This window comes from Tigriopus californicus, chromosome 6 (assembly GCF_007210705.1).
Source record: "Tigriopus californicus strain San Diego chromosome 6, Tcal_SD_v2.1, whole genome shotgun sequence".
Lineage (NCBI taxonomy): Eukaryota > Metazoa > Arthropoda > Copepoda > Harpacticoida > Harpacticidae > Tigriopus > Tigriopus californicus.
In genome coordinates, this window is record NC_081445.1 from 8,398,589 (window position 1) to 8,465,372 (window position 66,784).

Genomic DNA, 66,784 nt, shown 5'->3' on the forward strand with positions numbered 1-66,784 from the left:
GTTTTGATCGGGCAGTTTTACGTGTAGACGGCTCAGAGATGAACTGTTTGTCAAATGCCAAACATTTCCGAAATAATTAGGCAAACTTTTGTACAGAATGTTTCTCGTGTAGACGACCATAAGATGTTCAAGCACCAACCTATGCTGCAATCTAAATACTGCATAGAAGCTTGGCCGGACTCGCCTAGCATGGGATCGAGCCATATTCCACAGTTTGGAGAGCGGAAGCTCTACCAATACGGTACCAAAGCTAGCCTAAACCTCAAAGTGAAAAAATTATATCTATATTAACTTTATATTCTTCTTTTTTCGGACTTCCTTACTGCTACTGGGATTGGAATCCCAGCAGTTATTTTTGATTTTTGGTTGGTTTTTTCACGGCTTATCTCACCGCTACAGGGAATGCAATCCTCAGTGCTATTAAAATGAAAGGTTAGAATTCGTCTATTTATTACCTTTCAATCTTAATATGATATTTGGTCTACTAACGAATTTGAGTAGGCAGACCGAGCTGGTCCTTGAATGTAGGGTTGATCTGGAATGCTATCTAAAAATTTGTCCAAGTCTGACTTGAAAGATGCAACTGGATCAACAAGGGCTATCATTGATGTTTTTCGATGAGTTGTTTGACAAGATACGAGAGTGCATGGGCAAATCATATCATTTGCTTTATCTGCCTGATGCATAATTTCAATCTAGATGAATACGGCTTTTCTCTTATAAGAAAAATGTAAACACACCCATGTGTTGGCTTTTTTTGAATCGGTCACATGGATTAAGTCAAGAAGAAGGCCCCAGTATTGGCGGTTTTGATGATGGCGATGATAAAGTTGGGCACTGGATCATGAGTGCCAAATACCAAAATGGAGACAAGCCGAATAAAGTCCAGCCGATAGACAACGATGGGTAACGATAGATTTGGAGCAGCATAAAATTGGGGCTGCAAAAATATGTCATTTTTTGAAACAGGCATATGTCGAATTGCTATAAACTCCCCATTGTTTACAGGATAGACTTGTGACTGGTTTTGCAAAAAAAAAGGACGGAAAGTCAAGGAGGAAAGTCAAGTACAGTCCAAAAGTGAAGATGACGTCTGATAATGTTACACGTGACGACATAGGCTTGTGGATCAAGGCCGTGGTTGACCTTCTGATCGAAAAAGTTCCAATACCGTCACCTTACTACAATCCGTTCTCATTTCCTCGTCTTACCCGCAAAAAGACACATTCGCGTTAAGAAGTATCTATTTTCCTTCTAAGAAAAGGATGAAATCCAGTCCAGGTCCCGGTACTCACAACCAGACTGGTTATTCTAGTGATTATTGAATTGAAAGGTTCTCATTCATAATGGCCGAGTCCTGACGATTATCCAGCTAAATCTAGTTTCTTTGCCAGAAATTTCTCTCACTATTTCCTTTCCAAAATGAGTCCTGAAATTATATTCTTGAGTTTTGTTTTGTTTTGTTTGTTACGAAGTCAGATGGCAGCTCTCTCGCTCGGCCTGGCATCTGAATGATAGGAAGCAGCAACTGTGGAAGCAACAACTAATGCCTTATTTCAAATACTGGATAGAAGCTTGGACTTGGCAAGCCTGGGATCGAATCAGGATTCGCAAAAAGGAAAGCAGATGCTCTATCAATACAGCTTTTGTGAATAAAAAGGGATTATTGTGCCCTGTTGATGTGAGATTTTACACAAAACACCAATCTCAAAGTTTTCAAGTGCCACACAATGAAGAAATGGGAAGCAATGCTATCTTGTGCAATTTTTGACATCTTTGGTGCCTTTTATCGTATTTTTTGCCCTTCAAACAGCTTGTCTGATATGGAATGAAACAAAACGGGAATCTTGTTAGACAGAATATGTTATCTGAAATATGTGATCATGGTCTGCAAGACTTTCACTAGTAATGTTCTTGATTCGGGGACTGCTGCAACGGACTTTTGGAGTCCGAGTTGGTGCGTTAGTTGCGTGATTATGAAAATGTGGCATTGCGTTAGATGGAAGCTTTGATGCAATCTTTACCTCAGTTTAAGCCAATAAGGCTTCTTTTTAGGCATCTACCACGGTTAGATGTTGAAGCTGAAAAAGTAATCTTCAATTGAAAATAGAGTAACAAATTGTACTCATGAAACCAATGAATTGCTACTCTTTTTCAACCATCCTGACAATTTTCATGAAGCCCCTTGTTGCTTTCAAAAAAAATTTATTTCTTTTTTATTCTAGCCACGGCAAAAAGGAACAGAGTGGCCAATAATTTGTTCTATGATAATGGATTATGCTTAAAGTTAAGAATTGCAAATCCAGTTTCATATACGTGTGCCTAGCAGGTATCCAAAAAGGCCTTCGTTTTTGAAAAGGGGATTGTTTGCCTTGCTCATAATAGGGAGGTCATGTTTGCTCATGTAGTAATGGTTAATGATATTGGATGTTGGTGAAGTGAGAAAAAGTTCAATGAAATAAATTCACACAGAGAGTGGGTGGTCCTTATCACATTGTACAGACAGAGATTCAGGCTTGGCTAGTTTCACCTAGGCCCTGCATTTAGAAGAGTATGACAGTGAGTTCAGTGCACCATAGGGGCTAAGTTTTGACCCTTCAATTCCGTTCCAAAACAATGAGCACATATGGGTCCCAGATTCAAACCAAACATATTTAAATGAAAAGCTGTGGTTCTACCAGCAATATATGGCCTTACCCATCAGGTACTCACAAACGTACTTTGAATGCTTTAACATCACTTTTTGAGCCAAATCCTTCTTTTTCTGCTGAAAATTAAATATTTTGAATCTGGTGTTGTTGTGATAGTCTTTGAAGAAAATATTCAATGGTGCTTGCCATGACAGTACTCTTTCTTATGCAGCGCATCAATTCAAAATCCGTTTGGAAACTTTTTAGTTCATTACGATTGCTTACTTTTTTGAATTTGAGTCACTAGTCAAACCTCGTGCGTGTCTGACTAAGGTCTCCTAACGCAACTAGAAATCTTGGGATTTGATTCAATTCTTTATAAATGGGGTACTCCCACGTGGTTTTGTGAAGGGAAATTTTGAAATGCGACAGTACTAAATTTAACCCACTTGCAGTTCAAAATGTGCGTTCACGACACTAATCTGATACTCACAGTTGCTGGAACTGGGTACAAATCGTACATCAAAATATGCGCTCACGAAACCACGTGGGGGTACACTATTGTTGTGGACATGTGGGTGTCGTGATGGGTGATGAAATAATGGAACCCACAGATCAAAGTTGATTATGTCAAAGCAAAAGCAAAATTGAAAATAATCACGCTATTTTTTTGCAAATGCTTGTCGCCATTATTGGGGCACCATCTATATAGGAAATTTTAAAGATACGATTTAGACTCAAACTACCATGTAAACCGGTTTGCATTACAGAAGTGTATTTCAAGAAACACTGAGTATGTATCAACGCAGCATTTGAATCATGTCAGTGCAAGCATCCGTACTTTGACTACGCGATTTACAGTACACACCTGCTAATCTCTTAATGACGACTGATCCGACCAATACTATCAGTCCAAGCATAGACGGGATCGTGAATTGTTGTCGTGGCAGCCACTTCCAAAATGAAGGTTCCGGGCAACTACTTCAAATACACCCATCCAGCCATTACATTCGTGATTGTGTTTGGTCTATTCTATTGTGTAGCTTTGATGGCTTACTTACCCAAGTTCCTTACAGTTGGATCACATTTGGGTCCATTGGGAACAGCACTGGAGAATTATGCCACAAACAACCAAGAATACACAAGATAAGCACGCTTGAGTTTACCTTCTCAAGAAACGGCAGAACTCCAATTCAGGAAGCGTTTGGCTGGTAGAAAATCTTCTTCAATTCATGACTCGCAGATTTCTTGCCGAGGGCGCTGAGAATGGAAAACACTTCAGTTTGTCTGCAATGAGTTGGTTGCAACCGAGGAGGAGCTTGTGGTCGACTCAAGATAATTTGGGGCTTAGCATCATCAATATGGTCCATGGCATAAATGGATCACACGTTCCGCAAAATTTGCCAACTTAAGATTAGATACACTGTGCCAATTGTTCTTTTTTTGGTGCAGAAAATATATCAAGTACGCGAACAGTGTCAAAAAGACACCTCATGAGATTAAATTCCTGAAATAGTAATTTAGTTACAATTTTTGCCATCTCTTCAATGTTAATATCCTATTCATCAGAAGAAGGAACTGAAAATGCATGAGAGAAAGAAGGGTTCAATGAACCTTCGGTGCCCTCAGAATGATCTCCCGCTATCTAATAACCTTCCAGTTAAGGTGGGCTTGTGCTTTGCAATTCATGAGCTCTTACAAGAGACAGAACTGCATGTGCACGTAGTGTGTAGGGATTTCTTGACATCCTCTTGACACTGAAGAAAATCTCTCTGGCAGATGTTTTTTTTGTTTAGAGTGATGAGAAGACCTCGAAAAAGCTGCCTTTTTGGCCGAAAAACTTTTTTTGTAAACACCCCTAGTCCTTGGCTGCTGGAGGGTATATGATGCTTACAACGAAATTCATTTGACCTGAGAAGTTGCTGAAGGTACCAGTAACTTGTCAGCGAAATATTAAGTTCCTTCACGACTCAAAAAAAAAAAAAAATATTTGGCTTATACACCCGACCGTATTTCGACCCTTTAATGCCATAGGTTTGCGAAATCTGGATGATGTATAAACTAGTTAATAGTTATCCTCCTTTGCCATAGTGATCCTAAACAAAATAATAAGAAAACTACATGGCCTCCTGTCTTCAAAGACAATTTTAATCTCATAAGTGTTTAAAGGCTATTTGGGTTTTGGTAGTGATACAGCTTTCTGTACTGGATGAGATATTTGGTCTTATCGTGTCCCAGAACTAGAAGCCAAACGGCCCCCTGACAATCCATGTTGGAAGTATTCCACAATTGAAAACATCGCACCAACAGAAATGTGCTCCACCCATACCTCATTTACGGGATTGTGAACAGTTTAGAGTGCTGTGGAGGATGACCAATCATTCAAAGAGTACAGATCATTTGCTATGTTGGCCCTTAACTTGTGCAAAAGCTAACGAAACCGCGTTCCTCCATCAAAGAGGAAGCCAACAACGATGTCTGTGATCTTCAATACAAACCACCAGATATGCCAAGCTCTAGCCAAAAAATTCTGATCTGTCTCTTCAAAGTCCTGAAGCTCTCTCCCACCGTCAGTGAGATGTGCCCAATGCTATTTATTCCTACCATTGTGATGAAGTTCGTCCCAAATTATGGGTGTCAGTTCAACACCAGCGCAATCAAAGACAATAATGCTACTAACTCACCAACCAACAGCACGAATATGTCAGCCAAGAAAAGCTCATATGGAAGCTATCCAGTTTGAAATACTCCGCCAATTATTTAAAATATGTGGTAATCAAAAGAGATTATGCCCAGACAATGTGTTTGTTAAGTATGGTTTTTGTTATGAAATGTACAACAGAACAAAGACACTACTTCTTTATTCATTTTATAGTGCCATGGGCAGTTTAAGGCAGCTGGCTAGTCAAGAGGGCACCGAAAAGAAGCGACACATTTCGTTAATTATGCATGGATGGAGAAATAGATGGAGTACGTTAATAAGTATGGAGCAAGTGAGGAAACGGAGAACCAGTCAATCATGTACGTTGTTCATTCGACATCGATGAGATTTACACAACACAGACTGTGATCAAGACCAAGAAACACCCATTCCAATGAGCAAATACATTTATGCACGGGTTTTATTGCTTTTAGTACGATACTAAGGCTGAACTACTTCACATCAAATGAGTTTGCAATACACCATATCGAAAGATGTCAGCGATGCCAATTTGGAACTACAGAAGAAAACAAATTATGCCAAGCAATAACTGTATACAAATTGCCAGAATTTGCTCTCTGTTATTATACTTGACAAATTAAGCGACACAAATTCTGGATATCATCAACCATGCTCAATTTTTTATCACGGTTTGTTGAGCAGTGGGCCATGAATAAAACCCAGGGATCATCCAGATTTCGCAAACCTCTGGCATTAAAGGATCGTAATACGGTCGGGTGTATAAGCCAAATAATTGATTTTTTTTTATTTTTTGAGTCGTGGAGGAACTTAATATTTCGCTGACAAAGTTACTGGTACCTTCAGCAACTTCTCAGGTCAAATGAATTTCGTTGTAAGCATCATATACCCTCCAACAGCCAGGAACTAGGGGTGTAAAGTTAAGAAAAAATGCGAAAAAAGTTCTGATAACGTGGAAAACATGTACAAATATTCGAAGACAAGTTGCAATACAAGCAAAAAGAATTGTTATAATGGAGAAAAAGTCGTTTTTAGCACCTTTTAGCCTATTTGCTGCACTTTTATATGTTACAAAATTTAGGGACCCCATTATATTTAATGGGTGATCCATTGAGTTTACAAGAAATTAACATTTTTTTTAAATGCTTAGGATTGGGATATGTTTTCAATTGATACAGATGTCATGGTAAATAATGAAGCAAATCCCCTAGTTCCTAAAACGGCCGCATTTCATCCTTATGCATGGTTCGCATAGTGGCCCATAGATGGCTCAATGTTATGAAAGGTCGAGAAATCTTGGACCCGGAATGCTAGTTCGATTTCAGTCTCAACCTTTTATGACGCCTTGAATGGCGGACGTGCTCTTTTACCCCTCGACTTGAATATTAGTCTTTAATGGTTTTAAGTTGATGACATAGTACCAATTGTGATATCAGTGAGTGGGGCCACGCCCTCGAACAGTGGCCCCCATGAATCTGTGATATGCCCGGTTCAGTGCACCTCTCCTTCCCATCCTTCCTCTGCCCATATCCCCCGGCCAAAGTCTTTTTCAAGACGTGAGCTTTTAGCCCTCCAACCCTCTTCCTCTTCCAATCATCCCTTCCCTTTTCCCCCCTCAATGGCCATAGTGATCTCTCTTTTCTAGGTCGGATTGAACAACTCGGTATCGCGAGGAACCAGCATCGGCGGCAACAGCGGATCAAGCGGAGAGGAAGGAATCAACCGGTGTTGGCCTGCTTCCTGAACTGTCATGGACGGGCGAACATGCTGCGAGTGGCTGGAGCAGGACGGTGTCTCAACAAGATCCAAGGACACGCCTTCACCTTCTTATCCGAGACGTGGGTCACCGAGAGAAATAGGAGAGTTGTTTTCCTGGCAAACAGAGCTTCGTAGTTCATGCCAGGAAGCCCGCTGGGCGTGGTCGGCCCAGCGGTGGGTTGGAGCTCTATATTACCAAACGCTTTGAGCCCACCCTTCTCTCATCTCTCCTCATCACATAGCCGTGGATGCCCAAGGCTTCACCATCATTGGCGTCTACTATCAGCCAACCACGGACTATGACGATCTCGTCTCGGACCTCATGTCCATCTTCAGAAGGTGAAGAATCCGGAGAAAGTCATCATTGGTGGGGACTTCAACATCCGTTCTGACTCGAGTGAATTCTCCGAGCTCGCCCAGATCCTGAGCCAATGGAGAATCACTCTGCGCTCCGACCCGGAGTCCCAACACACAACCTACTCCCGGGGTGCCTCTGTAATTGACCACATTTTCATATCAGAAAATATTCCATCTACGGCCAGTTTCGTCCATCCACTGGCCGTTTCTGATCACCTCCCGATTTCAGTCACCTTCAAGATGCCCAGAAATTTCCATCATCTGGGCGTGACTCGAAATGGGAGGTGCGTGGTCAATGTGAAGAAGTGCGCGGCTCAACTTGAGGCCCTGCAGCTATCTATCAACACCGGGATTGGGACCAATCCAGCTGCAGTGGCCCAAGGCATTTAGCAAGCCTTTAAAGAGTCCTCCTCAGTGCAAAGGAGGAGAGGAGGACTCAAGACCCCGTGTTCAGGCCCTACCATCGTGAGCTGAGGGGTCAAATTTGGAGCAACTTGGGAGCAATATGCGATATCAAGAATTGCATATCACAAGTCTCTGCGGAGCGTCGAGTCAGCCACCAAAGGTTGGAAGTGGAGAACCTGCTCTCTTCATCGGCCTCGTCCCGGATGGCGGGCTTGTACAAACGTGCCAAAAAGCCCGCCACTAACTCGGAGATTCCAGTGAGTAAATTCCTCCTCCACTGTCAAGAACTGTTTGCAGCAACATCGGAAACAGTAGTGGAGGAGGTCCAGGGCTGCCCAGAAGAACACCACCCACTTTTGCAGCCCTTCACGGAACCCGAGATGGACGTGGCCTTCAAGAAGATGAAGAGCAAAGCCCCCTCAACATCAGGGGTCTCTCCCTTCCAACTTTCACTTCTCCATACCCAAGCTCAGCCACTCCTCCAAGATCTCTTCAGCCTCGCCCTCCATTCTTCTTTCTTCCCACCAGAGTGGACGGAGTCAGCCATCATCTTCATCCATAAGAAGGGCCCAGGGACATTCCAGACAACCATCGGACCATCGCCCTGGAGAACCCCTTCTTGAAGATGATGTCCACCCTACTAGCTGCCCGCTTCTCCGGATTGGCCGAGGATAGGGATCTCCTTCCCCAATTCCAATTCAGTTTCCGGAAAGACGCTCAACCACCACGGCAGCTACTCTCCTCTATGAAATTGTGCATTCCAACATCAGCAATAAGAGGAGAGTGTACGGATGCTTGTGGATTTCTCCAAAGCATTCGACAGGGTGGACCGAACGCGGTTATTCCTCAAACTCCAACTGTGGGGAGTTCCGCGTTCAATCTGTGTCCTGCTGTCCAACATCTATGCGGGACTCAGATGCTCCATTCGTTCTGGTGAGGACCTATCCCCCTGCTACTTCACTTCCGTTGGCCTTCCGCAGGGGATCCTCTATCGCCAATTCTTTTCAATCTTTATGTATCCGACCTGCCCGAAGCCCTCACCCACCAAGGCCCCACCATCAACCATTGTATGGTACAATATCTTCAATATGCAGACGACCTGGTTCTCTTGGCTGATTCAGCCGTGGAATTGCAAAATGCCATCAATGCACTCCACGGTTATTGCCAAGAGAACGGCCTTCAAGTCAATAATATCAAGACGAAGGCCATGGTTTTCCATAAAGGTCGTCTGCCTCCCACCTTCTTATATCCACCATAGTCCGATTGAAATCGTCAATAATTTTAATTATGTCGGTTTCACATTCTCCACTCAACTCTCCTTTACCAACCATCTTAAATCATCAATAGTAAAAGCCAGGCCAGGATCGGATACATGTTAATAGACTTCCTATCAAGAATCTCCCCCTTCCAATAGTTCTTCAACTCTTCGGACTACATCTCTCCAATTTTCTTTATGGCCTTCACCTTTGGCTTCCCAACTCCGCCCAATCCGCCCTCAAATCCGCCAATGCCACCTTCACCAAGTTCTCAAACGTACCTGTGCGTGCCACATATGCCAATAATGCATGGACGCATTTTCTATGCAAAACCGAGCCCCTCACCATCGGGCTGGCAAGGTTAGTGTCCAACAGTGTTGGAACCTGACCTTCCAGAGGTGATGTCCGGACACAAGTTGTCCTTCCCGGTCAAGGACTTAATAACACCTTATTGTCCTTGGCCCGACATCCCTTCGGAGTATTGGCGCTCACGTACCTTGTCTGGCTCCCGACCCAATGCCATCAACGACGGGAGCTGACAAAAGATCTGTTCAATCTGCCCGCCCACTCTACTGCAATAACCAGATTTCTTCAATTACCTCTCCCACCTGTTTATGTTCTAGCCCAATTAATCTTTTCTTTGCCATATTGAAGTTGTTCTCAGGTTTTCCTGACCTGGGCATCCAGGGTAAGGAAACTTCATGTCCTGGGGCATTGTTCAATTTTCTGAGACTGTCATTGATGGTCTTCAAGGCATATTGGTCTTGTAAGGAGTATTTCCATGTTTCGTCCTTCTGACGCAAAATTGTCTACCAATTGAGCTTCCAAGCCCTTATCTGGACTTACGGTGAAGTTGCTCCATGAATGGTTGGATTCAGCGTCTGTTGGACGAATACTACCACGGCAAACCCATTCAAGCTTGGTTTTGAATGCGAAGGGGTCTCCGGGGTTTCCCCGTTTACATTCCAATGGTTCGAGCACAGAACATGCATCCAGTCCGAGTAATAGCTCAACTGGCTCATCACTGCTAGAAAGATCGAGGTCTTTTAGATGCTCCCATTTCGTTTGAAGCTTAGACCATTGTCCTCCATGAAGATTTTCACAGACTTTGGAAAGAGATTGTACTGTCAATTCAAACCTTTCTGGAGTTGAGACAGGACCGATATGAATATTTTTCTTGGAAGACCGAACACGACTAGATGTTGTAGCGCCATGGACATTCAAAATTTTCTTCTTGTCAAGGGAGAATCCCAATTTTTTTAATAGCATTTCAGAAGCAAACGAAGTATCGGACCCTTCATCCACCAATGCATATACCACATTCTCTCCTCTAGGTCCAAACAATTGACTGCGATTATTCCCAGTACGACGTTGGGGTGGATCTTAGCGACGTTGGCCGTCGCATTGACGTCTCCTGGCGGTTGATATGCTCTTGACGATCTTGAATCGCTTGGGAATCGACCTGAGTCATGTGAAAGGAAATATTGTGAGCGTTCACATCCCAACGAACACTGCGTTCGCTGGACACAATCTCGTATTGCGTGGCCTCGATTAAGACACGAAAAGCATAGCCAATTATTATGAACAAGCTTTCGCCTTTCATGATAGGTCATTCTCTTGAGCTTGGGGCATTCCGGTAGCTTATGATCTCCTTTGCAACTCACACAACCGGGCGTTTGAAACATGGAATTTGAATTCACTTGACGTCGGTTCAAACTGATACCATGTTGTTCATCAAGAGCGAAATACCTACAATCACGATTTGTCAGATCAATAAGCCAATTGCACAGATGGTCACTTTTTTTTGTTTGAGAAAGTCTCTTGAGAGATAGTCCCACGTATTGAATGTCTCTCGGTCCAGTTTTCTTTCTAAATTTCTCACGAGTTGTCCCCAAAGAGTATCCCCAGAAGCGACTCTTTCCTTAATTATCAAAAGGTGGTCTTGAACCTCATAAGCGAAATTGGCCAAGCTTGTCGGATCGTGAGGTCTAACTTTAGGCAACCGCTCAACTCGTTAACGTGTGCCTCAACGCTCAAGCTCTCGTCACCATATACACGATGCAGGATTTTTAGTGCTGCGTGATAATGCTCTTGGGAATTGCCGTACCCACAGATAAGGCGTCGGCAATTATCTCCTAAAGAGGCTTTGAGCATACCCATTTTCTCAGGAGCTGACTTGTCGGAGTTGTGGATTAATGCTTGAAACATATTAGCCCATTCGCTAAATTCGAGGATTTTTCCGCTAAACTTTGGCATCTTGATGTCGATGGTGGTTCTTGCTCCTCTGTTAGTGCCATGCTCGTAGTACTGACTCGAGTTGGCCATCCAATTGGTCGTTGTCGGTTCATCACATGGTGGGCTTGTTTCACGGTCTAAGACCACGCTCCCGAAGTCGCGAAGGCAATCCTCCACCTCTTATAGCCTGATGTACATCTATAGCTTGTTGCTCTCTCCCGTGAATCTCCTCTTGAATGTCATCGCGATTTTGCGACGTTCTCTCATTTGGAAGTGGAGGATCTCGAGTATCACGCACCTGCATTTCGTGGAGATCGTCCTCCATGGAACCAAAGACAGTCGTTTCTTCGTCTTTGCGGTTTTCCAAGTGGTCCTGTACATCTGCCGTCACATTTCTTACACGCTGCTCTTGTTCCAGTGGAGAAATCTCTATTCTTTCTTGTTCGTCCTCGCCAAAATCAGTTGTCAAGTATTCTTGCACTATATCTTGGAGTTCTTGGAGTACTTTTTCCAAAGCAGCTAGATCCATCCTGATTCTCGTTCTGGACACCCTTGTCCACGACATCAAGTTTTTTTCCAAACCTTCAATGAGGACAGTGATGGCCCGCTTTTTGGATCCCATCTTCCTATTCCACTGAATCAAAGCAATGGTCTTACGACGACCTGGTGTCTCCATAGACGCACTGGGCTCTGGATCAACAAGAACTTGCCGACCAAGAGCAGGACCATCAGCCAGGTCCCCTGTAACACTCACTTGGGCTTCAGCCATGATTATTTAACACACTGTACAACAGAAACCGTTTCTGGGTACTAGCAATCGATCCGGCTCGAAGGACCATTAATGTTGGGGAGTTTAATATATCTAGCTTAGTGGACTGTATCGTTTGAGTTTTAGTTATTAACTGATCTTTATTTCTGGATTCGTACAAAAACATGAACATTATTTTCTCTACATAATGAATAACCAGCGGCTTTCCGCGTTCAAGCTATTCCTTGGGGAGCGAGATCGGGAATTCTTACACTCCTCGAAGTTTCGTCTTAACAACATATTTGATGCCATTGTTCATGACTGTGATCAGAGAAGTACTTGAGCTTGTCTATCCTTCCTAGCAACGAGAATGAGCCCGAGATTCATAAATTCTGGGCGCTCCAAAACCGTCTGGAAGGTCGACATGAAGTGAGAAGGTCGACATTGAGAGACTAGAGAGCCATGAATCAGTTGATGTAGTTTATCATGACTTTGCCAAGGTAGATCATGGTCTTTTAGTTAACAGGCTCCATGAGATTGCGAGCCAAGGCAAAGTTCTCAATTGGTTAAGAAATTTCTTTTATGGTAGGAAGCAATTGGTTAAGGTTGAGGGATCCCTTATCGACATACATGATGTGAAGTCGGGTGTTCCTCAGGGCGCCTTTTTTGGGTCCTCTCCTTTTCATCATCTTCATTGCTCGGCTTCAGAAGCTTGGTAGTAGTAGTGTCAGTATTTCTTCATATGCTGATGATACAAAATTGGTAGTGGGTAGGAATGGTCAGAATTCCGGTCGTCTGGTAAAGGTCCTAGACCAAATCTATTCCTGGGTTGCTGCGAGTAACATGACACTGAAAGGAATGAAATTCTGCTCAATGACCATTGGGTCGACGCCATTAGACACTCCATTGTTAAATGATGAAGGATTTAGGTGCAGTCCTCCATGATGATGGAAAGTTCGATGAGCATATCCATTTGAAGGTGGGTAAAGCGTTTCAAACATGTGTTTGGATATATCGCACGTTCAGGTCCAGAGATGGCACCACGATGCTAACTCTATACAAGTCAATTGTTCAGCCGCATCTGGAATATGTCTCGCCCATTTGGGCTTCAATGAATTCAGCAGGTTTGCAAAAGCTCGAGCAGGTCTTTTATGAAATGTTTTACTAGGAACATTGAGGATATGAGAGAGCTCTCGTATTCAGAGAAGGTACGAAAAGTATTTGAAATTGAACGTTTTCAAAAGCTTACAAGAGCTTTGTCCCAAACCAGGATTTAGAGTCAATTCTAGTGACCGCAGAGGCTTGACGTGCGTTTTGAGACCACCTTCAAGCCCTCGAGAATCCAGGCTACTTAAAACAATGAAGTCCAACTCTCTTCTTTCTCACTCTCCTTCATTGTTCAATTTGCTGCCCTCAAATATTCGTAGGGCTTTTGTAGGGGTTGATCCAGTAGCAAGATTTAAGTCAGACTTGGACAAGTTTTTGACTAAAATTCCGGATCAACCTTATATTCAAGGATTAGCCAGATCAGCCAACTCCAATTCGTTGGTCAATCAAATAATATATATAAATAAAAGTCAAGTATAATAAATAATCTTCTCGTCTTGAACTGCTGGGATTCTAATCCCGGTAGCGGTAAGGAAGTCCGCACCAAAAAAAAAGGATAAAAGTCAAGTAAAATGAATAAATTTCTCGTTTTGAACTGCTGGGATTCCAATCCCAGTCGCGTTAAGGAAGTCCGTCAAAAATATGCAGATATTTCTTTTATTTTTGCAGCAGTTTTCCAGAGTGTGCAGATCGCTATGCGGGGTGATGGAGCGTCCCCAAACACAACTTTTGTCATTTGATAGATTTTTGGAACTCGGTCCATGGGTTGTCCCCAAAGGAACTTGTGATACCTTGCATCCCCTTCTACCACATGAATTCTGGAAAACATGGTTTCAATATCAGCCGTGACAGCCACTGTTTGTTCACAGAATCGAAGAAGAACATCAAGCAAGTCACATTGAAGTGAGGGTCCCGTAAGGAGGCAATCATTGATGCTTCGTCTATGGAACCTCGCAGCTAAGTCAAACACCACCCTTACTTTTTCTCCATCCTTCTTCCATACACCGTGATGCGGCAGGAAGGCTTGGTTAGGATGGGCCAACTCCTCAGGATCTTCAATTAGCTTGGCATAGCCATTCCTGAGCGTCGTCTCGATAGCCTTGACATAAGCCTGATGGAAACGTCCGTCACGAGTGAATCTTCTTTCAAGGCTCTCCAAACGTTTTTCAGCAAAAGGTCGATTATTTTTGGGTCGATCCACCTCGGGGGCCCAAGGCAAGGAGGCCTCATAACCTAGACCGTCCTTCCGCTTTGTCATTCCATTCTTGATCACTTCAAGTGCACACTTGTCTTGTACAGAGAGACATACTTGGCCGTCACCCTTTTCGGCTCCATATGATTCTGTCTCAAAGAATTGATCCAAAAGCCGGTCCAGCCCAATGAAGCTTGGTTCATGATTGATTGTTTTGGCAAAACGAACCGATCCATGGTTTGATTGGGCCTCCCTGCTAACTTGTCCACGGCCAACCCATCCCAGGGGTGTCCGAAACGCGTACGGATCTCACATTGACCCCCGTCGAAACTCCAGAGGTTCAATCAGGTGCCCATTGTCCAGCCCAATGAGCATTTGCACCTGATTCATTCTTGTTGGTCGAGAGGTTCAGATCCTCCAGATGACTTCAGCTACCCTGGATTTTTACCCATGAGATTCCGCCAAGACCCTGGCAGACATTTGACGGTTTTTGAGATGAGTTCTGTCACCCCAGATGCTCCATGAACCACTAAGCTTCTCTCCTTCCCCTTGTCAGCCCAATCCGCTTTAGGGCATCATTTGAGATGAATGTGGTATCTGAACCCTCGTCAATCGAAGCATTTATCACCATTTTGCCATTTGGTCCAACACAGGTCACGGGTATCATCCCCAGGATGATGCTGACGCCGGTATTGGAGCTGTGGGTGGAAGCACTTCCTCCGGGTTCAAGTGTTCTGGGTCCTGAATCATTCACCTTGTGAATGACTGGGTAGTGATTCCGGATGCAACCATCCTTCCCGCATCTCTGCTTTGATCTACATCTTCCCAATGAGAATACAAAATTTGTAGACGCAATACTGTATGTCGGGATTCCTTTACAGGAGCTAATTCATGCTATCAACCGTGGTGGCCGGGGACATCAGGGCCACAAACAAATGTAGACGATCACATGACACAACCGGTATATAAAAATGATGGCAATTCGAACAATTTATTCAATTTCCACGTGGCTATGAGTCATTGTCATAGCTTTATTGCCTAATCTAATAATCATCCGCATTTATGAATACAATTTCAAATGACTGATAAAGGCCTCTTGTGGCATAAGAGGAACAAAAGTTTGGATCATAGGAAATCACCCTAAATCCGAGATGATAGAGGTCTTGGAGGATGCTCCAAAATTCCGAGGGATATCTATCAACACCATGTAGTTCAAGACCCAATTGCATGGCATTGTTCAGAGCACCACTGAAAGAATGATAGTTAAGTATTTACAGGAGATCGTTTCTCAAATTGTCAATCTACCTTTTAATCCAAACCGGCAATGCTTCCAATTCTGCAGATTCAATATCAACCTAAAGAGAGCCAAATGAGTGAAAGAGGTTTTTGATCGCAAATGACCTATATTCAAGGACTAACTCGGTCTGCCAACTCAAATTTGTTGGTCGATCAAATGATAAATGAAAATAAAAGTTCAATAAAATGAATAAGTTTTTCATCTTGAAGTGCTGGGAATGGAATTCCCAGCAATAGTGGTAAGGAAGTCTGCAAAACCTGGTCATTCAATGGAAACGTACGAAAATATTAAAATAACACGGTGAATCGTGCGAAGAAGTCCACATTCAACTCTGCTTTTCCTTTTTTTCATGCAATCAAGGTTTCTTGGCAATGGCAAAACATACCTTTAAGTAAGTGATGCGAGAGTTCTGATGACCATTTTTAATGAGCAATTCACCAAGTTGAATCCCTCCTACACCAATCTTGGCCACTTCAAATAGTAATTTGGGATTAGTATTTTCTTGCATCGTTTGTGTGTTTCTGACGTCATAGCCAAATACAGAGCAGCATAAAATAAATCAAAAAAATGTTATCCAAACTTGCAAAAAGGCGAGACCTTGATGATTTACCAAAGAAAGCCATTGATTCATCAAATGAGACTTGATCCGACAACCCAAAGGAATAAACCAAACAATTAGATGGGTCAATATCATCAAGACAAATGTATTTGTGCCCGTTGTTGCATCTGCCCGTCCAAAATCCACGACCTACAAAAAAGTTGATGAAAAACAAGTGCCAACATATTTGGGGTAGGGGGGTAAGGGGGGAAGCCCGGGTACATTCAAGAGGGAGTTCAATGCACAAGTCCACAGCCCACACCACACCCTAGCACCCCAAATAGAAATACATTGGAGGAATTATTATCAATGAGAATGGGGAACAAGAACCCGAGATTGTCATAATTGACTTGAGGGTCATTGCCAAAGCGAAGTATAATAGGGGTCGCTGGCCTCAAAATCGATGGATTTTCGGTGGGGTTGAGCAAGGAGTTCTCCAGACATAGAGATGTACAGTGCGCTAGGCCAGACAACAACAGGGCAATTTGTACTAGTTCTTCTGTAAGTCAAAAAGCGTTATTTTTGTTAAAACATTGTTATTCAAATCACTGAAATTGAACACTAACGTTATTTTCATCATGTTGTCATATTTTGTTATCAAAGTGGGTATGTAAGTTAAAGAATACCGCGAAATGTTGCAAAATGGCCAATGTACCACACTATTATTTTTTTTAAAAAAATGTTGATTTGGTTTTTCACGGGCTTTTCTAACAGTTACGGGGAATGTAATCCCCACTAACATTAAAATGAGGGGTTATAATTCGTCTATTTATTACCTTTCAATCTTTATATGATATTTGGTCTAACAGCGAATTTGAGTTGGCAGACCGAGCCGAGTCCTTGAATGTAGGGTTGATCTGGAATGCTATCTATAAACTTGTCCAAGTCTGACTTGAAAGATGCAACCGGATCAACAAGGCCTACGTATTCCCTACGAATATTAGAGGGAAGCAAATTAAACAATGAAGGAGCCCTAGAAAGAATAGATGTGGACTTCATTGTTTGAACTAGCCTGGATTCTCGAGGGCTTGAAGGTGCTCTCAAATTAAGCCTCTACGGTCACTAGAATTGACCCTAAATCCTGGGTTGGGACAAAGCTCATGAATGCCTTTGAAAACGTACAGTATCATATACCTTTCGTACCTTCTCTGAACACTGTACAGTCCCAACTTTTTTAATCTCTCCCAATATGAGAGCTCACTCAATCCTAGTGAAACATCTGTGGGCTTGTTCAACCTTTTGCAAACCTAGTGAACTCATTGGAGCCAAAATGGGTGAAGCATATTCAAGATGTGGTTGAACAATCGACTTGTACAGAGTTAACATCATGATGCTGTCTCTGGACTTAAACATGTGATATATCCAACCACACATTTGAAAAGCTTTAACCACCTTCAACTGAATATGCTTATCGAACTTTCCATTGTTTTACAGGACTACACCTAAAACTTTCATAGATGAGACCTGCTCAATGTCTTTACCTCCATTATCTGCAAGAGGAGTATTTAAAGGTCAGAGTTGACCCAAACGTCATTGAGCGGAATTTCATTCCGTTCAGGGCCACATTACTCTCAGAAACCTAAGAGTAGATTCTTTCTAAGCTCCTTTGCAAGGCTAATGGAATCTTGACCATTCCTACCAGAAAGTAACTTTGTATCGTCAGCATAAGAAGTGAGACTGGCAGTAATACTAAGCCTTTGAAGCGGGGCAACGAATATTAGAAAAAGGAGGGGCCCTAAGATGGAGGCCTGGGGAACACCTGACTTGACATCATGTATGTCACTAGGGGATCCCTCGAACTCAACGATTTGCTTCCTATTCTGAATGAAGCTTCTTATCCAATTGAGAACTTTGCCTTGGAGCCTAATGTCATGAAGTCCACTTAACAAAAGGCCATGACCTACTTTATCAACGGCCATGGCAAAATCAAGAGAGATAACATCAACTGACTTATGCCTTTCAAGTCCCTCAATAACCTGCTCAATCAGTTGGGTAACCATGCTAAAATGCGCTCGAAACCCGTGCTGGCTTCAAGAAATTCAACAAGTTTGAACTTCATGATCTTCTCAAACACTTTCGCAATATTCGAAGTGAGGGGAATTGGCCAAATGTGGAGCAACTTATCTCCCCCTTTAAAAAAATTGGAAGAACATGAGCTTGAGCTAACTTTAGTGCAGAGGGAAACTTGCCCTGATCCAAGATGCAACGCATCAATTACAAGAAAACAGAAGCAATAACCAGTGAGCATCTCAACAGACACTGAGATGTCACACCATCAGGACCAGGAGAACTTGAATGCCTCAAGTCCCTGATGACCGCTAAAGCATCATGATCTGTAACTATGAGATCATCAAATTGCTCAATTTGACTAACGTCATCAATCCCAACACACTCGTAATTGGAACAATGAGCTGTTGCTTCTAAACTTAATGGGGTTGAAACACTCGAGATAATTCATCTTCGCTTCTACGGGAAGTCCAAGATGGGAAGCATAAGGAGTGGGAGGGAAGATGCTAAATGGGTCAAGGAAGTGGGGTGGGATGGGATTAGGTTTACGAATAGGGTCAACTATATAACTAGGAGACTGAGCTTGCCTGTTCCTTTGTTTCATGTCTCCCTTCTGCGTGGACAGAGGTACACTGTACATGAACTCATGGACTGACGGCACATGTACGGATGGAAAAAAGGACAATCTACCTTTGAACATCCCTTCTTCTAATTGTACATCTCAAGGCCGAAGTTTTTGACATCATTTGGGGTGGTCAACCTGACAGCCTTTTCCTTCATCAGGACAAGGCTGCTTTCGATAAACTGGACAGACTTTTTTCTCCACAACTGTCTTTCCTTTCTCTACTATAAGTGGAGACACCTCTTCAATTTCTACATTGGTCAAATCAGTCGCCTTCTCCACTACTGGGTGAGCCTGTTCTTCAAGCAGCACCCTGGTTTCTTTGACAGCTATTTCAGATTGATGGAAAACATCAGCAGATGTTTTGTAATATGTTTGCAATCTATTTCATACCTGTGTGTACTTTTTTCAAAAATGTTTCCTATTTTAGCCAACCATAGCCAACCAAAGTTGGGGTTTTCGGATTTTTCAAAATCACCAGATTTCGAGGTTCTTTTTGCCGTAAATCACCAATCACAAGGCGCAAAATTTTGGTTGTCATCTGGCCCCCAAACGAACACACGTTGAGCAATCCAACGACTTCACAGTTTTCACAAGACTTCAACATAGATTTTCTTACACATTTTGATAAACACCGTTCCATGACCTATCGTTCATCCTGTACATCATTTATCCATATCATATTAGGATGATGTACTCGGTTGTGCACGGAACACTTGGTGGTTGGTTTTTTTTCTTGAATTCTCTCTTTCTTCCAACTTTTTCGTGTTTTTTTATGCCTATACTCTTTCTAACACATTGTGTTTTCGAGTGCCAGCATTGATAAACAATAAACATAACTGTTCAACAAATACATCCAAATATCAACACTGCCACAAATAGGGTCACTTTTGGTCCGTCTGCCAATCAAACCCGGAACAATCTCGAAGTCTAACCATCAACTAGAGACCCTGGATGCAGAGACCCGCGAGGTTGAGTATACGTCATCAAATTCGAGCGATCTGATTGGCTGCCAATTGCCAACGAACATGGGCTTTGTTTGGAAACTTTCTCAACAGGGAGTCCGTCACTTCCAAAAAGACCTAACATGTTTGCATTGCATAAAAAGGCAAAGTTTTGAATGGTTTATGACACATTCGATTCTCCTTGGGTTCAACCAACATATTCTACACCATTAAAGTGTCTTTTGCCATTAGAATTGCATTAGTACGCTATTTCTCAATAAAATATAGCTGTCACGCTGATTTCTCGTATGCTGCCAGTGTCAATTTGGACTAAAGCACTTCAAAAAAGCAAGTACAACCATATTCAACAAATGAAATTGTAAAGTATATGGAACTTGTTTCTTCAGAGACTCTGCAAATTCACATGCCATAATGTTAATTTGAATAATCTAATGAAATATGTTTGCAATCTAATCTTATAAAAAATGGGTTCATAAAGTATTTAGAAAGTAACAATGCTATTTTTAATAATCTAAATTACCATATCCATGAATCAGCTTGTCTTGGAGTAAAATTTCGCAGTGTCCTTGAAAAAAATCTTCCATGGTGCTTGTAATGACAGTACTTTTTCTTATACAGCGCATCAATTCGAAATCTGTTTGGAAACTTTTTAGTTCATCTAATTGCTTACTTTTTTGAAGTGGAGCCACTAGTCAAACCTCGCGCGTCTCTGACCAAGGTCTCTACCATCAACCAACTGGAAGTGGGAACCCTGAACAGACACTACAGCGTTGGATTTATTTTGATTTGTTCGAATTTCCGTGATTCAAAGAGTTGAGGGTAGTCGTTATTCTCCACCGATTAGTTGGCGGTGCTACTTTTTTAAGCTTAACCTAAACTTATAAAACCTAACCTAACCTTACCTAACCTAACCCAACCTAACCTAACACGATATTAATAGCCCTTAAAGTCTCTATCTTGAGCACCGCCAACTAATCGGTGGAGAATAACGTTTATCAGAGTTGAGTATAAAAATCAAAATAAAACTCACGCTAGAGCATAGAGTACTTTAGGACCTTGCGTTAGAATGTCTTATCAGGGTTTCTAAATATACTCAATATTTTTTCCACGCTTTTTCAAGCCATCCATTCATGCTAAAGAATGGTAAAGACTTGGATCATTTTTCCACTAATGAGGGTTTGACATACAAGCGCTTTGAACCCTTTTAACTGTAAGGTTTATGGTGTTTTTTTATTTTTGCAGAACTATGGGTAACGTCAGCCCTCGAAAAACCTCTACCAATAAGAATAAGGGATTCCGAGAGAAAATCGCTTATTCAGAGAGAAGGAGAATAAGCTGAACTTCCTTTACAAAGCATCTTAAGTCAACCTTGCAATGAAGGGAAGGGCCAGCCAGATGTGACAACTCTAACTTGTCGGTCGATCAAATAATGCATGAAAATAAAGTTACGTAAAATGACTATGACGTTCTATGCTGCTAGTAGCGGTAAGGAAGTCCACAAAAAATGGTCCTTGTGAGTCCAAAAACTATGAATTTGAGTGTGAAGGAATGATATGGCATAAAATATGTGTTAGATTTAGTGGATTCGATTCGACAGACGTTTATTCACTTCTCTGCTTGGCAACTTTTATTAACCGGATGAGGATTAACGTAGTATACGGAAAAAGAGATGACACGGAAAAACATAGAAGGAAAGGCGCGCAACCTGTAATAATGATGAATGACATCCAACACTCCCCCTCAATCATCATTTGGAGTAACTACTCCACATAAGTCGAGGAGCTTCTTCAATTTGGTCTTAGGCAGCCCCTTTGTCAACATATCGGCAACCATGTTTTGCGTTCTGCAATACTTCAGTTCTACATTTCTTTCCTGAACTTGTTCTCTCGTGTAGTGATAACGGATGTCTATGTGCTTAGCACGGCCGTGATACTGTGGATTTTTCGGAAGTCCAATCGAGGGCAAGTTGTCTTCAAAAATCACAGTCGGTTTCCGCAGCGTCAGTCCCATACTTGTCAGAAGGTTTCGTAGCCACACGGCCTCGACGTCACCCGCCCAGTCTGAGTCGGAATATCCGACAAGAGTGGCATCACCCATCTTGGAATATCGAATTCCATAATTCAACGTGCCTTTCAAGTATCTTAAAACTCATTTGGCGGCAATCCAGTGACTTTTGTTGGGATGGGCCGAGAATTTGGCAACATTGGCGACGGCAAACGCCATATCCGGTCTTGTTCGCAACGAAAGGTAGAGTAAACCTCCAATTAAAGATCGATATCCAACGGGATCTTCAGCCTCTTCTTCTGATGATGCTCTCACTAAACGAATTCCAGGATCACAAGGCGAGTCAAGCTCGTTGCACTCGATCATGCCAAACTTTTCAAGGAGTTCTTTTCCATAGACTGGCTGTCCAACCCATATCACTCCCAACGCAGAATTCTGATGTACATTGATTCCAAGGAAATATTTCATCCTTCCTAGGTCTTTGGCGTGAAAGCGTTCAGCTAACAATTGCTTGATATAAGCAATGCACTCACCATCACTCGAGATCAACACAATATCATCAACGTACACGGCCAGGTACAGGGGTTTCCCTTTTCTTAACACATAAAGACATGGATCTTCATTCATTTGCACGAATTCCAATTTCTTTAACCATCCATCCAACAGATTATTCCAGCATCTTGGCGACTGTTTTAAGCCATATAAGGCTTTGGTGAGTTTGCACACTCGGTCATCGTCATGGATTTTGTGAAACATTTCCGGGCGTTCAATATAAATATCTTCACCCAATTCACATGGTCTCAAATCTTATTACAGGAGAAAAAGTTTCGTCATAGTCAAGGCCTTGTTTTTGAGTGAAACCTTTCGCCACAAGCCTCGCCTTGTAACGGTCAGGGTTACCTCCTTCATCCCTTTTGATCTTAAAGACCCATTTTGTCTTCACAACATTCTTTCCCTTCGGACGATCCACCAGCTTCCAAACCTGATTTTGCTCCAATGAGTTCATCTCCTCCATCATGGCTTTCCTCCATTGTTCCGAATCTTCTTGCATCATAGCTTCGTGAACAGAACATGGTTCACCACAATTTGTAGCCATGTTGACCCATTCTCCGAGGCGTTCAGGTGGTCGACGACGACGTTCAGTCCTCAGAAGCGGGGGGGACTGTGCTTTCTCTGTTTGGCCTGACTGTTCTTCCTCCAACGGATAAAGATTATCATTCAGTTCAAGAACTCCTTGAGTCTCATTCTCCCATTCAGAAAAGCGTTCAAATCCAATCAGATCTTCGTGGAAGATCACACTTCGATTGTGAATGATTCTCTCTTTCTCAACGTCATATAGACGGTAGCCTTTCACGTTGTCTCCGTAACCGAGCAATATAGTTCTTTGAGCCTTGACATCAAGTTTACGTCTTAATTCGTCTGGGATGTGAGCAAAGGCAACACATCCGATCCTCTTCAGATGAGACACACAGGGTTTTCTCCTTGACCATGCTTCAAACGGAGTCATTTCCAACAATGCTTTTGTTGGCCAACGGTTTTTGAGATAGGTTGCGGTTGACACTAACTCTGCCCAAAAAAACCATTCGGGAATTGTCCTCGACCATGAGAGCTCGCACAGTTTCCACCAACGTTCTGTTGACACGTTCGGCTACTCCATTTTGTTCAGGGTTTCTCGGGACACTCACTTCGTGTTGGATAACATTTTTACTCAGAAACTTTTCGAACTCATTTGACGTGTACTCGCCTCCGTTGTCGGTTTCTAATAGTCTTGATACTTCTTCCGGATTCCTTTTCAACCAGACACTTCCATTTTGTGAATTACTTTGAATACTTCGCTTTTCCTTTAGAATGTAAACCCAAACAAACCGCGAGTAGTCGTCGACTAAGGTCAAGAAAGTACTCTCTCCCTCCAAGGGATGGAACTCCCATCTTTCCACACACTCGCTGTGGACCAGGTCCAAGCAATGCGTTGCACGTCTTGTAGCTTGTTGGGAAACGGTTTTCTTGACATCTTCCTTTATATACAGGGTTCACAAGCATCATTTTCATTTCAAATCTCAAGTGTTTCTAGCCCATTAACAAGGTCCCTTTTGTTAACTCACGCCTTCCGCTCGTTCCCAGATGTCCAAGTCTTCTGTGCCACGCGCTTACCCTTGTGTCATCAGTAACTCTGGCAGAGAAGAACATCCGCACATTTGGACTGAATCATCAAATGATACAAGCTATCGACTTTGATAGCAATTGCCAGCACATATCCATCCGCACTTTCCATTTGACACGAGTCAGTATCAAAAATTGTTCGGACTCCTCGATCTGCAGACTTGGACACATCAGTAAATTGTAGGCTGAACCAGGAACGTACAGTACATCATACAAGGTACAATTCGAGTTTCACCACGGACTTCCGAGATGATGGGAACATTTCCCACACTCGTCGCTTCTAAGCTTCCACCGTCTCCAAGAGTGACACAAACCGGTTTCTTCAACTTTACGAGGTCCACAAACCCATTTACATCCTTACACATGTGGCTCGTAGCGCCAGAATCAATTATCCAACCTTCATTTTTCCCTCGCATTACTGATGCAACTTGAATTAATCCGAAATTTTGTGGGGTAATGTCTCGCCCACCTTTACCACCGGCTGCCTGGTGGTTGAAACGATCGTTCTTTTCCAGCTTGCGACATTGCTTCTTGAAATGACCGCTCATACCACAGTGGTAGCACTTGATACTACTTTTTCTGATCCAGATCCAAACGACTTAGCCACTGATAGGCCTTTCTCGAGGTCTGTTTGGTCACTCTTGCTTTTCGCTCTTCGTTAAGAATTCGTTCCATAACGACTCCACTGCGGAACCTCTGAGTGAGCCTCCAACGCAGTCACCAGCATAGCAAACTCGGAGGGAGGCTAGCCAGGAGGTGCACAACCTTGTCTTCGTCGTCCACGGGACTCCCAATGACCGACAATTCTTCGAAAATCTCAGTCATTGCCTAGATATGATCTTGCACGCCCCATTGCTCCTTAATTGATAAGCGAAAAGCCATCGTCGCAGCTCCAATGTGTGGCCCAAGTTTTCTTCTGAAATTGCTCTTCCAACAATCTCCAAACCTCTATCGGGTTCTGGGGGTTTCCCAAGAGGTACAACAGACGGGTGTCCACGGCCAGCACAATGATCGCCAGTGCCCGATCTCTCCTCGATGCATACTTGGCCACATCGGCATCTCCTACAGTGGGTTCAACCTCACTTCCATCCACAATCGACCACACCCCATCCTTCATCAATGCCATGCGGCATTGGATTTTCCAGGTGGCATAGTTAGCACCTTTCAGGGGAGTAATCACATTTCTAGAGTCTATACCAGCCATGGTGTCTCTCGTGTCAGGTTCAACCGCGCAGTCAAGCGGGTCTGAGGCCCATAACCTGTTAGATTTAGTGGATTCGATTCGACAGACGTTTATTCACTTCTCTGCTTGGCAACTTTTATCAACCGGATGAGGATTAACGTAGTATACGGAAAAAGAGATGACACGTTCTGGTGAGGACCTATCCCCCTGCTACTTCACTTCCGTTGGCCTTCCGCAGGGGATCCTCTATCGCCAATTCTTTTCAATCTTATGATTATCCGACCTGCCCGAAGCCCACCCACCAAGGCCCCACCATCAACCATTGTATGGTACAATATCTTCAATATGCAGACGACCTGGTTCTCTTGGCTGATTCAGCCGTGGAATTGCAAAATGCCATCAATGCACTCCACGGTTATTGCCAAGAGAACGGCCTTCAAGTCAAATAATATCAGACGAAGGCCATGGTTTTCCATAAAGGTCGTCTGCCTCCCACCTCCTTCCATATCCACCATAGTGCGATTGAAATCGTCAATAATTTTAATTATGTCGGTTTCACATTCTCCACTCAACTCTCCTTTACCAACCATCTTAAATCATCAATAGTAAAAGCTAAGGCCAGGATCGGATACATGTACAATAGACTTCCTATCAAGAATCTCCCCTTCCAATAGTTCTTCAACTCTTCCGGACCTACATCTCTCCAATTTTCCTTTATGGCCTTCACCTTTGGCTTCCCAACTCCGCCCAATCCGCCCTCAAATCCGCCGATGCCACCTTCACCAAGTTCCTCAAACGATACTTGTGCGTGCCCCAATATGCCAATAATGCATGGACGCATTTTCTATGCGAAACCGAGCCCCTCACCATCGGGCTGGCAAGGTTAGTGTCCAACAGTGTTGGGAACCTGACCTTTCCGGAGGTGATGTCCGGACACAAGTTGTCCTTCCGGTCAAGGACTTAATAACACCTTATTGTCCTTGGCCCGACATCCCTTCGGAGTATTGGGCGCTCACGTACCTTTGTCCGGCTCCCGACCCAATGCCATCAACGACGGGAGCTGACAAAAGATCTGTTCAATCTGACCAACCACTCTACTGCAATAACCAAGATTTTCATATTTACCTCTCCCCACCTGTTTATGTACTATCTGCAATTTCCCTCTTCACTTTTTTCATGTGCACTGAACCAATACTAGTCAAACTCACTGTGATACCACACTCTAGTCAACTATTTTATCAGTCTTGACCATTTTATTCTTTTATTAATCGATTTTTGTATATGATATTTATACATACAGTTTTATACATTTTACAATCTGACATGACCAAAGATCGCAAAAAAAAAAAAAAAACTTTCAACTGGAAAAACATAGAAGGAAAGGCGCGCAACCTGCAATAATGATGAATGACATCCAACGATATGGATAGACTTACCTACTCGCTTCATCACCTGGCAACCCAATTGAATTGGATTATTGACAGTTTTGCCCAAAATGGTCGATATTTGATGCAATGAGTTTGCTGCAGCATCAAATTCAAAAACGTCTTGGATCCGAGCCTGGTCTTCTTGACACATCTTATCATAATTTAGCTTTGGCAAGGGATTTAAAGATTTCAAATTAGATTGTAATAAGTCCTGCCCATGATATCTTTGAAGTTCTTGAAGGGTAGCTTTGCTTTCTGAAGAAGACGGTTCTTTGAGAGCATTTTTTATTTCGGAAATAGTTGACGTCATGCTTAACAACACGAAAGATAGAAGTGCGAAGGTCCCAACTAAGGTAAACAACGAGATTGGGACAGGCATTGTTTTCAATTACACTCCTGAAAAGAAGAGAAATATCATCCATAATGGCAACCGAATGACAATGCACAGAGATTCCGCATCAGCGTTGGAAGGTTGAGAGCCATCAGAACAATACACTGTTTCGGTATAATATCTTACCTTGGGGCAAGACGTGCTTTTACAATCAAATCTCAAAGCGTTCTATTCTAACTTTAAAAAATAGGCTTTTATGTTCCCCTCACGGCTTTCACCTGTCTCTTTAAATCTAATTATTTCAGCTTTCATTAGATTATAATTAACTGAGCGTTCGCTAAGGCGGAATTTGTGTTCGTTAACTGACGCCATGTGTGACTATTCAAGGACTCTAAAAAGAGGAAACGACACGGCTTTCCCCTGACCGCCAAGTTAGGCCATTGCGTTGAATTAAGACAGTAACTCTAGTATCAAGAAAACAAGATTATCCATGCAGCATAGTACTTTTAGTGCTTTTAATCAAATAATGATCTCTTTGATGTATAACTCCCTTCATATAGTAAATATTTCTGATTAATTTTGAAAATCAAAAGAATACATGAAATACCCATGAGCATCAAATTTATAAAAAAAAACAGCCAAATTGGCTTTCAAATCAGTAAAATATTGCGCAAAACTGGCTCAAAAACATGCATAGGTAGAAGATAAACAAGAACCATTTGACTAATTGATGAGTAACTTACAATGAATATAAAATAAATGTAAGGAATAAGCATTAAAGGAACATGTACATAAATGTTAACATATCAGAATATTGGGGATGGACAATTGATAATTTTGTCTTAATCCACACATTTGACAAGACCATCAGGCATTGGTGGAAAAGGAATAAGCAATAGTTTGGTAGAGTTTAGATTTCTACTTTTTAGGAAGTTTGCATGAAAGGCAGGCATTATTTAAGGGGTACAGAGTAATATTAAAGTACAGTACACCAGATTTCAATGTGAACTTTAGACTCCAATAAATTTGGTTTTTTGCAAAAGCATCCAAACTTTAGTCTTTAGTGTCCTTGATCTGTGCGATTCTTCGACTCCACAAGACTATGAGTTGTTGGAAGAAGAGCTGAGTGCCGCCTCGGCCACCTTGGATGAATTGCCTCAAAATGTCTTCCAAGCTTTTGCTCATACTTCTCTATCCCACACGTCCCCATTTGATGGCCCTGCCACCCTGCATCGTTCCCCTCGTATCAATGATACCTTACGTCCTGAGAAGCTATCAATGGACGCATGGAATCAGTAATCAGATCTCAAAGAGTGCAGACGTGCGAAATCAAACTCTCCATTTAAAACTGAGACATCCTGAGCCAAGACTCATCAAAATGAAAAAAGCAATTCGGAGTAGCAAGAAATCGCCTACTAAGTTTACGAGTATGTTGGGCGAAATCCTTGCACCTCGAAAGGAATCAAAAGTTATATTGGTGGAGATGGAAGAAACCCCAACAGAAACCAAGGATGAAGCAATCCAGTGCCTACAAGAACTGGAATCACTTGCCAAGGACATCGGTGGGGAAAAGACAAAAAGGCAATGTCTGTTATTGTTCGACTGTTGAAGACATCTTTGGTGATGTTGAAGCAAATGAAAGAGACGTCCGAGAGGATTGACTTATTGGAAAAAACAACACGAGATAAGAAAAGCAAGAAACAAAATTGTGATCAAAGGCCATAAAAAAGAGTTATCCGAAGTGATGAAAGATGTTGGTTATGAACGTCCAATCAAGTACTCCAAGCCTTTTTTGGCAAAGAGTCCTGGTGAAAAGACGAAAGTCAAAGGTCCAGTCAGGGCCGTTTCGTCGGTGGAGTTCTACAACGAGATGGATAAAAAAAAGAGTTCTTCAGGTGCCTGGCTCGTGGAGGGTTGGCCAAAAAGGGGCTACATGTTGGTGATTACATACCAGCGTGCTTTGCCAAGGACCATCTTCGCCTCGACACAGATTTGAGTTTCAATTTGAGGAAGGAGGCTCCTGGTACCAGAACAAAGCTGGTATTGGGTTTTCGTGGACCATTGCTCCTGGTCAGAGAGAAGGTCGAATCGACTTATTCAAAGAAAGTATAAAGTTTTGTTCCCTTGTGCTGGTCATTGTCCTTCTTTTGTCCGTTGAATTTTTAGTTTCCTTAAGCATGTCTTTCGACAAGTATCCATTAATCTCAAATCTTGCTCCCAAGCATCCACAAGTTTTGCTGACTGTTCAATTTGAAATATCTTTATTCTTGTGGTCACGTTGAAACCGTTTTAAACACCCGGTCAATACTGTTCAAGATCTATCCTTTCTTTTTCTCAAATTCTTCCTCTCAGAGCAACACACTGCAAAAAGTGGTATCAATTACTAAGCACCTAAAAATTGCGAGACCTCCAATTTGTATACTTGGTCCAGAGTTGGGTTTAGACGATGATGATATGAGCGGGGGTAATCAGCCATCAAATTTCAACGATCTAGGATACGTAAAAACTTTGAAGAGCATGAACTTGACATGGCTAGTGTCTCTAAATGTGAGGTCTATTATTGCCAATGAAGAAAAGATCAGAGACCTTGTTCTTGAACAAGCACCAGAGATTTTGGCGATGCAGGAAATGTGGCAATTCTCTAGAATTGAACTGAAATTCAGTGGATACGACTTGATAGGAATTGAACGAACAGACGGGGAGGTGGAGTGGGATTTTCGATTAAATCAAACCACAAATATAGCCAACCTAAAAACCTTGAATTAATGGATGAAGATTGTGAGGTAATAGGAATTGAATTAGGAAAAAGAGTCTTCCTCTCTTTGTACATCCCACCACATGCTGACTTTAATCGAGCTTTCCACAAAATGATCTTCTAGCAAACACTGGAGGAAAATCAGTCTTTCTTTGTGGAGATCTGAATATCTATTTGCTGAAAACATCTAAGACTCTTACAGACCTCATTGGCCTTTTAGGACAGTTTAGTTTATCACCCCTGATCAATGATGCTACAAGGATTACCGCACACTCCCGCACTTTAATAGACAATATTTTTACTAACTGCTCCGAGGTATTGTCCTCTGGAATACTTGAATGTGACGTTAGTGATCACTTTGCAACTTTTACTTCAATAAGCATGAAATCAGTAATAAGTAAGACCCTGTCCAAGGAAATAGAAATTAGGGACAACCAAAAGAGAACCTAACAAAAAAGACTAAAATGAATGTAGGGGGGCTGAATAAGATAGAAAAAGTACAAAGAAGTTTTACAAAATATATTGCAGGCATGTCCCACTTAAGCTATTGGGAAAGACTTCAATCCCTTGAATTATATAGTATTCAGCGTAGGTACGAACGCTACCTAATCCTTTATGTTTTTAAATGTCTCCATGCACTTTGTCCTAACCCGGAATGATGTATAACGTTAGTGACAGAAGAGGCATCACGTGTGAAATCAAATTCAATTTCAACCCATCAGATAAAAAGTTGGTGAAGACCTTAAAATCCTGTTTTGTACTAAACGAGCACCAACCCTTTATAATCTGTTACCATGCTCACTTCGACGATTCTATTTACTAGATGATCCATTGTTAAGTTTTAAGCGACATTTAGATCGTTTTTTATCAACCATCCCAGACCAGCCTTTCGTTCAAGGGTGCCCTAGAGCGGCAAATTCGAACGCATTATGTGACCAAATCTTTTATAAATTGTGACTTACAGGGAACTCATTCTCCTGTATCGGTATATCAAACCCGAAAAGAATATATAAAAAAAGGATTTATTGCAAGTCAAAGACTGGGTGTTAGATATGGGAAAACCCCAAGCAGGCATTTAAAAAATTTGAGACAACATTTTCTCAGATATTTGATATAGCTCGTCCAATAGTAAAAAGACGATGTAATAAAGGGAACACAAAACAAAATGCTTGGATGACATGGGGGCTGATGACGTCACGCAAACAGAAAGATAAAGTGTTAAATAAATTCAGGAAACATCCTAATATAGGGTCAAAAAACACCTATGATAGTTACGCTAAATTATATTACAAGCTAGTGCGGTTAGCCAAAGAGATACATTGGAAGAACTTTTTTAAAGTGAATCAAAAAAATTTGAAGACCCTCTGGAAGGGTGTAAATGAACTAATGGGTAATACGACAAAATCACAGACAGTTTCTTTTAGTCTCAAATCAAACAAAGAAAACCATATCACATCTGAACCAAAAGAAGTTGGGACAATATTTAACAACTATTTTGCAAACATAGGTTAAACGGAAATTTTCCCTCTCATAACGCAGAGCTCATGGGTGGATTAGGACCCAAAAAGTCGAGAATTTTTTATTTCAAATGGGTAAAATGTAAAGAAATAAAGGCGGTGATAAATGAGCTCAAGTCGAAAAACAGTTCAGGAATGGACAGTCTGTCAAACCGAATTCTAAAACATATAGCTTCAGTTTTAATAGTGCCGTTGGCTAGGTTAGTGAACATCTCTTTTGTGTCCGGATACATACCAACAGAATGGAAAACTGCAAAAGTCATTCCACTTTTTAAATCAGGTGACAAATCACTACGTGGTAACTATCGTCCTATAAGTCTTTTGCCAAGTTTCTGCAAAGTTTTAGAGAAAATTGTTCATAAACAAATGCATAACTTTATAGAAGTAGAAGTTCTCCTTTACCCTGAACAGTTTGATTTTAGAAAACAATATAACACCATGCATGCAGTTCAAAAATTTCTACAAAATATTTCTGCTAATCTCTGCGACAAAATGGCACTCACTATATTTCTGGACCTCAAAAAAGCTTTTGATTGCGTTAATCATGACATGTTGATAAAAAAAATAACTGGAGTATTACGGATTCCGCGGTAGGTCCATAGTTTGGTTCAAAAACTACCGTTCTGAGAGGTACCACTATGTCGAGGTGAATAATGTTAGGTCCTTGAAACTGAAAGTCAAATGTGGGGTTCTCCAAGGCAGCATCCTTGGACCTCTCTTATTTCTGATCTATATAAACGACATGCCTCAGCATAGCAATTTGAAGATGCTTCTTGTTGTTATGGCATACTAAAGTATTTTAAGCAACTTGTTAAGTTTGAGAACATGCAGTGATTACACACCACACCTAAACCAGCTTGTTGCCTGAAATTTTGGAAAAGGATTATCTTTTCTTGTCAATTTGATATCGAAAACAAAAAAAGAACACAGAAAAAATATGATCACGCTGCTTGTTGATTTGCCGGACACTCAAGCTGCTGAATTCAACTTGGTTCTGAGGGTCCTGAGTTTAAATGTGCCGCCAAAACCTTCCATGAAAGTTTCCTTGGCAATTGAAATAAAGTGTCAACAATTGAAGCTTCTTTTGAGTTATATATCAATAGAACACTCGTATTTATTTGTGTATTTAACGTCGTTATGCACCTGATAGGTGACGATATAAGTGGGTGCCGCTATTTTTGTCAACTAAAAGCAACACATTATGGGGGTTTCGAGCAAGATAAGAATGATATTTGATGAGCAAGCATAACCATTGAGAAATACACCTACTATGTCAGAATGAAGACAAACGCCCACCTCGACCCACCTGAATTTTAGAATTGGGTTACCAAGTTCAAGCCATTTGAACTTTGGTCTACTTCTGACACTGCACTACTATCCTCGCTTAATTTCAAAATACAAATTCTGAAGATGTAGGGGCACAACCACAGACCATATAATGACTAGACCTCGCATAGCGCGAGGAAAAATGCGAACACTTGCCTTCATCAGCTGGTACATAAATTTTGGTGTACAGTGACTCATGCTTTTTCATCCGCCAGCGTGGCCAGATTCAGAGTGAGCTTGTCACTGATAGCGTTCGTTGAAGGCCCAGCGATTGTAGGTCGTTACTACTGATCAGGCAGTCACCCTCCTCTTTTTTGGTGTACAGAGTTGTTGACTTAAAATCCACTTTCCTCTGCGCTGAGGTCGGGCCAATATGCAATGCGACATCTAGTCGTTAAATGATCTGTGGGCACAACTCTGAAGTTGTCCCAGACTCAGTCAATCTAAAGGTTCCGTGCTTCCCTTTGTTTCTTGCGTGGGCAAAAACGAATGACGAAAACAAACATTTTAGAGTTGAAGTCCAGAGAGAGTGCTGGCTAGCTAGCTGTTTTCTTGGGGTGGACTGTGTTGCCACTGGGGTTGCCATTGCTGAACTTGGTGAGGACCTGAAGGAGGAACCGGAGGAACGGGAGGAACCCCATCCATCCATCGGTTGAACTTGCGGCCATGCTGCGTGCGCTCGGGGCCAGTCGCCCGTGGTGGTGTAGTCCGGCACGGCTGACTCAATGCGGCCGGACGGTGCGGGCCTTGCGCAGTTCGGCCGTCTGCCCGTCGACGGCGGTCAAGATGCCTTCGCTCTCGCCCACCATGAGTGAAGGCACCATCGTCAAATGGAACAAGGCCGAGGGTGAGAGCGTGGTGGCCGGGGATGTGCTTTGCGAAATCCAGACTGACAAGGCCGTGGTGGCCTTGGAGGCCGACGAGGACGGCACTTTGGCCTTGATTGTGGCCCAGGCCGATAGCGGCAGCTTGCCCGTGAGTTGAGCCGTGCGAGCGGGCATCTGAGGCCCGCTTCAGAGGGAGAAGGATTGAGAAAGCATTGATCACAACTGAAGGTTACGCCATGACAGACTTTGATGTTGAATCCTAGATAATTCATTGAGAAACAAAGACAGACCTCTGGAAAATTGTATTTGAAATTGAAAATAGCCATCATGAGTGATTGTTTGAAGGTGAAAACGTAAAAGCTGACAACATAGTCTAAACCAGTTTTTGACGAGTCCGGAAGCAAGTTGGTTAGATCAAATGATTTTCATTAACTGAATTCTCGAAACAGCAATTTGATATGAAGAGCAAATCCCACTGCAATTTAAATGGCGTAACCCCGAAAGAACCAAAAACCGCCCACTAGATTTACTCACTCCTTTTTCGCCTCTCAAAGCGACCTTTGTTTTCGTTTTTCGTTTTTCTCCTAGCAATCGATGAAACCTTGAAGCTTTTGGGGCCATCTTACCAAAGGATTCCGAATGACGAAACATTAGAATGACCAAAGATAAGAATGGATGATTTTAATGATTAGTCTAATTAGAGAAGATAAGAGGTGAAATTTTTCATAGTCCATATTATTATTATTTGAAAAATCTTAAAAAAAACAGTCATATAATTAGAATCTCAAATCAACATTTTTTGAACGTCATTAGCACACAATTATTATTATTACTATTGCTATTATACAGATGTTATTGTGTATTTTGATGATCTCTGTTATTTGGAGCTTGATGTATTTTCAAAATTTTCAGAAATCATAGCCATTGTTTCATCATCTTTTGCCCATTGCCATCAAAGTATTGTCCAAGGTCGATTGAAAAGGTTTTTATTTGATAAGCTTCCAGATCCACCCTACATTCAAGGACTAGCTAGCTCGGTCTGCCAACCTAAATTCGTTGGCAGACTAAGTGTCGTATAGAATGAAACTGCTGACAGATGGACCAAGTATAATTTTTCAATATATTAGTACCGAGAAAATTACGGTCCCTGCAGCGGTTAGTAATATCTGTAAAAAAAACCTGAAAAATAACGTGTTACATAACTCGTAATGAACTGGATGCGGCCACTTGCAATAATTAAAGAATCATTTCACAATCCTACAACTAAATAGTCAAACACACTCTCGGTATCAACCATATTCGGCCTTGGTCCCTATATCCATACTACTTTTACCTATGAAAGCTACTTCGTAAAAAAAAGAAAGAAAGAAAGAAAAGCTTACGAGAAGGCTGTTGCCCCAAAATTTGACATCATTGGGTGATTTATCATGCAAGGCAACCATGAGACTCCAAAACTGGATTAAATCAAAGCCAAGCCCAAATCACATTGAAATTGAATCATGATGATGATCATTTATTTGAGGCCTCGTTCTAAAACATATAGATTTAAAACGGTAGATGAAAGAGCCGTATCCCCGTATTTCCATGGCTCTTGAGCCATTGGGTTCGGGTCTCATGATCCAACTTTCGATTTGAAGGTAAAATCAAATTGATTCCATGTTATAATTTCAAAGATACGATGTGAAACCAAAATTAAGCGTCATGTTTTTTTTTGCATTTTAAGCATCAATAGTTGATCGTATCACAAGGCAGTCATGTAACTGTATTTCATGTCCTGTTTTCTTGACTCTTCATTCAAATAGGTTGGAAATCTGATTGCCATGATGGCTGACGAAGGCGAAGATTGGCGAGAAGTGGCCAAATCCGCGCCCACCTCAGCCTCCACTTCATCTGAGGATACTGGAGCCTCAACCTCTTCTTCATCATCATCTGGATCTACAGCTCAACCAACCGGGGGCTCCACCCCTGGCACTGAAGTGAAAATGCCCTCGCTATCCCCCACTATGACAGAAGGCACTATCGTCAAATGGTGTATTCAGGTAAGGCATCACATGATTTATTGATCCAAACATAGCAATACGTACGGCTTTCCAAAGGACCGGTCAGTTCATTGAAATTACGAAAGATGGTTGAAAGGTAAGAAATCATTGGTCAAGAGCCAGTCGAGTTACATCAATTGAGAGTCATTTTCTATAGGCTGTAATGAATGTTTCCTGTGGTGCTAAATAAAAATATGCCCTTTTTTATCACCAACAAATGTTGTGCTATCATTCTTGATGACATGCTCAACAATATTAATTTGATTCTCGAATTCAGGAGGGTGAAAAAATCAACCCTGGTGATGTCCTCTGCGAGATTCAAACTGACAAAGCCGTTGTGGCCATGGAATGCGATGACGAAGCTATCCTGGCCAAGATTCTCATCCAAGAGGGTGAGAGTGGGGTCGAGGTGGGAAAACTCATTGCGTTGACCGTGGAAGAGGGCGAAGATTGGCAGGACGTGCAAATCCCGGCCCAAGAAACATCTGCGTCCGCTGGAACGGAAAGTGAACCATCACAGCCCCAATCGGCCTCAACGCCTTCATCGAGCACTTCGGGAACCCTGGGATCGTCACATGACTTTGAGCACGTGACCAATGTGGGACCGGCAACGCACTTCTTGATGGCGCAATATGGTATCAAGTCCAGTCAAGTGAAAGCCTCCGGGCCCAAGGGAATTGTCAAGGGCGATGTCTTACAGTACATCAAAGATCATAATCTAAAGCCTATTCAAGTGAAAACCGAAGAAGGTGGCGGAAAGGTCGCCAAAGGCAAAGACACCGCAACGGCTGCCACACCATCCAAGGCGAAAAAAACGAGGTAAGCTAACCGTTCGGCACAAAGATCATACCAGAGACCTGTTTTTTATTACTTTATTGCTAAAAGTTAAGGTTTAACAGTAAAATTCAATTTTTCGGTCGTCCAACATATTGAAGTGCTTCCAAAAATTGATTGAAAGAGGAACAAAGAGTGGCACACTACTGGATTTCAAATCAGTTTTATTGGTCAACATGGGACGATTGATCTCATTAGGTTTGCTGACATATAGCGAGAAAATTCCCCAAATGGTGTTTTTTTCACATTAAAGTTCATGCCAATGGCAAATAATGGAAAAAGCAATTTAATTTACTTGCTGAAATAGCACTTTCGTTACATAGTACAGCCTCCATTTTAACCAATTAAAGCAATTCTTTTAGCGTCCTTTCACTGGTTCGTTTAGATCAGATTCGTTACAAAGACGAGCCTACTTCAAAGAAACCAATTGAAAGCCATCTCATTCAACGCAGCGCCTGGTTGCAATTAATATCAACAAGATATATAGATCAACTCATCTTCTTGAAAGTCAATACCATGTGGCTGTCTGCTTTCTAGCTCCGGGTATACGGATATTCCATTAACATCAATGCGAACAGTGATCGCCAAACGTCTAACCGAGTCCAAGCAGACCTCACCCCATGGACACGCCACTGTGAACACCACTCTGGATAGGGTTCTTCAGCTCAGAAAGGATCTCGCTGCCCGCGGCATCAAGGTCTCGGTCAACGACTTTATCATCAAAGCCGCGGGCACGGCCTTACAATATGTGCCAGAGATGAACCTTAATGTTTCCTGAGAGGATTTTCAGGTAGGGTTTTCAACACGGATTGATGTTGGTCGGAGGTCGATGGATTGCCGAACGGCTTTTGGTTTTCAATTTCAAGATCATGTCAAATGTGGATGTCTCGGTGGCTGTGGCCACGGACGCAGGTTTAATAACCCCCATAGTCAAAGATGTTCCCAACAAGTCACTCGATCAAATCTCCAGTGATGTTAAGGACCTAGCCGCTCGAGCACGAGAAGGAAAATTACAACTTCAAGAGTTTCAGGTGAGTTTGAAAGCCTGTCATGAGACAGCTTTGGCGGGCTGAACCACGAATCAAATACTGGCAATTGTTAAAAGGAATCATAGCCATATATTATGTAGCCTCAACGGAGCAATGAGATCACATGAGTTCAAACATAAATTACAGTTTAGACATGTTGGCTCATCAGAGGATCCGAAGCAAGTGTTTTTGGTTAGTGTTTGGTACTAGAACTGGAACTGGAACTGATACCTGTTCTTTTGCTACAAAGAGAAGGATCTTTGGTTTTTAAAACTTGGATGGACAGATTATGACCCTGTCTTTAATGTAGTTTTATTGGCAACTCAAGAAAGCAGCAACGGAAAAATTTTGACGGACATTTGGAGTCCGTTTTTGTACTTTAGTTGCGTGATTATGAAAATGTAATGTTGTGTTAGATAGAATCCTAATGCAATCTTCACGAGTCTAATTTAAGCCAATAGAGCTTCTTTTTAGGTGGCTATACCATGGATAGATGTGCGGAGCTTAATATGCAAACTCGAACTTCACACAAAGTTAGAATCCACAGTGATGAAGCACATGCTTCAGCAATCTTTTTCTTTTGGTTCACCCTTATATATTATATTTCTAATGAATCCACACCTGTGTTGCTTTCAAAATAGCAAGACCAAGTCAGCCACAAGCCAAACTGATCAGACTAGTACTAAATCATTTGTTTTATGACTGTTGACAGTTAGTGTGTTGAGTTGAAGATGACATATTCAGGTTGATAATAAAAATAATAATGATAATAAAACATCATTACATAATAGACATCCAAAAAAAGCTGCAAACAGGAGATGACTATAGAACTGTTTGTTTGCCTCGTTCTTCACTGGGGAAGGACGGGCTGGGGGGACTATAGACATGCCAACTCATGGGTGGAGACGTGGCGTAGTGGTTAGCGCAATTTCCTGTCATGAGAGAGGTCCCCCGTTCGATTCTCCTCCCCGACCTTTCTCAAGGAAACTTTTAGACGCTAACCACACCCACAGACGGAAAACCAATCTGATACGGACTATGACACTGCCTATCGGAACAATATACGGACGATGTGATGGCTTGCTTCGCTGGCCGGGCTAGGTTCAACCCTCCGACCCTAGCACCCCAAATACAACAATGTTCATTAATTTAATAAGCTATATCACAAATCTGAAATCAGAAAAAGTTCATTAAAGTTAAGCCTAAAAGAAAGTGGGCGGTACTTGTCACATTTCATAGACAGTGATTCAAGCTTGGCGAACATGTCTCGGCTTCTTCTGTTGACTCGTGGTATTGATGATTGCAGTGATGATTCCGTTCTACAAATTGCTGTTAATAGATAATCCCGGAACTAAAGTACCAAAATCGCACTCCGCAAGTCCGTTAGCGCTTTTCAGATACTGTTTTCTTGCCCTTCATGATAAATAGAAGAAAAAAAAACAGAACTGAGAACCGCTTTTTCAATACCTGGAACTGAACTGTTTTTTCAAAGGGAACACTAGCTTTTGTAAAGATAAAGACATGATGGAAAAGTATCCCCCTCTCTTCTTGAAGAATTCAATTTCAAAATGGAAATTTCAAAACCTTGATTAAAAAAATGCAAATTGAAAAAACTTTTTGAAATCGCAAATAACATTTATTTGCATCCTGGGCCCTTCAGTGCATCTTTTTGCATCTTGAACCTCTATTTGCACCATTTGCATCTTTGGTCTGTTTTCATATTTTTATGCATTTTAGACTTCTTTTGACTGATTTTGGTTGGTTCCAAAATTTGTATTTTCACTATTTTAAGGAGAAATTGGCGCCCCCGACAAGTCAAAAGTGCTCTATTGACAAAACATGTGGTTCTTATCGAAGTTTAGTCTTTGATTACTGTTCAGATGCTGATCCACTGGATTCAGGGCATACTGTTATGAGAACATTTGTGTCCAGCTTAACAAACGCCCTACGAATATTTGAGGGCAACAAATTGAACAATGAAGGAGCCCGAGAAAGAAGAGAGTTGAACTTCATTGTTTTAACTAGCCTGGATTCTCGAGGGCTTGAAGGTGCTCTCAAAACGCACATTAAGCCTCTACGGTCACTACAATTGACCCTAAATCCTGGGTGGGGACAAAGCTCATGAATGCTTTTGAAAACGTACAATATCAGATACCTTTCGCACCTTCTCTGAACATTGTACAATCCTAACCTTTCTAACCTCTCCCAATACGGGAGAAAAAATAGGTATTGACACAAACATGGGTCCTTTTTGAAACGAAGATGATAAGGAAATCAAGCGCATATAAACAAGGACTTACTTTCTTGATGGAAAAGGCGTACATTAATTAAACCACACATTTGAAAAGCTTTACCAACTTTCAACTGGATATGTTCATCGAACTTTCCAGTATCTTGGAGGACTACACCTAAATCCTTCATGGATGAGACCTGCTGAATACCCTTACCTTCATCATCTAATAGTGGAGTGTCTAATGACGTCGACCCAAAGGTCATTGAGCAGAATTTCATTCCATTCAGTGCCATGTTACTCGCAGCAACCCAAGAGTAGATTTGCTCTAGGACCTCTACTAGACAACCAGAGTTCTGACCATTCCTACCAACTACCAATTTTGTACCATCAGCATAGCAAAAAAATACTGACATTACTACTACCAAGCTTCTGAAGCGGAGCAGTGACGATGATGAAGAGGAGAGGACCCAAAATGAAGCCCTGAGGAACACCTGACTTGACATCATGAATCCTGGGCTTGTTTTTATCCATCTTTATTTGCATCTTGAAGCCCTTTTTTATGCATAATTTTGAGAACCATACATGAGTGAGCAATACACATCACGAAATAGGTATTGACACAAACATGGGTCCTTTTTTAAACGAAGATCATAAGGAAATCAAGCGCATATAAACTTAGTACTTGATAGAAAAGGTGTACAACATACCTACAACTCATTTTAAGACAATTGTAAACAACCTATTTTGAAATCCTGTAGCTCAACAACTAAGCAAAGAGTAGCTTCCAAATTAAAGACAGAATGCATAGCCATCATTGGATGTGCTGGTAGAAAAAAGTGTAAAACATTTGTGCATTTTAATACATGTTACATACCTTTTGCATAAAAAACACTAAATTGATTATCCTATTATCCTAGTACGCGTCAGGATGCCAACATAAAGTTTGACCCAATGAATGGCTTCGAGGATGTCACTTTGGTGATTCTTTTTCCTTGAAGACGCCGATTAATAATTCTTTCCATTTTTAGGGTGGCACTTTTACCATTTCGAACTTGGGCATGTTTGGCATCACCGAGTTCACCGCTATCATTAATCCGCCACAAGTGGGAATTTTGGCTGTGGGCTCGGGCATTGTTCAGATCGACCCGATTACTGGAAAACCTTGCACTCAAATGCGATCCACTCTCTCCTTTGATCGGAGGTAAGTAACTCACCTGGACGGCTTAGATTGAACCGTAGTGTCTCTGAATCCATTCGAAACCCAACTAAATCTCGTTCTAGATTCATCGACGAGGCCTTGGCCGCCGACTTCATGTCGACCTTCCAAACGGTTTTGGAGCGCCCAGAATTTATGAATCTCGGGCTCATTCCCGTTGCTAGGAAGGATAGACAAGCTCAAGTCCTTCTCTAATCACAGTCATGAACAATGGCATCAAATATATCGTTAGCAATGTCATGGATATTATTGAAATAAATCTCTAAACCGTTCCAAGGGTCTTCTTTTAATAGAACCGTTTGCCTTTGGCTGGACGGCTGCGCTTGGCCTTTTGGCTGTCCTTCGGGTCCGCTTTGGTTGTTTGGTGATTACTGGTCAGTTGAGGCCAAAAGAGGTATCGCAGGGAAAAGTAGCCATTGATGAAGACACTAAAGGTCCACTTGAGACTGGTACCAATGGTGAGTTGGCGCCAGAATAAGGCCAGAGCCAAGGCCAACAAGGCCTCCGCCGCGTGAACTGCCATGATGATGTGGAAAACACGTCTGTAAAGAAGTGTAATCCATGTGAGTTTATTGCTAATTCAAAGTCAATTCTAACTAATTTGAAGTCCTCCTACTCTTAGCCACGAACTTCTAGAAATATGAACTGTGAACGAGCGTCACGCCAAATCGGCTTGCTCTTTTCGAATTAAAGTTATAAGATAAGGAATGCAGATTTCCTAGATAAAAGGTGGGTCATTTTTTATAATTTTCTTGCAAAGGGGTTCGTTTCAATTTTATTTTGTCAAAAGCGTATGTAGTTGACCAAGAGCTGGCCGAAAATTCGAATCTTATCCAATATTTACAACATAACTTTGGCCATGTCTCTTGACTTCCCCAAGTATGGCTTTGGGCTCAAACTTGGCAAAGTTCATGCATTCAACAAGGTATTGTGTATCATGTGCTTTCATTTGGAATAAAGCGAACGGTTTAGGAGATCAGAATGTTTTGTTTCCGGTTGCAGTCCACATCTCTAGAAGTCCAAGTCTAAGCCGATATAAGGCCCAACACGGTGGCGAAAACGCCAAATTAAGCTCAACACATTTGGGCTATTTTCTAGCTTATAAAGTCATAATAAACGTTTTTTTGTATAATGTCAGTCTCTCACGGAAGGTAGAGTTACACCATTTAAAAACAATATGCGCAAACAAATAATGCCGATTTTCATATGATAAGTCTGTTCTCTTTCTTTTTTTTGGGCATGGTAAGAAAAGAGTTCAAAAGTGTTTTTTATCACTTTACACAAAGATTTTCGCAACACTACCTACAGATATTGACAGAACAATCTATACCAAACATAGGTTTACACCTATTCGTCGAAACCTAATTAATTTTTTTAAGCACAATGAGACAGGATTGCGTGTCCTGCATGTGTGATTCATGTATTTGTTAGTTCAAAATTTGAGGCATTAGTCCATGGCCAAGGGAAAATCATTCTGAATTTGAAGTCCCTTTTTAGCATTGCTTAGTCAAACTAATTGGCCAAGATGTAATCATAAAAAATAACAAGAACATCCTTTAGGTACGAATTCGTTGTTGCGTACTAATGTTTTATCTTGGCACTTACCATATAAATCTGATTCAACCACGGTTTTCATTGAATTTTATTGAAGGTTTCCTGGACAATCAAAATCTTAACTGTAACCTTTCATTCATGTGTTTCTTTGTCGATTGAGCGGCATGGCCAAATGGTGTCCAAGACTAATCCTAATCTCGATCATTTCTCTTTCAATCAGAGCCTACTGCAAATCCCTTTTACGTCAACTCCATTGCGGTAACTCAGCCAATACATGGCCGTACTTGCACATTGGCTCTCGATTCCGTTAACAAAGGTAACAGGTCATCAGGTAAATTGGACTGATTCCGGGAAAGACAACCAATGCAAACGCTCATCATAATTTTCAAGACAACTCGCCCGTTGCTACTATCCAGACCTTACTCATCAATCTAAACAAGAAAAATCATCAGCCAAAGAGATTTTAAACTCAATGTCAAGAGGATGAGATCCGGTTGGCATGGTTTGCCAATTTGGCAGAGAGAGCAAAAACCTGTTCAAAAAAAATCCTCATGCACTTCGTGCACATACAGTTCAGTCTCTTGTAAGAGTTCATGAATTGCAAAGCACAAGCCCACCTTAACTGGAAGGTTATTAGATAGTGGGAGATCATTCTGAGGGCACCGAAGGTTCATTGAACCCTTCTTTCTCTCATGCATTTTCAGTTCCTTCTTCTGATGAACTGTCATGTAATTGAACAAAGATGTATTCCGAGGATGAAATACTAATGGGTCACAATTCTTAACCGTATTAGCATGATGAATTACATAAAGTAATATTGTGATTATCCCTCCCAAATCAAAATTGAAGGGTCCCGAGTAAGCCATGAACCGTTTGATGCTAAGCCCAAAAATCATCTTAAGTCGACCACAAGCTCTTCCTCGGTTGCAACCAACTCATCGCAGACGAAAGAACGCCTTTTCCATTGTCAGCGCGCTCGGAAAAAAAAATCTGCGAGTCATGAATTGAAGAAGATTTTCTACCGGCCAAACGCTTTCTGAATTGGAGTTCTACCGTTTCTTGAGAAGGTAAACTCAAGCGAGCTTACCTAGTGTATTCTTGGTTGTTTGTGGCATAATTCTCCAGTGCTGTTCCCAATGGACCCAAATGTGATCCAATTGTGAGGAACTTGGGTAAGTAAGCCATCAAAGCTACACAATAGAATAGACCAAACACAATCACGAATGTAATGGCTGGATGGGTGTATTTGAAGAAGTTGCTTGGAACCTTCATTTTGGAAGTATATTTTGGAAGTGGCTGCCACGACAACAATTCACGATCTCTTTAATCCTTGGACTGATAGTATTGTTCGGATCAGTCGTCATTAAGAGATTAGCAGACGTGTACTGTAAACCGTGTAGTCAAAGTACGCATGCTTGTACTGACATGATTCAAATGCTGCGTTGATGTATTCAGGGTGTTTCTTGAAATACACATCTTCCATGCAAACCGGTTTACATTGTTATTTTGAAGCTAAATCGTAGCTTTAAAATTTCCCCCATAGATGGCGCCCCAAAAATGGCGACAGGATTGGCAAAAAGTTAGCGACAATATTTTCAATCTTGTTTCGACACAATCGACTTTGATCTTTGGATCCTATTATTTCATCACCCATCACGACACCACTTAGATTTCAAGTTCCGTTTTTCTGTGTTAAACAACACAAGAATCAACCTTGGGAAAACTACATAATTAAAAGTAGCTCTGATTGATATATCAATCCATTGAAAACCTATAAAAAGATAACGTTTTTAAAAACGCAATTAATAGATATTTTGAGTATCCTTAGTTACTGTTCCGTAGGGATTGAGTACATGCTCGTGCTCATCTTACGTATTCTAGTCCCTACGGAACAGTTACGTTTCTAATTGAAATTTCCTATAACTCCCCTGAGCAGACGCCGAGATAATTCCCTTCGTCTTCAAATGTTGTGTTTTGCATTAAATTTGACCACCTTTTATCAGCGATGGCAAAATTCGACTTTGAAGGAATTTCTGCCATTTTCTGCCAAAATTTTCTGCCAAGTGGTCAAAAATGGCTTTTAATAATTTCCCATCCAAGATATATCCTCGTTGGCAAAAATCCACTTTGAAGAAATTTCTGCCACTTCTTGCCACCATTTTCTGCCACCTGGTCAAAATGGCCTTTTATGATTTCTCATCCCTGCCTTTCATACCTGACAGCCATTACCAAAAATATTTACTGAAAACAAAGATTTCACAAGCATGATGTTATAATGGTCAACCTTAAGTTCAATATGTTTTGATCTTTATCATCATTATGATCGACGTTTCATAAAAAAATAATTGTTGATCCGCAGAGAATAATCACTAAAAAAGGTGACAAATTTGAAATTGGCTTGTCAGATGTATTTCTGTAATATATCAAGGATTGGCTAGTGTGGCATCTCATACTTGAGAAAAAGTGATCGGTGATCCTGAATAAGTTTTTTATAAGTTTTAAGTACCAACATTTACTTTATTAAGCTTTCAAAAGGCATATTAACGAAACGAAAATGAAAGATGTCATTTATTTGATTGGTTGATTGGTTTTCTGGGAAAAAGGATCTCGTCGGTGATATGATGATTTTCCCCCAAGGGTCCCATAAGTCTTGTGTTTTTTGCATAAGATTCTTTGTCTAGCAAGTTGAGGGGAGCTGGCTCGGTTGATGACCCAGCCCAGAACAGACTTCCCTCCTTGAAAAGTCCACAGGGAATCTTTTTTACTAAGGGGACATGATCATATACATGAATAGCACTTGGTTGTATCACATATTATGAAATAGGAAGAGGTTAAGACGACGGCTATTTATAAGGTCCATTGCTTAGAAAAAGTGTTCAATTCTAATTTTGGTTCGTAGAAAAAAATAAAAGTCGTTCCAAGTCTTAGAAAAAGAGCATCCTGGAAGACGTTGAAACCAATTTAGTCTTGCAAATAGTGAATTTAAAAAAGTGCCCCCACCCCGTCTTACTTTAAAGCTGCATGTATTTATGATCGGGGAAATACATCAAAATAAAACTTGATGTGCTCCAATTTGACCAAGTTTTCCAATTTAAGTAATTTAAACGATTTAAAAAAATTGGGCTTGTATAAGTTTTTGACATTGTTGCTCCTGTGCATCGAATTGCCCTTTTGTACGACTTCTAGTTTTTTGTAATGTCGGGGGAATTATTAAAAAAATCCGTCTCCTTTTGATTCAAGCACAATACAAGATTTTCCCCAAATTGGATGGTATCGAACGTTTAGTTCAGAAGGAGTGTATAAATGACTTTGCGAACCTTCGAAGAAAGATCTCGTAAATGTTTTTTCCTGTTCAATCGCTCGTCGGTTTCAAACCAAAAAAAATACATCTGTTTCCACGCACGTGGAGCCAGCTCGAGCTATTGGGCAGTCATTCAATTTAGTGGTAACATTTCCGCTTACTCTCTGTGGGCTAGCTAAAATCAAACGGGTTTTGCTTATGTTCAATGCCAGCTTATTCAATTCAATATATTCTTCTAGTTTGGTCATTGCCTGTCTATGTAGATTCATGTGCTAATTAATGTCTGCAACTCATTCCCAAAGTTTTGTAGGGTGCTGTCATCTGCAAACATGGTTACACGCAGACTTGTCGCATGGGGAAGATCGTTAATGTACATGAGAAACAATAGGGGCCCCAAGATGCTTCCTTGGGGAACGCCACAGGTAATGCATTCGAAATCTGACATCAAATTGTTTACTTCAACCCTCTGGCTATGATCAACTAAATAGTTCTTGATACATCTTTGAATGTTATCCTTAAACCCATACCTAATTAATTTCACTCTTAGAACTTTGTGATTTACTCTATCAAATGCGTTTTTTTGGTCTACAAAAATGCCTCCCGAAAATTTTTGTTCACTGAGCTTCAATATATTTTGTAAGAAATAGCGGACCTCGTGGATATTTGCGTGCTGTGGTCTGAAACCAAATTGTTCCCGGGTCAAATGGTTAGAGCAAAAGGGAGAAAATATCTGACCATAAACAACTTTCCCCAGAACTTTAAATAAGGAGGGAAGAATACTAATTTGTCGGTTATTAGACATATCCTCCATGTTTCCCCCCTCGAGCAAGGGTATGACTTTGGGTGATTTCCAAATCTGAGGCATGAATCCAGTTATCAGAGAGATATTTGCTATTTGGGATGGCAGTCCAGCATTTTTTATTTTATTGATTTTAAGACTAGATTAGAAATACCATCCAGGCCACTAGCCAGCCGACTTGCTAGGCATATTCCTAATGATTTAAAAAAAATATAATTGACAAACTGCTCTAAATTAATACTTTAGAGAGTCAGGAGCAACAGGAATATGATCAAAGAAATGCTTGTACTGATGGGATCAAATAGATAATCACGGGAGGCTGCGGCTAGGGCCACCAATTTACATTATCAGCGGCATGTGGTATGACTAGCGGAATATTGGAAACCCGTTAGTTAGTCACAAAAAATAACCCTGATTTTTCTTCAAATTTTCGATCAAACCAAGGTTGCTTTTGGGATCTAACCTAATCTTTTAGTTTACGTTGGAAACGGCTGGTGCTTTGACTTTCCTAGCTTTCTAGCAATCCTGATTTTGATAATTTATTTGATTCCATCACTAGTTGCATAGTGTACTGAAATGTCCCAATGAACGTGTCTCCGCCGATCTCGCAGCTTTTCAAGACTTTTTGAACCAGTATTATTGCCCAAGATTTTTTGATTTTGAGATTTAGCCGCAGGGATTGTACCCAACGATACAAAGGCCCGTAAAATGTTCACTAATATACCACACTTCATAATGCTCTTTCGGATGGTGAATATGTCATCAATTTGAGTACTGCTTCTGGGTGTGACGCGGACAGGTTGGTTGATTGAGAGGAACTAATTAGTACGAGATGTTGGTTTCCAACGTAATAAATTCAATGCACTGTTCGGTGTACTAAGAGCCATGCAGATGTTTACGAGGTAAATAAATAAAAAGTACAAAATATTGCTAATTTCTATGGCTTCATGATGGCAAGACATGTCGCAGAAGTGAGTGCTTTTGGTGTATGGCATGGACACATGGATTAAAAATCCAACCCCACCTCCTTTTTTCCCAATTCGGGTTACATATTCCAAATTACAGTCTTGAAATGCTAGATTATATTTTCAATTTGCCAAACTTCTTGAAGTGCTATTATTTTAGGAGCTTGCCTGTATAGCATTTCTTCAATTTTGTACCTATTTGCAATAATTGACTTAACATTAACCGACACAAGTCAACTCTCATCCTTCGTCACATCCTCAACACAATCCATGTTTTCCAAAAGTGATTGATTGTGTTCCCAAGTTACCAATCCGGCCATCGGTCTTAAGGATCCCAAGTTGTTCCGGTCATACCAGGCCCCTGTCCCAAAACCAACCACAATACATGACTGCAAAAACAAATTTCATTGACTGTAGTAGCAAATCAATAATTCCCGCAAGTATGAATGTGCCCATCGAAAAATTTGAACGATCTGAAGATCTGACATAGGTACAGGGGATATGATATGTATGTACATAGTAAGAGATGACAACTACCAAAAGCGTAAAAAATTGGCATTGGGTCAAGTTGTTCGTCTGTGAAAGTTTAGTGCCCTCTGAAATATGGGGACTCTCGATTGAATCGCTTTCCTCATCAACCTTCATACCCGTGAGGGGGGTCATTACGAAGTGAGGGAGAACGATCCCTTGTTGACATCTTGTGGTTGGGCTTCTCGAGGACAGATTTCTTCTTTTTCGTTGGCAAATGCATCTTCTCCTGCATAGTTGATTTCCATTGAAGAAAAACAGCTTTACATCACAGCGCGCAAATTTTGTTCCCCTTTTCACCTTTTTACGCGCCAAGAGAGGTAGTGATTGCAAGAAAATACACTCTTGACTCAAAGGCAAGCCTTAAGGCCACAGCATTTGGAGCATTAAAACTTTGTAAGATGACGATGAAAAAAACAAATTGCCAAAATTTTGGTACTCACAGCATTTTGAAAAAAGGCTTTGTATACTAGACCAGTTATTTCAGAGTTACTTGTTTGGAGAATCTTACGAAAAAAGGGTTCTACCCTATGTCGGGTCACCCTGACTTTACGGTCGGACACGTTGAGGACTTGTTGCATAAAGTAATTTCCCCAAATTGTTGTAATTCCTCTGATCTTGCCCAATGAAAAATGGAAGCCTGAAATCAATACAAAAGTTGCAATTAGCTGGATTAGCTTCAGCGCCATGTCACTTCCTAGGGTTCGAGCTGGAATCGAACCAAGGAGGCATTTCTAATGTCAAGAATCTGGGCTAAACACCATGCTTGATGCCTCCTTCATGTTAAAAGCTTTACTTCCAAAAAATGTACCCACTGAAGTCTTGCGTTGTTCTTAGACATAGGGCCCTGGTTAGACTGATCGGCAATTCAACCTCTACGATTTGTATTCCCGATGTTTCTGTCATGTTAGTGTGAAAATGACAAATCAGTTCCAGCAATACAATTTCCCTAATGCTATGCTATATGTCATCAAGGTTTTTTCATTCTTGGTTCAATCTTAAAATTTCAGTCACTCTTGAGGCAACGGATGAACAGTTAACGGCGTCAACTTTCTCGCTAATGCTGCCCACCTCTGACGACAACCATTGAGTAGCAAATCACGACGCTTCAAAAATCTGCCGGAACATCGGAGTCCGTGTTAATCTTCTTTTGGGAAACGGGGCAGAGCAATGCTTCAACTCTAACAACAACTCATGGATGGCTGTCCCAGATCCGCAGGGTGACTAGAAAAATAGTATGTGGTGTGTCTTTAAGTGCATTTTGAAAGGCATTTAATATGTAATCGTGCGTTAAGCTCGACTTGGAAGAAGAGGGAAAGTTTTTGTTATGGATTCGTGACAAGAAGAAAAAAGACGTGATCAAAGCGACTTTGCGATTTCGAAGTGAAACCAAAGGTGGAAAAGGAATTTCAAGAACAGTTTGAAAATAAAAAAGTAAGTGTCTTTGATACTGCCTCTTGGAATTTCAAACAAGTCTTGCTTGTTAAAATACTCTATTTTTTTGAAATCTTCGAAATGCTCTCTCCCTATGGTATGATGGCAACTGTTACGTTGGTCTGAGAAAGTGAATTGTCATTACATGATTCACAATGAAAACGAAAATCATGCTTCTCCAAAGTCGGAACTCCTCTACACTAAGATGTTGAGCTCAATGTGCATGCAGGAAGCTTGAATGTAGGGTATATGCATTCCACATGTCTCCTCTTTTACCCAATCAAATAACACCTAATCCCGAGCAATGGTTTGGACTGTCAGTTATTTTTTGTGCAGAATACTCTTGTTTTCAACAAAAGTCAGCCCTTGTGACAGTAATTACAAGAAGAGTGCAATGAAATAAAAAAAATGCTGCCCGCATAGAAAGGTTAGGTTAGGTTTGGTTAGGTTATTTTAGGTAGAAATACCCTTGCTACGTTGTAAAGATCATAAAAAAGAAGGGCTTGTCGGCTTATCAATTGCAATTCAAACCTTTGTTATCATTCTTATTTGGTGAATCTAGTCTCATTGTGTAAATGCACTTGTTACTTGGAAAAAAACCCTCAGAAAATCTACCTTGAACAAATCCAAAAGACGGACTCAGAATATAACAACAATCTATGACTTACTCCCAACAACGACAGTCTTACTATTGTTTAGTTATCTTTCAGTTTCATTAAGTCTCGCTTCTTGTTCTCGTTGAACTGAATTCGAGCAATACGTGGTAACCGTGATCTAGGGTGACCAATACATATTATCCTCACACATCATTAACTCGGTAATATGGGCTTTCCTTCTTCTTTTTTAACATATTTCTGACCATGCCTCTTATCTACGTACATATTCCCTATAGTGAAACATTGAATAATGCATCATCAATCATCAGTGACCACAATGATTTGAAGTATACAAAAGTTCAAAAGTGTTCTGAGTGATAAATAAGAGCTGAGAGTGATCTTTCGAGTCATACAAAATTTATATCCTTCGTATTATTAACTACTCAGATGCATTTGGGTGACTTTACATTGAGTAAAGAATTCGAAATAAAAATCCGGTATCTAGCACTCAGTTGGTAACTCCATTCAGACTTTTGTTGCCGAAGAACATTACCGGAGGACTCTAAAATTGGGTCTAACTCACTTTCCCCTCCAAACTTTAGAATGTCGACCAACTCTGTTTGGCTGACTAAACAACGCAACTCAACACTCTCCTCCTTTCATTCCTTTGTTCAAATTGATACGCAATTTATCTCTCTCTTTAGAAACGCTTTTGGATTTCAATGGAGTCTGCAAAGTTTCACCCTTCGCGGATGAGTTTCTTAAAGGTACTCCTTGGAACTGCCATTGGTCTTTTTGCACTCTCCACCATGTTCTTTGCGGCTTCAAATCGTAACGAGCGGATTCTGATATTAACCGAGCAAGAATGGTCGAACTCAGTCTCAAACCATTTTGGCGACTTGAATATGTCTGCTCTGTGCCAAGAGGACCAAAGACGCTATCACCGAATGAACTTTGATGACTTGGAAAGTTTATCCCCAGCCAGAGTGCGCTCGTATTTTGCTCAAATCATCCAATTTCCCGTCCAAACTGCTTGCGTTACCATGAAACGAATAGGTAATTAGAGAAAATAGTGTTAAGGGCTATTGTAATTGAAAGAGCCATCGCATTTTTGACAACGTTTTTAATTATGAGTAACTCTGCTTTGTCACGTGGCTGAATTGTTAATCGTCAGTCAATTCTAATCTTCATTTGACAATCATCCAACTAGCACGTTGTATGTACAGATTAACTAACTGGACTTCTTGGTGTGCAGTGACAATGGAATGAAAAGTTTCGTTTGAAGACAAATCGAAATTCTGCGAATCTTTTGTTGCCAATTTGAGCCGGTGTTGCAAGAAGCCAAAGAATTCACACTGACTGAAGATGGCATTGAAATCTTATGTTTGAATAAAAGAAGTGAGAAACGAGGGTTGTGCAACATTCTCCATGTTTACTATCGTCAAGGAAGAAACTTGATACACCTTTTATCGTTGGGTGATGTGCTTCATCAAAGATAAACAATGAGGTGGACAATCCTCATAGACTTGCCACACCGTGACTAAATTCCAAAAAGCTTTCGGAACTCAAGCTGTAATTTTCGTGACTTTTCTGTTTTACTGTTTGTCTCCCTGATTGAACCAAATTCATCCTCTGAGTCAATGGCAATACCTAACCACGATTGGCCAAGCACTGATGGAAAATTATAATGTAATCAAGCTGTGGATATCACGAAAATAGCTGCTAAAAGTTGTCACTTTGAAATTGTTGTTGGTTGTACCCATCATTGGTTTTGTTTGTATAGGAGAGCCCTCCGTTTAGATTATCTATGAAATTATCCATCTTGCTCCATCACCAAATTCAAGAATTAACCCCGAGCAACTCTTCCATCCACAACGTTATTTTAATTCCAAATATGTCTGCAAAATTATTGATATGTTCAAATTTTATCTGAAAACCTGTCGAGCCTGATCCAACGCTTAAGATAAATTAGATTTGTGCATTAGGTCTTGTACATTTGTTGATCGTTATTCTCCAATCCAAAGAGTAATTCGACCACGAGTCAACGGTTAAAGTTTGGTGAGGCCCTTGAAGTAGCCCATCATGGCCTTTTCCTGAGCAGGCTTCACGAGGATGGGATGGTTAAGTTTCGTTCAGGATTGAAAGCTCCTCTTTGAAAGTTGAGCTTGAGGGGTCTTGAAGTGACATGCTTGATGTCAAGTGGTTTTCCAACAGGTCCCCTTACCAAAGTCAAATGTACATGTAGCAACCGACATTACAACCTGTGCGGATTTAAATCATGACTTCCCCTCAATCCTCACTAAGTGGAAGTCCCTTCTCCCAGTCAATTGACCCATAGACATACTCGAGACATCGAAAACCCAATAAACCATGCTAACTTTGATTCAAGAATTGTTAGAATTAGCAAGATAAAATAACCTCTTCACAAGGTACGTATTTGTCCTAGACTACAGTGGGAAACAAAGCATGCCCTGGCATTGCAACTTTCTATCATTTTCAACCTATCACCCAAGCAAGGTGCGTTTCAACTAGATTTAAAGACGCCAAGGTTTGTCCAATTCCCAAGGGTGGTTCAAAGGCCAATCCTGGCTACTACGTACCAATACCAAAAATCATGTGTTGCTGGAAGGTTTCAGCAAGGATGAGTTGATGCGGTAGCTAAAGACTCAAAGCATACTCTCCTTCTGGCAACATGGTTTTCGAGTAAGGAGATCCTATACCATAAATCGGATCTAATATTGGGACGTACAGTAGTAGCGAACATTCTCGGCAAGGGCCTACCCGTGGATGCAATGCTAATCAACTTTAAGAGAGCCTTTGACCTCGTTCCACATTAGAGTGATATTGTGATACATGATATAATCAAATACAGTCAGAGATGGGGTGCTATTGCCCCATTGTTAATGGATCTCTGTCTAACTGAGCGGATGTTCATAGTAGAGTCCCAGAGGGGTCAATGTTCCCAATTAACATCAACGATAATGTAGTGGTACGGTTCATCGCTGACCAATACCAGTGATGATATCAAGTAGTTGATATTAGAAGGGATTCGACTCGGCCTCGAACTAAGGCGAATTACTCGACTTCTACAATCCACTCCTAAGTCCCGGGAAGAAATGGAACTAGTACAAGTGTGGATGCTTGGTACTTTATTTCTTGATGAGTATGTACAAGGAGACACAAACATACAGTCCTCTCAGGTTGGGAGTCCAGTAGCTACTTACTTCATGCTCATGGCAGAGTTTACCAAGAAACCTCTTGGTGCCTTTTTATGCATTGGGGTGATAACAGATATATGGGTTACACAGAACTAAATCTTCGCATTGCTGTTATTGTTACATGACAGGTTGACAGGTCTTCATATCGGCTTCCAGCCTACTTGGCTTGACATCTTTGCACACTTGGCTCATTAATCTTCGTTGGTGTGATTCGCATGCTTGGCTTTGACATCTTGGCAACGTTTTTGCTTCCAACATTAGTCCACGCTCCATAGTTATTGCTCGGATGAATATTGGCTCTCGTTCTCCAACGGTCTATCACAACTCAGCACTATAAGGCTGAACGCTGTTTCGCTATAATATCGCCACTGATTTAGTAAACCCCATCTCTTTATTCGTTGTGTAAAAGGAAACGAAGAAGCTCCTTCATTACAAAAGGATATCAACAAATTAATACGCTGGTTCATCAAGTGAGTCTATGGATCAAAGAGGCACGTTGCGGAACGGATTTGGCCACCTCGTCACTGTATGCTTTGGAGTGAGCTTATGATCAAATTCAACTCCAAGGAGCCCTATTTGTTGAGACGGACACGTCAATAGCCCTGAAATTACCATTAAGCACGAGCTAAGTTTTGGTGGCATTTATCACCAGACTGTTCTTTGGCAAAGCGAAAGACTTCTGAGGCAAGTCTTGCATCGAGGAGAGTCTTAAGAGATTTGAGGTCATCTGCGACCGCCCAGATTGCAGTATCGTCCCCATATCCGAAGTGTTCGTCAAAGGCAATCTGGCATATCGGCCATTAATATGAGGTACAGGATTGGACCGAGAATGGACCCCTGTCTCACTCCGAATTGCACGCTGTTAAATGTAGACATGGTGCCATTCCAGTCGACACATTGTGCTCCGCCGGAAAGGTAAGAGCAAAACCATGCGAGCTGTGCCTTGTCCACAGTTTCAAACGCACAGGATTGATCGAAGGTCATAATTCCCAAGACCTTTCCCTCCTGGGTTCTTTGTATCCATTTGGCATAGGCTGTGGCAAGTGCAGTGGTGGTAGATCGACCAGGTGGAAAGCCAAACTACGGGTCTGGGAGCGCTTTCAGCCGAACAAGATGGACTTCAAGGTCAGCCTTGACCACCTGCTCAAGAATTTTTGGAAAGGGATTGGAGAATGGAAACTGGGCAATAGGAAGCAGGATCACATATCCTCTTGCCCTTACCCTTGTGAATGGGAATATCTTGTGAATGACAATCAATTGAAAAGTCGTGATCAAGTTGAAGACATTGCCATTCAGCCTTGAGGCAAAGTGGAGGCTCAGTTCCGGAAAAGTACTTCTACTTGCAATTCAATGATTGGGCAGATTAGAAGATCATTCATGACCAGATATGCAACCGTCATGTTGGGCATTTTCAACGGGTATATCCAAGCACATCTGGCATATGTTATGCCAGTGTGAAACCCATATCATGAAAAGGCTGTCTTGTCAACGGAGGCGGTCCAAAAACGCTTCACCCGCCGCATGACCCATGGTATGAAATGAAAATCGTATGAGGAACAACGTGCATCCTTTGGAATTATGTCGCCCGAAGAAGGAGGATAAACTTTGAATTTGTGCCACCCTCTTCTAGTTTACACGGTTTGCAATTACTGTTATGTTGTAGGATTCATTACTCTCAGTTTTGGTCACTAAACGTTATGTTACAGCTGGTCACGTAAGAATACAACAATTACCATTCAAGAAGCACAGGATGTTGCTTAAAAAGGAATTTGGTACAACCCAGAGCCAAAATGGGCCTAAGGACAAACTTCTAGATAAACTTTGTGGTTAAATCTTGAAATAAACTGCCCCGTGACGTACGATATAAGTCAAGCTTGTTATCATTTAAGAAATGCCTGAAATATATCTGACCAAGATTTGTCACCACATATTTGACTCTTCCCAGTTTCTGTTCTTGTTTTATTCTAATGATTCTTTGTTAGTATACCCTGAATAATCCCCACCCGAAAAGCTTCGATTTTTTTCATAATCATATTCTTCATACCTAATGGAAAAGGTTGATATCAATTTGAATGAAAACTGACCAAACGGCAAGATGGAGGTATTTGAGTCCGTTGTATCTTCAAGCAGATATATCAATAAACATTTATCTAGTATCAGTACCTATAATTGGTACATAATCTCTTTTTAGGTGGTGGAAGATGGCGTGGGCATTGCTACGATGGGCACAAGTACGTTTGTCTCGATGACTTTATATCCAAGAGAAGTCATCCCATCAGTCTCGATATTCGTCCAGACGATGATGAATGCATTGTGTATTCTTTTGGAGTGTCCAATGATCTGAGCTTTGAAACTGGGATGACAGTCTTTGGTAATATTAAAAAAATCTCGAAATTCTGACCAAGTTAATACTTGATATAACAGATAAGATACTTTTCCCCTTAGGTTGTCATGTCTTTGCTTATGACAAGGATTGGACCCAAATCATGAAAGAAAACAAGAACCCCAGAATAACTGTTGATAAAGCTAGCATCAATGGTAACTCTGAAGATTCCGTGACGTTTAGTCAGCTTCTAGCCAAGAATAATCATACCTCAAAGACGATCAAGTACCTGAAGGTAGACATTGCATTACATCATTTACATATACAAGGATTTTGAGCCACCAGTTACCTTTCACAATACAGGTTGATATCGAAGGAGCCGAGCGGAAAGGGTTCAAGGAATGGATTAATAGGTACGCTTTTCACTTTACCGTTGATTTTTTTTAGCACACATTGATTTTGATATTAACACATTAGGTTTCTTTTTTGATTATTTCAATATTCCAAGCCAATAACTTTTCGAAAAAGTTGCACCCTTATTTCGAGATGAAAAATTCAGTGTTGTACTCTTAATAGGCCATCTTACATTGGGCGACAGTTGCGCCTACTGATATGAACAAACAAGGAAAACCAAATTTCAAAGGGATTAAATAAAACAAAAAACAAGCAAATAATTTGAAAGAAGCAAATAAAAAAACCGTTAATGGGAACTAAAGAAAGAGTAGAAAATCTAGTGTTTATTTGACTAACGCCCGGAGCAACCTTTTTCTTTTTAACCTAAAATACACTTTGATACATTACGTGCTGGCTTAGAAAGCGATTGAGATTGATTTGGATTCTAATTTCTCTTCTCATATACTCCAAAAGCATTGAGTTACTTGAAGTGATGTGTTCTCTGTATAGAGACGTGTAAAGTACCGGATCGGATTTCATATGTGTGAGCTAGTCAGGCTGCGCCACAATCGCAGCAAGAACTACCATGATTTTAGCACATCCAGTGCTTCCAAATTTTCATTGATAAAATTGTTCATCATTGTAGCAAATTGTTCGACAATTCAATGAAATATTAGTCCAGCATTCATTTGCTAAAGATGGCAATACATGGTAATTGACAAAAATAGCCAAAAGAACGGAAAAAATATTTGCTGCCAACTTTTTTCATCAGTAAGAAGTGTGGTGACACTTCCTTCATGGTAGAACCAGATGGCGCACTAGTATGAAATCCCAAATCTTTACACGTCTCTATTGGCAATAAATAACTTTATGAACAACGTAAAGAAATTTAAGGGTGTCAAAAATCATTGAACATGGTAGAAAAAAACGGCCTCAAAAAACTAGTTACAAGACCGACAATCACAGGGTAAAGCAAAAACCACATGCTAAAACATCACAAACACTCTTAATTTCGCTCACTTCTTTGGCATTGAATCGGTCTTGATTTCATGCCCAACAATATGGCCTCGAGTTCTCTATACTTAGTGTTGTCAGTCACCTTTTCCAACCATCACAACAAACGGAGGAGAGCAAACATGAGCGCCAAATAAAGAAATAAGAGGTTGCGTGAAAATTAATTATTGTTTTTCTCCACAAGCTGGTGATCCAATCGACCCCTTTCCTCTTTTAAGTGCAGGGTCAAACTTGCACCAAAGTTGCTACAATATACTCTATCAAATCACATCATTAAGATATTAACTTCATATTGATATTCAATTCCTGACACAATCAATTTGCTCCTTGAAGCACGTGTGCAAAATTTCCTGAGTAATTTCAGTAAACTGAACGATCCAATGGAGCAAAACATAAGCCATCTGATGAACTAAAAAGTTTCCAAAAAGATTTTGAATTGATGCGCTGTGTAAGAAAGAGTACTGTCATGTCAAGCACCATTAAATATTTTCTTCAAGGATACTGTGAAATTTTACTCAATGACATACTGTATGGTATTTTAGATTGTTACGAATAGTTTTGTTACTTTCTAAATTCTTTCCGAACCTATTTTTTTATAAAATTAGACTGGTAACATACTTCATTGTATTATTCAAATTAACATTATGGCATGTGAACTACTCTCAAGAAACAAGTCCCTTTTAGACTGAAAAATGTACTTTGTTAAAATGATTGTGTTCTGTCCTTTGAAGCACATTACTCCAAATCGCCAAATCGACATGAGCAGCATGCGAGAAATCAGCGTGACAACTATATTTTATTGAGAAATACCATACTGATGCAATTCTAAAGGCAAAAGACACTTAAATGCTGTAGAATAAGTTGGTTGAACCCAAGGGGCATCAAATTTCTCATAAACCATGCAAAGCTTTACCTTCTTATGCAATACAAACATAGTAGGTCTTTTTGGAAGTGACTGACTCCCTGTTGATAAAGTTTCCAAACAAAGCTTGTCAATATGTTTGTTGACAATAGGCAGCCAATCATATCGCTCGAATTGATGACGTATACTCAACCTCGCGGGTCTCTGCATCCAGGGTCCCTAGTTGTCCCGTTATGAAGTTCTTGGTCACTTTGACAATAGGGCTTGCCGGGAGAAAATGTCTAATGCTCTTTGAAATGAGTCAAAGATTGAAATCCGCTCGTTTTTGAATGTTTACCTTTTCAACATTTTATAGAGACTCAAAACTCAACTTTTAAATACCAGTAATTACTTCCATATGACCTAGTACTTACAAAATAATAAATCATTTGCAATAAAAGTTCACTCTTGAAGTTCTGACGCTGTTGCACCGCTGAACTTGTTTGAATATGAATCAAATATTTACAAACAAGCAAAGATCCTGAAATTTCAATCAAATAAGCAAAAAAAAGTCAATTTGAGCATTTAAGCAGTTGCACCCTCTAAATAGTAAAAGAAGGAACAAAAACATAGAAGCAAGAGAATGTAATTTCAGATGCAAGGCTTGGTACTATCCTATAACAAATTGCTTTTTCCAAATTACACAAAAATTACACTTCACATTTTAAACAAATATAAAATTCGTCATTCAACGTCAAGGAGAAGACAAGCCATAATTTTTTAACTCAAATTTTATAATTTTACATCCACATTCATTAATGGCTATCAAGCACGATTTTAGAAATCCTTATCCACATTGCAAGTCTGGTTCAAGATGCAATGCAAGCTCACAAAAAAAATGAATTATTGATTCATTTTTTTGTAAATGTTGCTGGTTCACCCCAACCTTGGAGATATTTAAAGCAATGTACCACATTTCAAAAGCATGATGGTTGGTACTTTCCCAACAAAGTAGAGGATAAAAAACGCAATCCTTCACTCTCCTGAGAGCTGTAGACAATTGTTTGTCTGCACCTATTATATGAAGCAGAGAGCGGGGTTCAACTCGTCGCAAATCTTAATGTAATTTGGCTCTCTATGGATATCAATCATTTTTAAGGGAAAGCAATAATTCCAATTCCCTGTGGCAGTCATGGGTTCGATATGTTTTTAGTTGTAGACCCCTTCATGAAAGCAAACCATTCGGTTAATGGGGAAACCTAAGGATCTCGAATCCATGTTCAGCCATTTTTTCTTCGCAACTTATACCACCAACGAGACCCTGGTAAATCATAATAATCATCATCATTTGCTGTTTCAGTGGAGCCATGGACAATGTGTTGCAAGTGGGTGTGGAGTTTCACAACACGGAGAGTTTCGCGAGAGAATATTGGCGAATAACAAAAGGTCTTCATCAGCTTGGATTCATTCACATCTCATATGACCCCAATCTCTGCGTTGGAAGGGGTCCCACTTACTTCGAGTGTGTTGAATTGGTATTCAGAAAAACAACCTTGGACTGCCCATCACTTGTTATTGATTGAAAATGTCATTCCAAGCTATTAAATATCACTTATTTATATCTAAAACGAGTAGCACTCAAATTTGTTGCAGTCCACTTATATCAAGATGTAACAGCCTCCACGTATAAGTAGGTCAGGATTTTATTAACATTAATGGTAAGGATGTTGCACAAAGTTCAGTTTTCTCTTAACGTCTACGTAAACCCCCAAGTAAGTTTCGAGTTCACTGTAGTTGATGAGTATGTAAACCACGAAATATCTTAAGTTATCAGAAGTAGACGTGTTCTTGTTTTGCTTCCAACTCTTCCTTTTTAACTTTTAATCCAAGCATTATCCGGTACATCCTCGATGTTCCTCTTTTGAAAGAAGTTAACTACAGATCCAAGGCAAGGTGTCTTACTCGTTGAATATATCCGAAAATACGTTAAAACAGTCAAATTGAATCTGTAATGTTTTAAAACCAGATTTCTCCCGAAGTTTTGAGGACGAAAACATATCTTATTCCGTACTGATGACTTTTTATCGAGTTTAGATTATACATATTTTTCAATACCGGTCGAAGTTCAAAAACCAAACAAGTTAGCTGGATATATCTATTGATATTAATTTTTTTAAATTCCTGATTTTCAATTTCGTGCTTTGTCGGAAAAGAATTTGCAACAATGAAACAGGTAAACGTTTCCAATATACAATTAACCCCCGTCATAGTGAAATGTTTGGGAAGCAACAACATTTTCACTTTAACGGTGTTCCATATTTTGAGGTCGAAAAAGATGCAAAGCTATTGAAATGACTCATCGATGTCTCAAAGCAGGGAGGCCTTTAACTACAGGAGTGGACATCGGCGGAGCAAGGCCGATTTTTCTTGTTGTCATTGCTCTTTGACTGAGCCATAAATAGAAACAAGCAGTAAGTTACTGGCATTTGAGACCAAACCGCACATCTGCTATTGTATTCATAATTACCTATTCTTAAAACTTTACACTTTTTATTGCATAAACCAGAAACATTCGATATTTTCATTTAAAGTACGATAACACAACATTTTGTCATAAAAACACGATTTTTTTTCTTTTCAATCGTTTTTTCATAATGTATGGCAGTATCCCTTGTGACTTTTGGGGAGCTGAAATATTGTTATCACAAAGTGGCCTAGCTTCAACAATTGCTATGTCCAACCCTCCTGTCAAAGGTATCCTTGCTCAAAGGGATGTGAAGGAAGAGTTGATCGTCTAGCATCTTTCAAGTCAGTCTGGTGGAAATCAGCTTATAGAGGGGAGGCATTTTTTTACTCCCAATATTGGCTTTACATATTTAGTTTAATTACTGGGCTTCATGTGATAGTATATTGGTGTTGAAGTGCTGTCATCTCTATGTTAAGGTGGAGGTCTGATCAAAGAACCGCCTCCGATTGGAGGTAGCCTGTCAAGGATGACACTCCGTTCTCCAGTTGCGTCTTCCATGTCAACCTCACCACCGGTTGAGAGTGCTGCCAACTTGGAGGTACATATGGAACCTGAACATTCATACTCCCGGGCGGCTAAAAAGATTGGCAAAGATAATGCTTTTGGGGCAGTTTGTTACTCTGGCTATCGACTTCTCATGTGACCAAGACGGAGCATTCTTATCATGGTCTGTGACTGCAATCGTCCATTTCTATTATTATTATTTGTTTATTGCGACAAATCTAAATTGTCATTACGGCAACAGAAGAATTTAGACTGATATGCCTGGTTTTGTTCTTTTTTTATCATTGGATGTGTGCCTGTTGGTGTGCCAAATCACTGTGTTTAAGCATAAATGTAAAGGTTTGCCTAAGACCCCAGTTTTTGTTGGTTGCATAACAGGTTGCATAACATATTATCATTATTTGAGTGATAAGTATTTTGGCATGTTTGGACATCATCTTGGTCACAAAAGTAAAAAGATGGTATTGGCCAAGCTGTCTCCACAATTTGGGAAAATACAGTCTTTGTAAAATTTCTTGTGACTGCAAACTAGGTGGTGGTCAGAGACTGATTTTTCGCGCCAAAAGCCATCCTTTGTTCAAATTTTGAGCTTAATATTCATCAGACATTTTGTAGCCTTATTACGGAAGGGGGACAAATCCAGCAACCAGCACAGATAATTTAGTTGTACTTGAAACCACTGATATTTTGCACGTCTCCTAAAACTATGTTACAGGCAGTAACGAATTCTGGGAGGGAAGTGTTACTAATGAAAATATCTCTTGTAATAAAACTTTGGCTGTAAATTGGACATTAAAGGATGAAACAAAAAAGTTCAACGTTCCTTTGATTACTCTTTAATCGTTCATCACTTTCCTAATGGCTTAACTCTTTTTCTGGTAACCGGACAACACGACCCAATGGAGAACTAAACCCAGGACAACTCAACCCAGTACAATAACTAAACATGACATATGGATCAAAAAGCATGAATATGGAACAAAACTAAGGCTTGATGGGTTTAAATTTAATTTGCTGACAAAGATGTTAGTATCAGTAAGGCATTGAATGAAAATTCAAGTTTGATCAAAACATGATCAATTTTGCCTTTCACACCATGATGGATGTAAACATAACTTACTATTAAATATCAAATGAAAATTTTGTAAAACCTTCCAAATTTTGACATGTTTCACGTCACAGTTTCAATGTTGCTCCATGAGTAAGAATTATTTGCAAGCCAACATATTAAGTTAAATTTCTGAGTTGGGTCAAGTTTTCCAATGGGTTGAGTTGTCTGCTGGGTCGAGTTGTCCTGGGTCGAGTTGTCCACTGGGTCAAGTTGTCCTGGGTCGAGTTGTCCGCTTGGTCAAGTTGTCCTGGAACCCTTTTTCAAACTACACCCTCATCCACAGAGTATTGAAAAATACGAAAACGTCTGAAAATTTGTCAAAAGAATTACATTTCTACCCTTTACGATCCTTACAAAGGCCAGCATTCATTTTTGCCTGTGAAAAAGTAATTGCGTGTGTTTGGATGAGCCAAGTATTTGGTATGCGTCTCAATTCGGTCAGAACTCAATACAGGGCACGTAGAGAATATGAAAAAATGGCACCCTTGCTCAAATTGAAACTTATTTACATGATAACCTACTAGTTTTGAAGACTGAGAGAACAACTCCGAAAATATCACATCTTGAAATCACCAATTATTGGCTTTTTATTCTGATTATATAATCAGGCAGAGTAGTTAGGCGATCTAAACCAAGAGCCTTGGGAACCTGTACTTGAGGCATTCCAGTCTCTATCATTCCAATTTCACAAGCCCTGATTGCTAAATGCGACTAACCTCGAAATCTGGATTTCGCAAAATGGAACCGTGCATATGATTACTTCAATTGAATCCTGAATCACCTTGCCCATTCAATTCCATTTTCTTGTCCACCTAGAACCCTGAATCTTGATTCATATCTCCATCACTACTAACCTCAACCTTGTGTAACCAGGGTTCCCAAAACTGGAAACAAACACACTGATGTAAAAACTGCAAAATCTATGAGTCAGAGTGTAAGCGTCCGCCCGTAGATGCTTTGTGGTAGTGACATTTATCTAAAATTTTCGGGTACCGTCGCTCTGATTGTATAGCGGTTCACATTAATGTCCTTGACCTCAGTTTCTCAGAGGTATGCTTGCATTTCAATACCTCTTGTGCATTTCCCACAATTATCAAGGGCCCTGGCAACTATTTTTCAGGCGTTGATTTCCAACTTTTTACCGTATATTAATTTACCGTAACGGTTGTTGGTAACACCTTTTCTATGACGTTTGCAGCTAGCAAATAGCAATTTTTTCTTACCTTTTAAGCTCTTACTCCGACACCCTTGATTTTCATAAATAATCGTATTCTTGGGGCGGCTTAACACTAGGATGGAAAACCGAGATTGAATCCGGTTTGAGGATTGAAGTATGACTGGTGCTGGGGCAAGTTTTTCACAATATGAGTCTTTTTGTTCGACTTGAGTACAGTGAAAGCCTGGAATCCTGTGTTGGACTCAAGTCTTTTGTCGAACTTGCCCGCCCCAGCACACGACTCCAACTTCAATCCTCAAACCGGATTCAATCTCGGTTTTCCATCCTAGTGTAAAGCTAGTGTAAATCTCTGTTCCCACTGTTACTATCTTAGGGATAGAAGAATCTTGGGACTCATCTGGAAGGGAAGACACGACTAAAATGAGAAAGATGATTATGCAACGTCTTGATATTTTGGGACGATTATGCACCTAAATTTATATACCCAAAGCTCTCCTCCAACCAATGATTCATGGGATAATCATATCGGGATTGTGGAGTGGTAATGCAATATATGGAGAAGTTCAATGTCACAATGATGAACCAAAACTAGAGGCCATGAATAGCCTTCAGATTGCCTTAAATCGAGCCATGCGTTTTATGTTGGGATGTCGAATATCGGATCATGTATCCCTTGGGACATTAACACGTCAGAGTGGCTTGCCCACTATCAACCAAATAGCTGCCGAGGCAATCCTTACTGAGGCATACCGGGCACGAGAGAACGAGATCCCGTTTATTACGGACAGACTTCGTCTCCCACCGAGAGAGAGCTTAAACCTAAGATCCTTTGAACAATGGAATGTGTCAAGACCCCCACCCATGAACCAGACTAGAACCTGTTTCATGGCAAAAGCATCGTTGTTATGGAACATGGATCCAAAAGAAGTGAAGCAAGAGCAAGTGGAGTCATCTTTTAAAAACCAAGTTAGAAATATTTGTGAAAACCTTGCACCTATTATGCAATGCAAACGTGTCAGCTCTTTTTAGAAGCGACTGACTCTCTGTCGCGAAGGTTGCCAAACAAAGCCCGTGTTCGATGACAATTGGCAGCCAATCAGATTTACTCAACCTTGCGCATCTATGCCTAAGGCATCATAGGTCCCACAGACCATATAATGTCGTTATTTGATAGGTCCACGTCATGCTGCGTTCAATGGGCTTTGTGCATATAGCTTATCTCATTGGATTAGAAATTGAACTACTTTGCCACTCTCAGCAGGGTGGTCAGATGTTGGAAAAATAAATGTGACAATTATGGTTTCAACTTATGACCAAAAAGTGACAATTTGTCATACATTGAACATGTAACTATTGATGGAATAGAAGCTGTTAAACATACTACTTTGAGCTGATCTACCGTGTCTAGAGACAAAGTGACTAGGTTTTGTCTCTTTTCAAGGGAAACATACTATCTGGACTTGGGCCCACATTCTCAATTTGCACTTGAAGCAGGACTTTTAGTCTCAAGCGCCAAAGTTGGACTTGATGAAGATAAGTCTTGAAGCCATATTCTCAAAGATTTTCAAGTTGTGCTTGGCCGAGCTGAACTTGGTGCATGCATTTTGACTAAAGCGGGAACAAATTCCTCATTTTCATTCAGGATGGCCAAATTCAGGGACAAGCATGAACTCGAAAAACAGTCTTGGGAATTGGGAATAACGTTATAAGAAGCTCTAATGTGGATAAAAATGGGTTAAACATGAAATTGAACTCACTGGGAACTTTAACACGATTAAAGTTGACATGTAAGAAGGCATCTAGGCTCAAAACGATTTGTTCGACTGTTTTTCAAGCTGAAGTTCGAATCAAAAATACCACTTTTTCTGTAAGTTGCACTTGAACTAGGGATTTATGCTTGAAGCAGGACTTCAAGACCCAAGTACGAATTGAGAATACCGACCTTGAACTTTCAAACAGAGTGAAATGTATTCAAAATGAAGTACTTAAATGCTTTTGAGCTTCCTTGATAAAAATCTTGACTGCAGCTCCTACCTATTATAATTAGCAAATGAAGTATGATGCACACAAGTTTTCATCAAGTGATAAAGGTTATATCGTATTTGAATAATCTAATAGCTGTGTTTGCTCACGCAAGAAAAACTTTTGCCATGGTATAGTCGTTCCTCAATAACAGGAATGAATTACAGTTACTATTACTTTGGTCAAGGAAAGGGGTTGAAGACTGGATTAATAGGTGTGCTTTCCACTTTACCGTTGATCTTTTTTTTTTAACACACATTGGTTTTGATATTTACACATTAGGTAAAAGTACCAAGAGAAAGTGTCCTCAGCGGCAACATTATTGTCGTTTTTGTCTAGTGACCGTGGAGGCTTAATGTGCGTTTTGAGAGCACCGCCAAGCCTTCGAGAATCCAGACTTGCTCGTACAATGAAGTCCACCTCTCTTCTTTCTCGGGCTCCTTCAATGTTTGATTTGCTTCCCTCTAACATTCGTAGGGAATACGTAGGCGTTTTTGATGCAGTAGCATATTTTAAGTCTGACTTTAAGAAATTTTTAGGTCGCATTCCAGATCAACCCTACATTCTAGGACTAGCTTGGTCTGCCCACTCAAACTCGTTGGTAGACCAAATATCATATACAGACTGAAAGGTAATAAATAGACGAATTAGAACCTTCCATTCTAATAGAACTGGGGATTACATTCCTTGTAGCTGTTAGAAAAACCCGTGAAAAAACAAACCCAAAAAAGAAAAAAATCATAAGTACCCCCACGCGGTATGGTGAACGTAAATTTCAAATGCGACAGTGCTAAATTTTACCCAGTCACATTTCAAAATATGAGCTCACGAAACCACGTCGGGTACCCCATTATTCCGTGCAACCTATCTGGCCCTTCCTTCTCGTGGGTTTGTCGTCCATTTGACATTTTTGTTTATTCATTACATATTTCAGTTTTACGGAAAACGATTTCAAAGAATTCATAAAATCCGTTCTCGCTCATTGTTGTGCAGAAGTTGGGATCGTAAGAGATGATACGGAATCCCATCCGATAGAGATCCTGGATGATGGCCCAATATTTCCTGGCGAATCGCTCTACCGAGTGAAATTCAAAGCTCAATTGTTTCACATTATTCAGAGCCCCGCTGAAAACAATGAGAGAAAATTTACCCACCAATAGTTCGAATTCTCATGAGCACTTGTTCTATGTAACGAGATTCAACAACAAGTGATAAAGGGACTTTAATGAGCTTGCTGAATAATTGAAATTGTGCTCTCTCGCTCTGGTTTATTGCTAGAATAAGACAGCAATTCAACGCCCGAGAACTTTATTAGTTTACATCCACTCCTAAACTTTATTAGAATGCGTCCGTTCCTAAATTTCTCAAACACATGATTGTGATGATTTCAAGAGGTCTTTGAAACTTCACTTCTTCCAGTTTAAAAAGTTATGCACAACAGGTTCATTCGTGAATTTGAAGAATAAAGATTATTCACCTGCGAATCCAAATTGGAATACCTGGCATTTCTTCTCCCTCTATGTCAGCCTGAAATGAAAATATGTTAACAGGTGTGGATTTGAAAGCATTAAAAATGATGAGCTTCCTGCTCTACACATATTTAGCCTATTTGATTTACAGCATTACAATATATTTATTATCCACAAGTTATATTATAACCATGTTATATTTTGAGGGCATCAGTGGGTAGTAAATTGGTATGCTGAACCAAAATTGGATTTCAACAATCTCTCTCTCTCT

At 40.7% G+C, this 66,784-nt stretch overlaps 5 protein-coding genes and 2 long non-coding RNA genes across 9 annotated transcripts in view; 4 read left to right on the forward strand and 3 right to left on the reverse strand.

The window, feature by feature from the left end:
* The window catches only part of LOC131882604 (uncharacterized), a 7,910-nt gene extending 6,907 nt beyond the window's left edge, over window positions 1–1,003 (forward strand). For both annotated transcript variants that reach the window (XR_009373504.1, XR_009373505.1), the window contains one exon: window positions 725–1,003. This is a non-coding gene — a long non-coding RNA (uncharacterized LOC131882604). The remainder of the gene's footprint in view (window positions 1–724) is intronic.
* A 14,377-nt stretch (window positions 1,004–15,380) lies between these two features.
* Window positions 15,381–17,073, reverse strand: LOC131882289 (uncharacterized). The gene is made up of 3 exons (XM_059229391.1): window positions 16,051–17,073; window positions 15,674–15,723; window positions 15,381–15,616 (listed from the first exon to the last, which is right to left on the reverse strand). Exons 1-3 carry the CDS (start codon window positions 16,171–16,173, stop codon window positions 15,412–15,414), a joined length of 378 nt encoding a protein of 125 aa, XP_059085374.1. The 5' UTR covers window positions 16,174–17,073; the 3' UTR covers window positions 15,381–15,411.
* Window positions 17,074–21,810: 4,737 nt separating this feature from the next.
* Window positions 21,811–22,643, forward strand: LOC131881801 (uncharacterized). The gene is made up of 3 exons (XR_009373398.1): window positions 21,811–22,104; window positions 22,191–22,437; window positions 22,528–22,643. It is a non-coding gene; the product is annotated as an uncharacterized LOC131881801 (long non-coding RNA).
* A 10,442-nt stretch (window positions 22,644–33,085) lies between these two features.
* On the forward strand, window positions 33,086–41,009 carry LOC131881795 (pyruvate dehydrogenase protein X component-like). The gene is given in 7 exon segments (XM_059228751.1): window positions 33,086–33,535; window positions 35,190–35,426; window positions 35,704–36,245; window positions 36,798–37,050; window positions 37,127–37,291; window positions 40,550–40,722; window positions 40,803–41,009. Coding segments are annotated over 7 exon segments (1,809 nt in total). The 5' UTR covers window positions 33,086–33,226; the 3' UTR covers window positions 40,933–41,009.
* LOC131881800 (uncharacterized) lies at window positions 40,961–43,717 on the reverse strand. Its single transcript, XM_059228758.1, has 2 exons — window positions 43,379–43,717; window positions 40,961–41,279 (listed from the first exon to the last, which is right to left on the reverse strand). The coding sequence occupies exons 1-2, from the start codon at window positions 43,561–43,563 to the stop codon at window positions 41,024–41,026; spliced, it is 441 nt and encodes a 146-aa protein (XP_059084741.1). The 5' UTR covers window positions 43,564–43,717; the 3' UTR covers window positions 40,961–41,023.
* A 2,191-nt stretch (window positions 43,718–45,908) lies between these two features.
* Window positions 45,909–59,331, forward strand: LOC131881796 (uncharacterized). Of its 2 annotated transcripts, XM_059228752.1 has the most exons (8): window positions 45,909–46,014; window positions 48,895–49,318; window positions 50,029–50,135; window positions 50,619–50,970; window positions 55,324–55,503; window positions 55,578–55,750; window positions 55,819–55,868; window positions 59,064–59,331. In XM_059228752.1, the coding sequence occupies exons 4-8, from the start codon at window positions 50,637–50,639 to the stop codon at window positions 59,284–59,286; spliced, it is 960 nt and encodes a 319-aa protein (XP_059084735.1). In that variant the 5' UTR covers window positions 45,909–46,014; window positions 48,895–49,318; window positions 50,029–50,135; window positions 50,619–50,636; the 3' UTR covers window positions 59,287–59,331. The 2 variants fall into 2 exon arrangements, with proteins under 2 accessions (XP_059084735.1, XP_059084736.1); XM_059228753.1 differs by lacking the exon at window positions 50,029–50,135.
* Window positions 59,332–65,431: 6,100 nt separating this feature from the next.
* LOC131881799 (uncharacterized) overlaps window positions 65,432–66,784 on the reverse strand; it is a 2,515-nt gene continuing 1,162 nt past the window's right edge. Inside the window, exons 3-4 of the mRNA XM_059228757.1 lie at window positions 66,522–66,571; window positions 65,432–66,169 (exon numbers count right to left, since the gene is read on the reverse strand). Of these exons, the coding sequence (XP_059084740.1) occupies window positions 65,959–66,169; window positions 66,522–66,571 (261 nt within the window). The 3' untranslated portion in view covers window positions 65,432–65,958. The remainder of the gene's footprint in view (window positions 66,170–66,521; window positions 66,572–66,784) is intronic.

What these genes read in the sequence shown, in the direction of transcription:
- LOC131882289 (XM_059229391.1), bottom strand. Translation starts at nt 16,173, where the DNA reads ATGCAAGAAAATACTAATCCCAAATTACTATTTGAAGTGGCCAAGATT. An exon ending in CTCGCATCACTTACTTAAAG is followed by an intron (nt 15,724 to 16,050) that starts GTATGTTTTGCC and finishes GGCTCTCTTTAG; the next exon opens with GTTGATATTGAATCTGCAGA. An exon ending in TTGCCGGTTTGGATTAAAAG is followed by an intron (nt 15,617 to 15,673) that starts GTAGATTGACAA and finishes TCATTCTTTCAG; the next exon opens with TGGTGCTCTGAACAATGCCA.
- LOC131881796 (XM_059228752.1), top strand. Translation starts at nt 50,637, where the DNA reads ATGGAGTCTGCAAAGTTTCACCCTTCGCGGATGAGTTTCTTAAAGGTA. An exon ending in CGTTACCATGAAACGAATAG is followed by an intron (nt 50,971 to 55,323) that starts GTAATTAGAGAA and finishes ATCTCTTTTTAG; the next exon opens with GTGGTGGAAGATGGCGTGGG. An exon ending in AACTGGGATGACAGTCTTTG is followed by an intron (nt 55,504 to 55,577) that starts GTAATATTAAAA and finishes TTTTCCCCTTAG; the next exon opens with GTTGTCATGTCTTTGCTTAT.
- LOC131881800 (XM_059228758.1), bottom strand. Translation starts at nt 43,563, where the DNA reads ATGAAGGTTCCAAGCAACTTCTTCAAATACACCCATCCAGCCATTACA. An exon ending in AACAACCAAGAATACACTAG is followed by an intron (nt 41,280 to 43,378) that starts GTAAGCTCGCTT and finishes ACTTCTTTACAG; the next exon opens with ACGTGTTTTCCACATCATCA.